The sequence below is a fragment of the Rutidosis leptorrhynchoides genome, chromosome 4 (assembly GCF_046630445.1).
Source record: "Rutidosis leptorrhynchoides isolate AG116_Rl617_1_P2 chromosome 4, CSIRO_AGI_Rlap_v1, whole genome shotgun sequence".
NCBI classification, from domain to species: Eukaryota; Viridiplantae; Streptophyta; class Magnoliopsida; order Asterales; family Asteraceae; genus Rutidosis; species Rutidosis leptorrhynchoides.
Genome location: NC_092336.1, coordinates 23,934,841 through 24,006,929, shown reverse-complemented (window position 1 = coordinate 24,006,929; position 72,089 = coordinate 23,934,841). Strand labels below are relative to the sequence as shown.

The window sequence follows — 72,089 nt, the reverse complement described above, 5'->3', positions numbered from 1 at the left end:
GATCTTTAGGGTCCGCTGACTTCATCATGGGAATACGTGATTGGTGGAGCATGACTTTCGGGGTCCGCTGACTTCATCATGAGCGTGGTGTTATATCGGTGAAGCATGATCTTCGGGTCCGCTGACTTCATCCGGTGTTGAGATTGGTGGAGTATGACCTTCGGGGTCCGCTGACTTCATCAAGGGAGTAGTGTTATGTCGGTATGGTGTAACACTATCGGGAAATGCGAGTACCGGTGGGAAATGCGAGTACCATTCCTATGTTGAGATTGTGAATCGCGTGTGGTTTCGGATTCACGATGACGCGTGTGGTTTCGGTCATCTTAACTAAATGAATCTCGTGTAGTTCGGATTCATGGTGACTCGTGTAGTTCGGTCATCTTATTGAGGTAGTAATCTCGTGTGGTTTCGGATTACTAAGGCTCGTGTAGTTCGGCCAACCTCGATGTTGTGGAAGTGAATCTCGTGTAGTTCGGATTCACAAATGACTCGTGTGGTTTCGGTTATTGTGTTGTGGAAGTGAATCTTGTGTAGTTCGGATTCACAAATGACTCGTGTGGTTTCGGTCATTGTATTGAGGAGTGAGTCTCGTGTAGTTCGGATTCACAAATGACTCGTGTAGTTCGGTCATTCCTCCGGGATAGTGACTCTCGTGTAGTTCGGATTCACTATGGTGCGTGTAGTTCGGCCATTCCCGATTGTTGTTGTGGTGAAGGTAGTGAGTCGCGTGTAGTTCGGATTCACTAGGGCGCGTGTGTTTTCGGCCAGCCTTCGTGTCGTGTGATCTATTGGTTGTTTGATACACCAATGGTAGGGTCGCAAGGACCATGTTGCGGGAACTATCGGTCGTTTTATACGTCGATGGTGGGGTCGTGAGGACCATGTTGTGGGATTAGTGAGGCGATAGCCGTGTTTCGCTCACATGTTTGTTACGGGTGTGACGATGGTTGATTTCGTACACCTTGGGTTTTGCGTTTCCATAGTCGTTTTGGGCGCTATCGGTTCTAGCCGTTGGATTAAGATGTTACGGTAGTTGTGTATTGGTTGTATGGCGCACTACAATGGATGTTTAGTGATTGGTGTAATCCGTAAGGGTTCGTTTGGTTCGGTCTTCATCGTTTCGGGTTGTTGACCTTAGGTCGATATTTGGTTGTTTTTAGCATTGTACTTGGAAAGGGTACACTATAGGGTTGATATCTCGGTACGAGATCGGTTGAGTTTTCCTGATGAATGGGGGATTGAGCAGGTTTTAGTGCTCGGATTTTAGTTTCGATAAAATTGCGGGTGACGATTCTAGTTGTTAAAGGCGATTCATTGGGGAGAATTGCTTAGAAAAGTCGGATTGGGACTTATAATTGAGGACCGTTGAGTAGTTCCGAATTGGTTAAGTGGAGAAGATCACGAGGACGTGATCGAGTTTAAGTGGGGGAGAGTTGTAAGACCCAAATATTGATTGTACATAATGTATTTATGGTGTATGATGCGTGTATGAAGTGTACGTGTTGCTTGCTCGAACGCCGAAGGAAACTGGACGTTGTCTGAAGTGACAAGGTGTGTACGTATCCTTTCAACCCAAAATAAAGTTTGTGTTGATGTTCCAAAGCCTTACCATTGGAAAGGAAATCTTATCACGTTTCCAACGATATTTGATTCATCGAAAACGGAGCTACGGTCAAAAAGTTATGGCCAAAACAAGAAACTGAAAACTGACCTGAAGGTTGGAGCGGCGCTCCACCTTTCGGCGCGGCGTGCCGAACCCGTCTGATGCAATTTTCAGCCTTTTTAAAAGGTCTAAATGAAGGGTACTTTGGTCTTTTCACTTGGGGTCGGTTTGGGGTCATCAAAACTGATCCTTTGATCAGTTTGGATCACATTTTCACTCATCAAACACTCCCAACCTTATCTAGTGAGAGAGTAAGAGTTCTAGAGAGAGATTTAGGGTTTTGGTGAAGAAGGAGGCCGAATTGATCAAAAGCTCGAGTTCTAAAGTTGTTCCTTTCGTTCCTAGCTACGTTGTGGTGGTATTGGTAAGCTCAAACTCCGAATTTCATCTATTTGATTTGATATTCAAGTTAGGGTTTGAGTTAGTTTGATGAAAAACCCTTTTAGATGATGAAATGGGTTTAGTGATGCTAGTAATTGGGTTTATTGTTAATTGTTGGTGGATTTTGGGTTGGTGAACTAATTGGCCATGTTTAGGACTTGAAATTGAGTTTAATCACTTAAGTTAGTGATTATGGAAGTATTGAAACCCATTTAAGGTTATTTGGTTGACTAATTGTGACTTTGGGTCAAATTAGGGTTTGGTGGTGATTATGACCCATTTGGCGATTTAATGAGGTTTATAAACTTGAAATGGATTAAGTTGAAGTATAAAACCAAGTTAAATGTGTTTTGGTGTCAAAACTTGTAAATGGTGAGATTTTGACCTTATGGGTCAAAATTAGGGTTTAAGTGTCAAAATGGGTATGACACGTGTTTAACACTTGAGTTCGGGTTCAATTGGCGTATTAGGACCATTCTCACTTGTGTTAGTGATTATTGGTTAGTTTTGGGCACGGTTTGTGCTTGGAAGTGCATTTGGGTCGAAATTGCACTAAGTGACGAATTGGGTTGATTTGTAAATCCACTCTAAGTGTATTGTTGTAATTGTGATAATGGAATAGGTACTTTCCATTGGCGAGTTGCGGATTACTTGGAAGCATTCTTCAAGACTTCAAGGTGAGTGATAATATCCTATGTGCATATGTATGTGTAGGATGGGTGCGGGTCGGGTGAAGTGATTCTCGGCTATAGAGCTCACTTCACATATAGATGGATTTGATGGACTTTTGTATGAGTCCAATTGGCACGGTTGTGCGTTTTGGTTGACCATCTTTGGCGAAGTACGCGTTCGCGTGTACATTATCACACGTGGTTGTGATGTGGTTGATATAACCCCAATGGCGAAGGGTATAATATTGAGAAGTGAATCGCGTGTGTATTCGGATTCACGATGACGCGTGTGGTTTCGGTCATCTTATTGTATTGTGGAAATGAATCTCGTGTAGTTCGGATTCATGGTGACTCGTGTAGTTCGGTCATCTTATTGAGGTAGTAATCTCGTGTGGTTTCGGATTACTAAGGCTCGTGTAGTTCGGCCAACCTCGATGTTGTGAAGATATTAATCTCGTGTGGTTTTGGATTACTAAGGCTCGTGTAGTTCGGCCAATCTTCATTGTGGTATTTGGTTCTCGGTATTGGGTTAAGGTGTTAACCTTGTTCGTTTATATTGTTATATATTAATGTATTGTTGTGTTGTAGCTAACCCTCCGGGTGTAGCTATTTGGCGTTGTTCACATCGTCGTTGGTGAACTTATATTGTTGTTGTATCTTTAGTTCGATGCTTAGAGATCGTACGGTATGCTTAGTGTAGTGCCTTATATGGATGCCTCGGTATGCGGTATTTGTTATTTTGTGGCGTGTCCATTTTATACATATATATGTATGTAGTATATTATCATTCACTAAGCGTTAGCTTATCCTCTCGTTGTTGACTCTTTTTATAGATTGCATGCGGATGGTGGCTCGGGTAAGCGCGAGGACTAGAGGACTTGCATAGTTTGCGTAGAAGGCTTGCTTTTGGATTTATTAGGATTGGGTAGCGTATCCCCAATCGCCATGCTCGGCTTTGTTTTGTATTAGAAGTCTTATGGTCGAAAATTGTATTTTGATACTTAAAGGGTAATTTGGGTCAATGTGGGCCCCGCTTCATAAACTAAATTTTATTAATGGAACGCGCTAGTTTTCATATATTGAACATGCGGTTAAAAGCGTTTTGTCTAAATACGTCGGGAACTAGTCAAACATTTTCACATTTAAGAACTTTTTGGACAGTCCACTTTGGCGCGCCGCGCGGCCTATATGGCGCGCCGCGCAACATGCTGTTCAGGATTTTTTTTTTTTTATTTTGCTGTTTTCACGTGGTTTTGTCGTTGGATGGTTTGGGTTGTTACAAGTTTGTGTGTTTCTTTAACTCACGCATATATATATATATATATATATATATATATATATATATATATATATATATATATATATATATATATATATATATATATATAATACAGATTTGTAAATGAAAGCAATCAAACATACACAGTACTCCAAATAGTATAGCATCCTGCACTTTGGAGTTTTCTACTGACAGTTTATTCCGGATGGCTATATCGTGTCCATTGCTAAACAGTTACGGATAAAAGTGTTCCTAAAAATCCCAAATTTTTAGATTAAATATATTTAATTATTTCACTCATTAACTGTTTGAAACTTGATCAAAAAGGCTCGATAATTATTTATTTTCTGTTCCAATTTATACGTACGGAGTACTAATATTTAAACTTAAAAAGGTAAAAAATATTTTTAATAAATCTAAAATCTTCGTAATCAATTTACAGTCCAACTTTTATCTTAATTCTTCATATATATATATTATATCTATATGAACACTAACGAAATATCAACCGAGTGTTACAGACGTTTACTATTTAAGCTCGAAATCATTCATATTCCATTTTCTCTCTCTCTCTCTCTATATATATATATATATATATATATATATATATATATATATATATATATATAATCAGTTTTTAAATAACAAGTTTACCACATAAATATATGTTATATAATTTTAAACAAATAGATTTAATATAATTTTATATATTTACAAATAATATTTACATATATATATATATATATATATATATATATATATATATATTATGATAATAGTTTTCATTACATCGCATAATATTTTACATATCTATTTTCAATAACTAAATCATATATTATTTCAAATAATATTTCTAATTATTATTATTATTATTATTATGTATATATATATATATATAAAGTATATATATATTTATTTACAAATAATTGTTCGTGAATCGTCGGGAATGGTCGAAGCTAAATGAATGTATGAAAATAGTTCAAAATTTTTGAGACACTACATAACGGACTTTGCTTATTGTGTCAGAATGAATAAATCGTATCGAGAGTTTGGTTTAAAATTAGTCGAAATTTTTGGGGTCGTCACAGTACCTACCCGTTAAAGAAATTTCGTCCCGAAATTTGATCGAGGTCGTCATGGCTAACAATAAAAATGTTTTCATGACGAATATGAGTTGATAAATAGAGTTTTATCATCATTGAGTAATATGGATAAAACAATTCGATTACGTGAAGCTATCGCAAAAGAGTAAACTAAGGACAATAAAGTTCGTTGTAACTTTTGACGTAGTCACGGTTGATTTTCGGAATTCAAAGGATTTAGAGGAAATCTTCGTAATAAGATTTGTTTCTTTGGTAATTAAGGAAATTAGGATCTTCTTTGATTAAATGCGATAATCTGTTTCGATTGCTCTGTCGGATATTTCACTATAAATTCATTCCCTTTGTTTCCTTATTTCCTCAGCTCACACTTTCTATTCTTTCTTCCTCAATTCATATTTCCAAAAGATTGTGTAAATTCTTCATCCAGTTCTGATCCTCTGACTACCACAACAATCATCCTTTTATTCCAACTTCCACCGGAGGAATCTGTTTACTTCTACTTTGCTCTTGGGGTAGTGGTTTTTATAATCCTTTCATGCATCTGTCTTTCCATAATTATTAACATCTATGGTTAATAATCTCTTCTATTTGCTGCGATTTATACTTCCAATTATATTTCGAAGCTTTGTGCTTTTGTTTTCTCCTCTCGCCTTTGTGTGAAGCAAGTAATGGTCCAGAATTTGTAGGTATGGAGTTTCGAATGAACATGACTAATGTTCTAATAAAGGAATTGTGACAGCTCGATCTGACTTGTCAATTTACCAGAAGTCACGAGAAAAGATAGAAATATCAGGAAGATATATTCTTGATATGTTTGAAGGTTAGATAGAATGTAAGAGTCATGTAACATGGCACATTATGACGTTAAGGTCTGTGAATCATCACGTTCCATTAGAAACTCAGCATGACTTAATGTAATATAATCACGTTGATCAAGTGTCATTATATTATACTAACTCATGTATCAATTTCCAACACTACTTCAAAAACATTCATATTTTAAACTCGAAGGTTTCAGAATTTAGAAACAAAAATAGTTTCTTTTATTATGTGACACAGATAACGCGAAGAGGTAAATGATTTCAGATAAGAATAGTTATGAAATATCTTCAGATATATCGAGGATATTTATAATGGAAGATACGATGATATCTTAGAGTTTCTAATATCGATGGATGATGAAGAAGATTTGTCCGTAAAGGTTTAGAGTCAGGAGTAAGGTATTCGTTAATGACTTCAGCAGATACTGAATCATTTGGATTCTTTGAAGGCAGGTTTAGTCGTTGTGATTTGTCCACAGTCTCCTTCATGGTTTGCTCAATCCGTTTTTCAGTTCCAACATTTCTGAACTTTGCCAACATACTATTCTTTATCATCCAACTTCCGACGATTAAGGTCGTTTACAGTTGTCTACAGTTGATGTGCGAAAAGTGGTATATGAATTTTTGTATAAAATAATATGGAAAAATACCGATTAGAGATTGCTACACACTAACGGGCAGTGTACCCGATCGTGTAGTAGTATAGTAACTGGTTTAGTTCCGTGTATCGTTCCAAGGACAGTTGTATTAGTCAAACTAGAATTATAAACTATATTAAGATTAACTAAGTAAATGAAGCTTAAAGGTACAAGTTTTATGTTTTGGTGGCTATTTAACGATTTAGCCAAATCAGAGAAGGTTAAATGTAAAAACAATATTTTTGGTCTTTTAAGTTTATAAGATGAAAATAAGTGCAAAGAAAGTAAGTAAGATAGATTTGATATCAATTTAAGGAAAAATGCTCATCTAGACTTTTTACCCTCGATGTTGAATGTTATTTAAGATTAAGACCGGATTGATTGGTTATGCACGAGAACTAATTAATCGGTTCACCAAGAGTAGTCTTGAGTAAACACTCAAACGGGATTACAAGATGCAAGTGATGTTCTTGTCATCTAAGACCTTCTATTTGTAATCAACTAATTCAACTAGTCTAAAGACTTGAAGAATGATCAAGTCAATGGTGTGTTGATCATGATCCACTCCTATGTCAACTTATGATTTAGCCTAGTTCATTCCCTTGGTCCGGTTAAATGCTCAATTCACCCAACCCAAGTAATCAATTTAGTGTGGTAATAAGATCCCTATAAACGTCACTAGATAAGGCAAATTACTAACACCTATTAGTTATATGGAATCGAGTAATGAAAATATGTATAACATAATCTAGGGAATTGATCGTTCACCTATATAACTATACATATCAATTAGGCTATCCGAAAGTATCTACAAGAGTCGTTCTTACATCCCTATATAAACTAATCATTTGAACTCAACTTATCCCTTTTGGTAAAAGATGGATAAACACATGTCACTAGATGTAAATCAATACATTAATTTAACAAGATGATGTTTCTTAATCAAATGAACATATCAACTAGTTGAATCGAAAGGATTAAGCTTTAACAAGAATGGTTCTTGTATTCAAACATCAAACTATCGTGCATAATAACAATCAATCAAAAGTAAACATTCAACATCTCAGTTATTTATCTAGATGAACATTATAGAGTTTAGCCAACAATCATAATTACAAACAAAATAACAATCAACTGATAAGTGGAATTCATTGTTGGAGAACAAGAAAACAACCTAATAGAGAATGAATCTTGGATGGAGAAGGTTTTGATCTTTGAAGACTTGATGTTGATCCTCTTCCAAGAGCTTGGAGTTCACCAAATTTGCTCCCAAAATCGTCTCAGTAACCTCTGGTTTCGTATGTGATAAAACAGTTCCTCAATCAGTAGGTTTTAAAGTGGAGAAAGTAGGTCAAAAGGCAAAAGTAGGCTGAAACCTACTTCCGGACGGCGTCCAGAATGCTGGATGGCGTCCCGTTGTTAAGGGCTGGACGGCGTCCTAAAAGCCCGGACGGCGTCCCAGTTTGAAAGGAAGGACGGCGTCCTAAAAGCCCGGACGGCGTCCCAGTGTACTGAAAGTTGATGTTTCGTTTTCTTTTCAATCTTCTTTCATTTGGACGAAGCCTAACACCTTTGGAGTCTTGTTTTACCATTTTAGAGCATAAATTAGACCTTAACTTGTATCGGGATCAACCAAGGTCATAAATCATCAAAACTCTATATAAATTACTCTCCAATACAAATTTGCACATCTTGGCCTATTACTTGTAGAAACGCCTTCATTATCCTTGATTCTAGAGCATTTTTACACGATATTGCGATAGATATATATGATATTATTGAGCAATATCAAAACACCCCACACTTAAACCTTGCTTGTCCTCAAGCAATTCTTTCTTTACAAAGTAGAACAATATCAAACACAATCACACAATATAGATTACAAACATTACATAAATCACTCGAAGCACACGATACACACACATTGATATGAAATGCAACTCACGCTATATGAAACACACGCTTTAAGTATAACATACCTTTATTGTAATCACACTCACGCTATGTACACAATGGAAACACACACACACATTTTTGGGAGATTAGAGCCAAGTATCCGAAAAATTTGATCCTACGAAAATCAGGACCTTATGAAAACGTTTTATGTTTTTGAAAATATTATGCTAGTTTTAATACTAGGCACGTTTTCCGATTTTTTCGGATTTTCTGAATTTTGAAAAAATGAGTGTGGGTTTCCCGCTATTGGTCAAGCCAATCCCTCCCACGGTACCTAACATCACAAGATGTTGGTAAGAAAATAATGTGCTTAGGAGGATACACATTACGTCCGGATATCATTGACAATTATGAGGTAATCATCTAATTCGTTAAATCAATCATGAAGATTGAGGTTCATCAGTCTTAAAAGCTGATATGTTACCTTTCTGGAGGTTATCCTTCCGGGAATCTGATAAATCACTAACATTTTGTGTATGCATGGTTCCTCCCGTTTTACTAGTAAATCTCCCTCATTGAGACAAACTTTGACTACCAGTTTCCCTGTTTGACGTTGAGGCCTGGTAGATTTCCAGTCGATGTTAGTAATGACTTTTCAAGATTTTTCGTCACCCTACAACTGGTCTGGACTACATCTTCTGAATTGAATCAGTAAGTGTGTCATTCGGAAGACTTTACTTCCTTGAGGATGGAATAGATACATCCTATTGATCATATCAAGTGGTCGGACGCAACATTGTCCTTGTTAGGAGAAACAATGAGGATCGCCCTTAGGGTTTTCGATCTGGCGCGAGATCCGGTTTCCGACCACGCTATACAATCACCGCTCTCTCACGGTTTACACTCGTTTTGGTACAAGTGACCTACAAGTTAGCTTTACTAAACTAGTAGGATTTTCATCCAAATAATTGAATGATAGTGCAACTTCAAAAACTATTAATAATTTAAAACATAAATCAACATTTATTTTCTAGATTTTAAGACCACAATGTGTGTAACATGGTTTTTGGACATTTAAGGCTACTTGAAAATTTTAAAATTTTTAAATAAATGCCTTAATTTTAGTAAAACGAGTTCCCGATAAATTTCTATTCCCCACCCCACACTTGAGATCATGCAAGGCCCTCATTGCATGAAATCAGAAAAAGGATTAATTTTAGAGGGCAAAGTGATAGGGTGATTGTAGAAATTTTCAATTTTTTTTAACCTGTAAATCGTGGAATATGTAGACGGATGCCGCTGAACTTACTGCCAGCATAAGAGCATCGTCCATTCCGCGATTATCATCATACACACATCATAATATCAAATGTTGCTGAACTTAATGCCGGTCTTTGAAGTTCAATCACGCTGCACAAATTAACAAACCACACAAATAATAATAAAAATAATGGTGTTTTTGTTCAACCACACCAATTATCAAACCACACAATTAGTCAATTATTACAAACCAAATATTGTCTAAAAACACACCACACGAATTAAATTGTCTGAAAACAGTGTACAAAATGATCAAAGGCACGCAGACCTTAACTGGATTAGTTACCATATGGCCAAAAGTAGTTTCTCGAACCATCTCTGTACGGGCATCCTTGCGGGTATTCCTGATCAAACTGGTTCCTAGCATCCTGCATCGCAGCGTTATTATCATAAATCGGGTGAGGAGGAGGTGGGTTTTGAGGATCCGTGTAATATTGGGGTGTCAGACGTGTCGTCCCATAGTACTGCTCGGGGTTGGAATAAAACAACTCTGAGTTATGGTTATTCCAGTCAATACCATAACTCATCCATCCCTGATCGTGCACTTGAGCAATCTGTCGTTGCTCCATTCACTGATTACTATCCCACATTCGGTCGTTGTGTGTCCTTTGCTCACTCGGACTCAACCTCATATTATTAACACTACTAACCAAACTGTCCCAACTAGATTGGGACGGATGCCAAGGACCCTGATCACCAACGTTCGTTTGTGCCTCCATTTCTGCTTCCTCCTCTACCTGCTGTTCTTGCTGCATGCCACTACCACTCGCGCCACCTGCACCACCTGCCACAAAAGGTACCAAATGCCCATTTCTATCTTTCATAAGAATTTCAGCATTGATATAAGAAACCTTCTTTAATGGTTTCATGACGTTAGTACACTCCTGTAATCGGCTGAAATCTATGTTGAAGTGTCGAGCAATTCTGGTGATGTAGTGGCCTCCAAGAAGCGGCTTGTCTCGCCGTGTCTCGGTAGCGATGGCCAGGAAATAGTTTCCTATCAACCCAGGAATGTCGGTATAGCAACCCTGTTTAATTTGGTCCATTATCCATAGATCCAAAGTTTTAACCTTTTCGTTGCCTTCGACTCTTGCATTGAAAGTGCATGCAATAAGTCAATGAAGAAGTCTATCATCCCGGGATGCAATCTCATTATACCTGTGTCTGCTCGATCTGAATGGTGTAGATGCATTTGGCCCACAAATTCTTCGCCAATAAGCAATCTCATGAAATGGAACTCGACCAACGTAATCGGAACTCCGTAAGTAATCACCTAACTGGGTGTCGGTGAGTTCCTCAAAAATACCCAAAACTCTGCATAGCTCAAAACTGCTTATACCCCTATATTCGCCCCCCAACCTAAACCGAAGAAAATCATTTGACAAATAATCACGGACATTATTAAACTGTACCGTTGAGTAGAATTCTTTTAGTAGTACGGGATAAATTGGTTCGTTGATGCTGAAAACTTGTTCCCATGCGTGGGTAACTATCCTACCGTAGGGGATGGCTAATAAGTTGGAAACATGTCAGTGCATACCCGCCTCATCTAACGGGCCCCAGATAAAGTACCATGTGGCATTAATAGGCCTACTGTTTACCCTCTCAAATTTTTCTGCGTAGTCGTCGTCATTTTGAACCAGTCTCAACCAAACTCGAGGATCATTTAGATCCTCCTCTTCTTCCTCTCCAGACGATGATGATGAATGTTGTTGCGGTAGTGGTGGTGGTGGTGCTGCCAAACCTGCGGTCCTGCCTCTCTTTGCTGGTCCTCCTCGGCTAGATTGTCCCTGCAAAACATAATAACACCAAACCAAAAGAACATAGAGACCGTTGTGTTAATGTTCCATTCAAAGTTCATAAGTATTATGAATCATTTAAACAAAAGCGTATGTTCACAATTTTTAACCAAAGTCAACATGAACTCGCTACTACACTTTCAAAAATGAAAATCACAACTTCACAATTTAGCATCAACTTAGGACTCAAGCATGTTGCGTTTATAGGTCATAACATTTAAACTTGCATTCTAATGATATTCATCACAAATCATAACACAATTTTCACAATTTTAGCTCAAACGACCATTATAACATCATACATTATAGCAACCCATACCATCAATCTACTTCAACAGGCTCACACAAATGAAAATCAAGCATACATGTTTCATAAGTTCATTTCAATTCAAAAATATGCTACAAATTCAAGAACATTCAAATTAAGACCCGGCCAAATTGACATCTATATCACCAACAATAATTAAACACTTCACAACCTTCATTAACATCATACATAAACTCAACATCATGAATTAACCACCCTAAATTCAGATTCAATTTTCACAAACCCTAGAATCATGAGCATACCCTTAAAAACATGTAATTTTTGCAAAATCAACTCAATATGGGTAATTAAACAACTAAGGCATGTTAATCTATACAATAATCATGAAAATCAAACACCCAACACTTATCCTTCACCAATTTATACATATAAACATACAATTCAAGTAATTGAGAAAGAAAAATGTGAAAATGAAGTAAGCATACCCTAGAAAACATGTTCGTTTGCATCTTCATTAGGACCACCACTAAATTGACACCTGTTATTAATCATTTGAAGAATAGGTCCCTTTATTTCAAAATTTACCTCACCAGTGGGCGGAGTAATGGCACTACCTTGTCCGGTTTGGGTTGCTTTCATCTTAGCCGCCATTGATTGTCTTGGTACCAACGGTATTTCTCCTTCCATTTCAAAATTTGGGGGTTGAACGGGTTTACCAAAATCTGAATATCGAGGCTTGGTTGTACTTGATTCTGAATCAAAAGTTTCTTGCTTTGATGAAGATTCAAAAAGTTCAAGTACTTCTTTTGGAATTCTACCAAGCTTTCTATCAGGTTCCGTAAACGGTGTAAGTAATGGAGATTCTGAACTTCGGGTATGTGGCATATGCAACCTATAATCTGTCAATCACACAACTAACAAAAACTATTAAACATACCGATTCTACAAGATTATTCAAATACTATTAATAATTTAAAATAATTAAGAAACTACTTAATCACAAATTAGTTAATAATTCTATTTTGACACAAAACTGTCCCCGGCAGCGGCGCCAAAAACTTGATGTGCGAAAAGTGGTATATGAATTGTTGTATAAAATAATATGGAAAAATACCGATTAGAGATTGCTACACACTACCGGGCAGTGTACCCGATCGTGTAGTAGTATAGTAACTGGTTTAGTTCCGTGTATCGTTCCAAGGACAGTTGTATTAGTCAAACTAGAATTATAAACTATATTAAGATTAACTAAGTAAATGAAGCTTAAAGGTACAAGTTTTATATTTTGGTGGCTATTTAACGATTTAGTCAAATCAGAGAAGGTTAAATGTAAAAACAATATTTTTGGTCTTTTAAGTTTATAAGATGAAAATAAGTGCAAAGAAAGTAAGTAAGATAGATTTGATATCAATTTAACAAAAAATGCTCATCTAGACTTTTTACCCTCGATGTTGAATGTTATTTAAGATTAAGACCGGATTGATTGGTTATGCACGAGAACTAATTGATCGGTTCACCAAGAGTAGTCTTGAGTAAACACTCAAACGGGATTACAAGACGCAAGTGATGTTCTTGTCATCTAAGACCTCCTATTTGTAATCAACTAATTCAACTAGTCTAAAGACTTGAAGAATGATCAAGTCAATGGTGTGTTGATCATGATCCACTCCTATGTCAACTTATGATTTAGCCTAGTTCATTCCCTTGGTCCGGTTAAATGCTCAATTCACCCAACCCAAGTAATCAATTTAGTGTGGTAATAAGATCCCTATAAACGTCACTAGATAAGGCAAATTACTAACACCTATTAGTTATATGGAATCGAGTAATGAAAATATGTATAACATAATCTAGGGAATTGATCGTTCACCTATATAACTACACATATCAATTAGGCTATCCGAAAGTATCTACAAGAGTCGTTCTTACATCCCTATATAAACTAACCATTTGAACTCAACATCCCTTTTGGTAAAAGATGGATAAACACATGTCACTAGATGTAAATCAATACATTAATTTAACAAGATGATGTTTCTTAATCAAATGAACATATCAACTAGTTGAATCGAAAGGATTAAGCTTTAACAAGAATGGTTCTTGTATTCAAACATCAAACTATCGTGCATAATAACAATCAATCAAAAGTAAACATTCAACATCTCAGTTATTTATCTAGATGAACATTATAGAGTTTAGCCAACAATCATAATTACAAACAAAATAACAATCAACTGATAAGTGGAATTCATTGTTAGAGAACAAGAAAATAACCTAATAGAGAATGAATCTTGGATGGAGAAGGTTTTGATCTTTGAAGACTTGATGTTGATCCTCTTCCAAGAGCTTGGAGTTCACCAAATTTGCTCCCAAAATCGTCTCAGTAACCTATGGTTTCGTATGTGATAAAACAGTTCCTCAATCAGTAGGTTTTAAAGTGGAGAAAGTAGGTCAAAAGGCAAAAGTAGGCTGAAACCTACTTCTGGACGGCGTCCAGAATGCTGGACGGCGTCCCGTTGTTAAGGGCTGGACGGCTTCCTAAAAGCCCGGACGGCGTCCCAGTTTGAAAGGAAGGACGGCGTCCTAAAAGCCCGGACGGCGTCCCAGTGTACTGAAAGTTGCTGTTTCATTTTCTTTTCAATCTTCTTTCATTTGGACGAAGCCTAACACCTTTGGAGTCTTGTTTTACCATTTTAGAGCATAAATTAGACCTTAACTTGTACCGGGATCAACCAAGGTCATAAATCATCAAAACTCTATATAAATTACTCTCCGATACAAATTTGCACATCTTGGCCTATTACTTGTAGAAATGCCTTCATTATCCTTGATTCTAGAGCATTTTTACACGATATTGCAATAGATATATATGATGTTATTGAGCAATATCAACAGTTTCTGCTGCTTCATTCAGCTTTTTCAACATTCCGAGTATTAATTCGCAGACTAGGTGCTTTTCAGAATTTCAGAATGGAAGATCAAAACTTTAAGAGATAAATGTCATATGTATACATATAACTGTTGATGTAGAAATGCTGCGAGATTTCAAAATACTGATTGCTGATTCTCGGTAATTGGTATGACAATTTTCGTTATAAGATGTGGATGAGTATATGGTAGGGTTTCGATAAAAATAATGATTTTTTGGAAAGTCATAGATCAATAAAGTTACTGGTAAGTTTACTGCTAATGTGGTGGAATATAAACGGTTCCCCGGTAATGAAGGCGAAAAGACAACGTATATATTAAGGTTATAATAAGACTAGTCCGACTGAAAAGTCGAAGTTGACTTGCTGGAGCTGTGACAGAATTGGCTAATTTGGAAAGAGATTGCAAAGTTATTTTCGGTAATAACAACGCAAAGGAATTATAAATTCGTTTTAAACTTCTCCTTAGGTTCCAAGAGTTTTCCAGGTGCATGCCCATATGCATAAGTATTTCCTTCCGTAGATGAAGTGCGGTTAGTTCATCCTCTCGATTAAGGTGTTTTTAAGAATCATGAAAGGTTTGAACGCAGATTGTAATCGTCAAGATACAAATGAGGTTTAAGATGAAATCAAGTGGCAAACTTGAAGAAATGTTTAGTTTCATGTGTTATAATCAATATTTTGATTCATTTTAATTGTCCAATGTTAGTAGTCCGCAGTTAGTAGTTCACAGTTAGTAGTTCACAGTTAGTAGTTCAATAATTCATATATAGTTTAATATATAATATTCGAATTAATTAATACGTATCGTGACCCATTGTATACATGTATCAGACTCAATCACAATTCAAAGTATATATATTATTTTAGAATCAACCTCGACCCTTTATATGCTAACTCGAGCATTACCGCGATATAGAGTGACTTACGGTTATTCCAAATAATATATATAGATGACGTCGATATGATATGTCAAAACATTGTATATGCGTCCCGATTTATCCGACGATATTTAAAGTGTGTAAAATAAATAACAGAAATTAAATGACGATAAAATTGCGAGAATTAAAAATTGCAATAAATAGATTGCGATAATTAAATTGTGATAATTAAATTGCGATAATTAAAATTGCGATAATTAAAATATAACAGGGAATTAGGAACAGTTAGCTAGAAACAGTTAGCTAGGAATAGTTAGCGTGGATGCTTAACATAATTTCTCATAGTTAATTTGTTTGTTTCTAATAAATTTTATTTTGTCCAATGTTTTATTCATTATGCCACTTGTTGGATTCTGATATGTCAAAATCCAAATATGAATTGAAAGAAAATGGTTATTCTGCGGTGAACGGATACGTATATCTGTGGATGTAAGTAGGATAGTAAATGACTGTTGAATCAGATTCGAAGAATATACAGTGTAATTAATTAATGTGAAATTTAAATATTCCTCGGGTATTACCTACCCGTTAAAATATTTTCACCATTAACAGTTTGTACAAAAGAATTTTTAATTACAATCTTTATGAAAACATATATGCGTATATATTTTCTTTAGATGTAATCATGGATTTAATGAGTTAATATACTATTAATCTCATTTGCTTTACCATTAGATCTAGAATACATAATCTCTAAAATATTAGAGATTACATATTCGCCATGTTCAGTGGAGATAAATGATATAGAACGATTATGTAGAACAAAGATAATCGATGTAGAACAGATATGTAGAATACATAATCTCTAAGACTTTAGAGATTACATAATTGCCGCCTAATAGTTCTCCAATGAAGTTATGAATCAATACTTCATCGTTGATTTTTATTAGTACTTCTTGGTACCTATGGTGCGTACAACGTTGATGTTCGATGTACAGATTGTGATGTTGAGGTTTGCGGTGCGGATGTGGTTGTTGATGGTACTGGTGCTGTTGGTGTTGATAATGGTGGTACTGATGATGTTGTTGGATGCTGCTGGTGCTTGTAACCTTTGTACCATATTCTCCAAAGCCACTACCTGAGCGCGAAGCTCGTTGACTTCTTCTATTATACCTGGGTGATTGTCGGTTGGGACTAGCGGATGAATAAGGTCAAGAATTTTAGATATCATATAATCATTGCGAGATATCCTGGATATGAGGGTGAATAAGGTGTTTCGAACAGGTTCGCCGGTAAGTGCTTCAGGTTCTTCACCAAGAGGTGAATTCGGTTGGTGGAAAGGATCGCCTTCTTCTCGTCTTCATTGATTAAGTCAACTACGAATCCATCCCCAATTCATCCAGAATTGATGATGGCTAATTGGTTGATTCATTCCGGTGTCACTGCTTTCTGAGCTTGAGTGAAACTCTATATCGGAATTCGAGGGACTTGAACTAGTGGTGAGTTCCATTTCGTACGATTGAATAAAGGATTTTTCGATATAGAATGATTTTCGGACATCGGATGATATTCTAATTACATAGAATATCTATATATATGGAGTAAAAGATTTCGTAGATTACGGAGGAATTTACAGAATATGTCAGGTAAAGCTTACAGTAACAGATACGCTAAGATATGAGTTCGTCTGTACACTATCCATGCAATAGAAGCAGTAAGACATGTCTAGACTTAGGAATGATAAGCAGGTAATTTTTGACAAGAAATGATAAGCAAAACTTTTGACATGCAGACACGGTCGAAGTCCAGACTCACTAATGTATCTTAATAACTATCCGTTAGACACACTAATGCAAGATCTGGTTCGTTAAGACCACCGCTCTGATACCACATGTCATACCCCGTCCTAATCCATCTGGACAAAGTCATCAACATTTGGTCTCATTGCGAGGTACTGTCCTAAATATGCCATGAACGACTCCAAGTAATATCTCTAAAACGAGCAAATGCACAGCGGAAGATTTCTTTCATACCTGAGAATAAACATGCTTAAAAGTGTCAACCAAAAGGTTGGTGAGTTCATAGGTTTATCATAACAATCATTTCAATATTTTAATTGACCACAAGATTTCAGATATTTAATTGTACACGTAACCCGAGTACAAAATAGTACGCATAACATGCGAATTAAAATTCATTCATATGGTGAACACACGGTAACCGACATTAACAAATGCATCTAGAATATCCCCAAATATACATGTACACTCATCTGTATATAAAATCGAAGTACTAAAGCATCCATAACCTGGATGGGGTTCATTAGGCCCATAGATCTATCTTCAGGATTCGCGTCAATTTGGGGGTCTGTTCCAAAATTCTTAGGCTACCAAGCTAAAAAGGGTGATATCCGGTATATTAATCCAACCATAGAATGTAGTTTCAAGTACTTGTGTCTATTTCGTAAAACAGTTATAAAAGCAGTGCACGTATTCTCAGTCCCAAAATATATATTGCAAAAGCATTTAAAAAGAGAGCAAATGAAACTCACTATACGATATTTTGTAGTAATATGCATACGACGGAACTGAACAATGCAGGGTTGGCCTCGGATTCACGAACCTATATAAAGTATATATATATATATATATATATATATATATATATATATATATATATATATATATATATATATATATATATATATATATATATATATATATATATATTAACACATGTAATCGTAATCGAACAAATATATATATATATATATATATATATATATATATATATATATATATATATATATATATATATATATATTAACACATGTAATCGTAATCGAACAAATTTATATATTATATCTGAAAATATATATCTTGTTTGTATATATATTTAAAATAATTAATATTTATATAGTTGTATTTATATATGATTTGTATTATTTTAAAAATCAATAATTCGTTATATATAAATATTTATATAAATAAATTTTAATATATAGTTATATGTAATATTATGGTATTTGTAATAAATATACTCTTATATAGAAAATATTTTATTTGTTATATTAATATCGTTATTATGAAAGTAATAATAATAATGAAAGTAATAATAATAATATTGTTAATAATAATAATAATCTTAATGATAATTTTAGTAATAATTTTAATACAAATGATAATTTTAATACTTTTAATAATAATAATAATAATAATAATAATAATAATAATAATAATAGTAATAATAATAACTATAATAACTATAATAATAATAATTAATTTAATAATAATGATAATACTAATATGACTAATAATGATAATTTTAATAGTAATGATAGTTTTAATAATAATGATAATTTTTAATGATAATTTTAATAAAAATGATACTTTTAATAAAAATGATAATTCATTTAATCATGACCTAATTATAATTATATTTATAACCATATCTTATATTATCATAATCCTAATCATACTTATAATTATACTTCTCGGTTATACATATATATACATACCTTAACTATATTCATTATCATAATCATAATCATAATCATATGCGTTTTATTCTTCCATAAATTAATCATCTTTTATATCATAAACATAATTACAATAATAATAATAATAATAATAATAGTTATAATATTAATAATAATAATAATAATAATAAATAATAATAATAATAATAATAATAATAATAATAATAATAATAATAATCATAATAAAAATAAAAATAATACTAATAATTATATACCTCTTAAGAAAACATGCGATGAGGCCCAATTAACAAAAGTCCAACTATAAATCCATACCAATTGTAAGGGCCCAACATGGCAGCCCAATTAGCAGCCTAGTCGAATTAAAAAAATATATATATATGTCCTGGCTTAGAATCGAACCCGAGACCTCTCGGTAACACACACACACCTCAAACCATTTGATCTGTTTCACTTTTCTGAAATATATAATATATCATAACCATATATACATAACCCGTGTTATTCTGTGTTATTTCCCCACCCCTCACTATATCCTCATCTTCTTCCCTCGTCATCATCATTAATTTCTTGCGTGATATATATTTAACAGAAGATATGCTCATAGCAGCAAATTTATAAAAAAGATAAAACGTGTTCGTGATGTTTCATGGTTGCAGCACCGTAACAGAAACAAAAATATATAGTGGGTTCAATGGTGATTCTAACGGGGTGGTGATGGTTTCGGTTTGGGACTCCATCTAACAGCAAATCCAGAAACAGTATCGGTTTCATGGGTGGTTATGGTGAAGATATGATGATGATGATGATGTATTAAGGTCTTGTTCGATGGTGGTTTGAAGGTGATCTTTGTGGGTTTCATTCAATACCAGAAACAGAAAAACAGTGACGGTGGTGTTGGGTTAGTGATCTTGGAGGTTGTTAAAAAAAATGATGATGCTCGTGGTGATCTCGGTTCAGCAACGAAAGCAACAAAACATGGAAAGCTCAACTTGTTGATGGCTTGGTTTCTAATTATTATATATATATATATATATATATATATATATAAAGTATATATATATATATTTATTTACAAATAATTGTTCGTGAATCGTCGGGAATGGTCGAAGCTAAATGAATGTATGAAAACAGTTCAAAAATTTTGAAACGCTAACGGACTTTGCTTATCGTGTCAGAATTAATAAATCATATCGAGAGTTTGGTTTAAAATTAGTCAAAATTTTTCGGGTCGTCACAGTTATATCTCAACTCTAAAACAAGGAGAAGGGTTTACACCACGGGCGCAAACCAAGTTTTTTTCTTTACTAATTCTCATGCACATAGGTTACAAGTACATAGAGATAAATTTATAGTGCTAAACGACAACGAATCAGACACAAACTGCGAAGTCCTAAACTGAATCCAACTCGCAGCCCATTCTCGCGCCCGTGATAAAGCTCCTCGCGATTGTGAGTTTCGTGTTCCAAATTATTTTGACTTATGTTGCTTGTTTTGCGACCATAATACATTATGTTTCTGTCGTGAGGATTCGTTCTTTCGTAACATGTCTTCTTCGCACTCGACACAACTTTTCAACCTTTTTTAGAATTTTTTAACAACTCTTTTTAATATTTTCTTAACTACATTAATGGTATATATAAATAGTTAGAATATAATAGAAAGGAAAAACGTTAACCTTTTTTACAATTTTATCAACAACTTTTTTTAAAATTATTTTACACAATTATATATATATATATATATATATATATATATATATATATATATATATATATATATATATATATATATATATATATATATAATCAAAAGGAAAAAAATGAAAACGGCGTATGTTTTTTTACAATTGTAATAAGTGTTTTGTATGTTAAAACGAAATATTGTCTCTTAATCTATGTTAAATTCAATAAAGATAATTTAATTTTTTTTTTTTTAAATAGTAGAGAGGTTATCGCTGAAACGCACAACTAACCGCCCTGCATGTCAATATCATTACCGATAAATGGTGACAGAGGTCTCGGGTGATCCCAATCGCTGTTCAAAAGGAAAAAAAAATGGTGACAGAGGTTATCAAATGGAACTTATTTCATTCATTTATAGTGATCAAGATTATAAGACTGTCTATACAGGTCGATATAATCCACCGTTACTATTTTATAGTCAGGTATGAGCTACTTTTTAATTTTTAATCTTACGTTGGCCCGTTTATTAATTTTTGACTTCTTGAGTCAAAATTATAACTTACCTAGCTCGACTTTATGACTATATCTGTATATTTATATCACAAAGATACATACAATACTTTGCTAAATGAAACACTTAAATTAGCTATACTTTTTTTAAATGACACATAAACCTAACTTGCATTATCGTTTCACCAGGAATTCATATTTTCATTATCAGAAAGAAGATAATATGTGTTTAAGAGATTATATTGATATGGCAATGATCACAAACCAATTGCAGTAAACTGTGAAGGTTGTGATATATTGGGTATTTTTAAGACCAGCATTACACATTTACACTCCTAGTTTCCATTACTTAAAAAGATCCAACAGTTTTGGTTCATTACTCGGCGCCACATCAGAAATCGGCTTGAAGGACATATTTTGATCATTAGCATTACCATCTGTCTTTGAGTTGCTTGCATTAGTCTGGTTCTTGAGCATCATCATGGCCCAAGTACCTTTGGTTTGGAATGAATCCGAACTTTCGTCCACTTCATTAATCCAAATTTCGTCACCAATAGGATGTGGTGAACCACCGGAAAGCACGGTTTGTACACCCGCCTCACAAAGGTGCCAGTTTCCCGTTGACATGAGTCCCATCGCACCGTTCACTGGATTCACTGTTCGTCCAACCGCTTCATACAGAAGCGATTGGAACAAAGCTGCGAAAAACAAAATGTGTAATACATACATGCAAATTCAGCTACTTAGATATTTTTTCAAACATTAATCCGATATACCATACTAATGGATTGCTTATAAGTTTATAAAAATAGAATATAATTTTTCTATTCTTCAGGAAAAAAAAAGAAATAGAAAAAATGAAAATAAATTTTCTAAAGACGGCCATAAGGGTTGTCGTTAACGTGCATAAATGGCTAGTACATGGCGGTTATTATTGACTTTTGATTGACGGTTATTCTTTTGTACAAGCATTTTATGCATTTTAACGACAGCGCTTCGTTAGAAAAATCCAATAGAATAACGTTGTATTTTTGGACAATCTAACCCAACATTTCTTCTAATTTTAGACATTATTAAGTTTGTCTTTTTAATTATGTAAAGGTATAGTTATAAAATAACAATTGCATGTAATTGTGATAGAAAATTAGTAATCTATGTGTACATTTTACATACCACTGCGTTGGTGATTGGAGGGGACAGCGGAGAGGAAATTGATGAGATCGCTACGGCCAAAGAACTTGGAGAGAAAGAGTGTGGCATGGCCTTGTGCAGCAGGTGATTGGATTGATTCCAAACAAGGTCTAAGCACACAATCAACGCCACAACCTTTGCGCAAAACACGACAGCCATTGCAGCTCATTTGGTTAAATCTTATTTTGGTGAAACCGTGAGAGGATTTCTTATGAGTTATGATCAAGGGGAAAAAGATAGATTTAAGGATGTAAAAAGTAAATGCAAAGAGGTTGGTTTTGGCTTTATATGTGGAATATTGGGTATGAATGAAGTGTAAAGTTTAATAAAGCAATTAATTATGGTTCCTAATTTTAGTAATGTTATATTCATGTTACATAACTCATATATCTTAGTAGAATCATTTAAATAATGATCATGATAATCATTTGAATCATGATCATGATGTTGAGACTTTCATACATATAGATCATATAGCTTATTCTTGTAACACAGGACATATTGAGTGTTTGAACTTCCTAACCTGTAGATCCCAGAGGCGAGAGCGAATGTGTAACTCCGACAACTGATGAAGGCGGATGCGAAACGATGTAGGTAATAATAAAGGGAATTACTATACTATCTAAAAGACAAAACCATGTAGCACTATTCATCAATAGTAACTAGGAGTATTTTCGTCATTTCACTTTTTTTTGTCTCTAACGATGAAAGAAACAACTTTTGTAAAAGAACCAACCCTTCAATATTACCATAAGATGTCGAAAATTTTTTTTTTTACAAAAAAATCAACTACCTTTTTTTTTTTCCCTCAACGATAAAAGATGCAATTTTCATAAAAGGAACAACCCTTCAATGCTACCAAAAGATGTCAAAAACATTCTTTTTTACAAAATAGATAAACTAACTTTAAAAAAAAAAAAAGGAACGCTAAAAGAAGCAACTTTCACAAAAGGAACAACCCTTCAATGTTAGATGTCGGAAAAAAAATTCTTTTTTACAAAATAGATCAAGACTTTCTTTTTTAATTCGCATTCAAAACGGAGCCCCCGACTCGAAGCGAGGGCTCCACAACTAGTTGAAATTAAAGGAGAAGATGAAAAGAAATACATAAAAATGTATAACATGTACATTTTAGTTAGTAAAGTAGACGTGATCGAATGAAGATTTTCCTCCAACTTTTGTTATTATTATTTTTTCTGGCTAAAATAACGAATACCATAACAGATTCCAACTTTTATTTATGGGGAATTTAAAAGTTATGATCAATGTAAACGTGATAGTTATTCAAAGGTGGAAGAACTAGTATCTTTGTGATATACTAAATGTATATGAATTTATTGATGTTATGTAAGCAAAAGTAGTTAAACCTTTGCTATTTTGGGTTTTTTAAATGATGGGTGGAATATGTTGTATGTTGAGTAATTAATTATTAATTAACCCTTATACATATATATACATATATATATATATATATATATATATAATATAATATATATATACTAAATGTGGTGGGAATGCGTGTAGTTTTAGTTATATTGGATTGTAGTTTTGAGTTTGCGTGTACATTACAGACAGTCCCTCAACTTCGCCTATATTTACACAACGACCCATCAAGTTTACACTTTTTCAGGGGTTAAAAGTGTAAATATATAATTTTATTAAAATAAAAGAAACTAATTCCACCTGAATTTATAACGGGTCCTATCTTCTCGCTCGGTGCGAGTTAAATTTTTTCGAGACCACCGTTCAATTACGAAAAACCTTACAAACCCAACGGGATTAACTATACGCCAAACGGACAATTTTTAAAAAAATGCTAAACACAACGACAATCCGTATCTTCCCGCTCGCCACGAGTAAAATTTTTTCGACGGCAGCGTCAGGTTCGAAATAATTTTATGAACAAAACAAAACTAACTACGTTCAAAACGGACACTGTTTAAAAAACGCTAAACACAACAACAACTCGTATCTTTCTGCTCGCCGCGAGTTAAATTTTTCCGACAGCACCGTTACACTCGAAATAATTTATTGAACAAAACAAAAATAACTACGTTCGAAACAGATACTTTTTAAAAAACGCTTAACACAACGACATCTAAAACGGCGCTTAACACATGGGTCGTGTTCCCCTCTGTAAATACACAACGCTACACTAAATATAAATACGCAGGCCGAAATCCCCGCCGTAACGCGCGGGCCGGTCCGGACTAGTTGATTGTAAAAATTGAGGACGACAACAACAACAATACTCAATTATATAAATATAGAGTATTAGGAGGGTGGGGTGGGGTGTAGATAATCATTCCTCGTACCATAAATTAAAATGAAGTCACTACTCCACCCGTGGGTATAGAACCTTCGACTAGATAAGTCGTCCCTCCCTTTACTCGAAAGCAAAGAGATTGCTTCCTTAACGAGGAGAACAATAACTTTAATAAAATCATCTTCTATTTGTTAAACAGATCATCTTCGATGGATCCTACGGGTAACGGCGTCAAGATTGGTACTTAGTCGACGAAGTTCAAAAAGAAAGCGATGGGTAAGATCAATTCTTTGTTTTTAGAGGATTTTGAGGAGTTTCACACCTTTGATGGATGGCCTTAGGTTTCGCATGTGGTTGATGATGTTGATCTGTCCACAGGAAACTTTACCCAAATCAAAGAAGGTCAAGATCAGATGCGTGCAGGGTGTCAAGCTAAAAATTTGTAACGTGGACAGTTTGTGAGTTTTATTAGTGGTTTCTTGTTTTTCAAGTTTGTATGTATGTTTAGGTGCGGTAGGTGTTGAGTTGTGGAGGATTTGAACAAGGAAAAGGAAAGTAGTAGCAAGACCTTCGCCAAAGGTGAGGGGTATGTCACCAGGCATGACATGGTTGGTCAGAACGCGAGAAATAGCATCGAGCAATTAAAGAATTAAGTCGGTGGAAGATGTCGCCAAACACGACTTGGGTGTAGGCAAACACAATCTCCCTATAGGCCAGCACATTTAAGTTTTATGTTTCCTTAATTGTAATCTCATAGAAATTATAACCCTATCCTCAACAGGCGTGAACGATTATAGTGAAAAATCTCTAGTTTGCGCCCTTGGGCTAAATTATTCTTCGTGTTTGGAGTTGGAACATGACCACGTTAAATGCTTGTGTCGTTTTACTTATTTATCGTTGTTTATTTATCCATATGTTGTATGTGGGTGTTATTCAATTATATGAGTCTTGTGTGGGTTAAGCTCATTCCATACTCGTACAGTGGGAGCGTGTTTGGGAATGAGGAGATGGATTTGTAAATACATAGCGCTATGAGGTGGGTCAGTGTACCAGCGTGAAATAATAAAGTTAAAAGGCATAGATTTCGAGGTTGTGAATGTGTTCTCACTAGAGTCTTGATTGCCGGGAAGGAAAATCAGAGATAGACAGGAAGTTTGTGTGGGTGATCATTGACATGTCGGTGACAGGATTGGATGTGTTTAGAGCAATAAATGAGGCATTGTAGTCTCCTGGTTAAATTCTATAATTGAAGTTTCGCATACTTCAATAGATCTTCTAGTGTAAGAAGATGATCTTATGGTGTATGAAGATGGTGGTGCAAGCTAAATATCGAGATGACCCAAACTAATAACGGAGATTGTATTATTACTCAGTCGTTTGAGTGTCGTAAGCCTTTCTTATCGGCATGGAAGAGTGGCTTGTCCCAGAAAGTCTTCCTTCTTAGCGTGAAAGAGTGTCGAAAGTCATCCTACAAGGATTATATTGTGCGCATATGCCTTTGCAATAGACCTATAGCTAGGACGTCCTCGCTAAAGGCTTTTAGTGTACTTATAAGTACGAAATAAGAATACTAATCAAAACCTTTTGATTCATATATTCTTATACCCCGTTTAGCTAACTAAATATATTATGATGAAATGAAAAAGAAATTATTATTTCTTTTTGAACGACGATTAGAAGTTACTGACGGGGGTTCATACGAGATGTCAGAACTCACCCACCCAATCACATCTTGGGACAAAATATTATAGTCTCACCGCCCCTCAGAAGGAAACCCCCATGATGATCCATACGCGCATTGCATGAGGTAAACCCCATTGTGTGAAGCTCGAACGCAAGACGTCTGCAACCTTTGAAGCTCATGTAATCATCGATAAACCAACACCTTTCAAAGAATTGAATTCTAACGTAGCTGAAATATGTATGTAATCACGTCTGATTTGTAATTTTTAGCAAGGATGTAGACATTAGTAAATTACTTAGTAACCCTTACTATCGTAAGTAAAGTTTCTTATAAATTTTATAATTTTTCTAAAGATAGTTCTACGGTATTTAACAAGAAAAAGATAAGTGTTTTATTTTAATTCGTATTATTTTCTTTCATCGTGTTGTTTTTTGTCCTTTTATTATTTTATATCGTGTATGTTTTGGCCTGTTTAGAAGTTCCGTAACAAGTGTTTATATAGCTCGCAAGAAGGTAAAAGGGGTTTGATTTAATTTGTAATTTTTCGTTTCATTGAATGAAAAATAGAGGTAGAATAAATGTTTCTTAGAACGATTGACTCATTATGCCGATATAAAAACGTTCTAATTGTTGGTTTCGGGTCTCTCTAGTGCTTTACTAGGGAGCCCGTTGTTTAATACGGAGTAATAAATTTTACCGTTTCAAAAAAGAACAAATATGAAGTAATTTTTTTTTTTTTGGCGAAAAGAAACATTAAATTAATATACAATCAACAAGGGAAAATTGACATCCTATTACATTGAAGTACATTGATAACCATACTTGAGAAAGCAAACTAACTCACATGCTCGACTACTAAGCGTCCTTGATCAAAATTTTTAGATTAACATCTCATACGTAAGCTTGGTGCCCGTAACATAATTTGGAATGCGAAGCCCAAAGGAAGACTTTCATCTTGATAACACGAACCAAATTAACCAACATGTAAACCGTGAAATGAAAATTGTATCGTTACGAGCCCTCCATATTGACCGGATCGTTCACCTCCCTAAATCTTTCTTCCGAAGAACAAGTGGAGTTGAACTCACCCATGATGCAAATAGGACCCGACCAAACGGGTACGACTTGTCTTAAATGGTTCCATAAAACGAGTTTAACTTGTTCGAGATGTGGAGCATATACGTTGACTATAAGAATAAAAAATAGGGAGGGATGGAATTCTAATAATGTTGTTAACCAATTATGATTCTTCCAATGATCAATGAGTGTAAAAAATTCATCTTTCAAATTGAGAGAAACCCACCGGATCCACCATTTTGAGCTTACTTGCACTTATTGGTACATTGAATGTTTCCATATCTCGTTCATAATAGGTTGAGTCACATCCTTTACTTGTGTTTTTTGGATTGAAAAAAATTAAAGTTGATGAAAGTTGGTCATTGTGACTACCTTGTAGGCTCGGGAATTATTCCCGAGACCCCGGGTGTTCCACAATGCCTCCCTCATTCTTTCTTTTTGAAGGCTCTCAATCCTTCACCTTCGATGTCACTCATAAGCTCACCAAACAAACGAAAATCTGTTTTGTTTTGTGCCTTTTTGGTAACAGTGGGTTTGTCGATTTCATTATGATTCATACCGTTTTTTGGAGCTATGTAAGTGTCGCCATTATCATTATCACTATCAATCTCATACAACACTGAGGCATCAACTATTGTATCATTCAAAGCTTTCTTTTTAGCTTTCGTCTTGTTTAACTTAACGGGGCTTTTTGGAGGTGAAGAAAGTGAACCAAAGGAGTTCATCTCCTTGTCCTTTTGGATATTTTTACGGGTGAGTGTGCAGGACTTTCTGCAATCTTTTCTAGCACATTCCTCATGTGCTAAATTAGGAAGATCGATGCTGGGTTCTTTGGGAGTAGCTGAATTATTTTGTGTTTTACTTGGGTTGACTTGTGAAGGAGCAGAAGTTGATGGTTCAACTGTTTGTACTGGAAAAGTTGGTTTGCCAAAAGAAGATGGGGATAAGGGTACATAATTTATAATATTTAACTTGCTTGTACTCTTCACAATTTCTGAGTAACTAAGTTCAGAAAACAAGATTTCTTTGTCTCTAGTTAGCACATGACCCATTGGTTCCTTATCAATGTTATCCTTGAATGAATTAAATTGTCCGATAGTTGCTTGATATACATCATTATGGTAAGTGCTTTTTTCATTTGTTGCACCCAAGGAAACAGAAACCACATTATCCATCACCTTTTCACCCATGGTTTGACTATTAGCATTTGGGTATGGTGCATCACTGTTGTTGGGATTCAAATTCGAATTTTCCCCCTCAAATAAAATTTCGCCTTCCTCCGGTGGGTTATCCGTTGAAAGATCGGCTTGAATTTCGTTATCTAAAGATTGAAACTGTGGGGCGTCTGTGGGTTTAGTGATGGATTCTTTATGTGAGTTGAAAAACTCTTCGCCGTCAGGATTATTGTCGATGACGGGGTACCCGGAATACTCTTCTACCCAAACTTGACAGGAAATAGTTTCTGTTAATTTAGTATTAACGTACCTGGCAATACGTTTAGGATCAAAGACTTCCGCAAACACGAAGAGAGATTCTGCTTGGTAAAAATCGTGTGTTCTTGATGCGATATAGATAACTTCCCCGATGTTATTTGCTACAATCATAATGTTTTCTCTGCACGCTCGATCAAAAGGGATACCTTTTAGTTCAAGCCAAGCGAACCGTGAAAATTTTCCCCGTCTTTGCTCCATGGGTTGAACTTTCAAGAACTCGTCGTCGTCGAGAGTCGGACCAGAATCCGTTCTCTGAAAACTTTCCTAATCTTTGCAATGAACAATAGCTCCGTAAGTACCCCACAAGGAAATCGAAGTGATTAAAGCTTCTCGCTTCCTCAACCAAACCATTAACTTTTCCTTTGTTATGGGAAATTTGTCAATGATCATGACGGCGTGGGTCTGGTTTGGGGAAACATCGTTATAATCGTGTAACCAATTTTCTTGGATATTCCCAGTTTTTTCTTGACGGGAATATTGATTTTTTGCACCTCTAGGGTCGAGCTCAGTTTTGGCAAAATCAACGATAATTTTTTTGCCTTGGAGATTGGACCCGTTCATCCTATATATTGCAGCAGCAGCTTCTTGATGACTCCCAAATTTAACGAAAGCAAAAATTCTGTTTTGTTGCCATGAAACGCCCTGAATGTTGCCGTATCGGTTGAAGGCATTGGATATGATTGAGTGGGAAATATTAGTAGGGAGATGACCGATGTGGATGGTCGTTCTTCGATGAATAGGAATTGAGTTAGGGAAACTTGGCCGGAAATTGTTGGGAAACGAAGGATTGGGCTGAGACATCATGTCGAACTTGGTTTTATAAATAAATATGGAGTAATATATTTACCATAATAGTGTCTATTTAATTTCCATTTATGCAAGACTGCAAGTTAGCTATAGACTTGGTAAATCCTTTAAATTGAAGCCAGCCCAAGTATAGTTAGCCTGCGCCAGGCCCAATTGGTAAATGGCCTGGTTAACGATTTTGAGCAATATAATCTTGGATATTCATCCTTGATAGTCTTGTTGCCACCCATAAATGATAAATCTTGGATATTCATCCACGTACTCAATAACATGTGACCATAATTAAAAAATATTTACAAACTGTTACCATTTTCCTGTTTGACACTTCGATCATTTCGATTTTATTAGCGAAGACACAAAGGTGTTCGAATTAATCAAGCTGTGTAGAATGATAAATTTGTTCATGCTTAAAGTTTTCTTTTAGCAGTCTCTTCTGGTATATCGAGTCATTTCTATTTGGTTTAGTTACAAATTTCTTTTGTGTGTACATAGATAGATATACTAAATTATATATTCCCTTGGTCAGGGCCGTCTCAACAATTTAAAGGCCATAGACGAAAATAGAAATGGACTCACATATACGTTAATTTTTTACTACGCATAAAAAATAATACTTCAATTTATCTGTTTATTTACTTGCATTGTATTTATCTATTAAAAACAAGGTATTTAACTTTAATAAATGAGAAGAATTAACGTGCAGATAGCTAACAAAGGGTTAAAGGAGATAAAAGGACCAGATTACCCTCATGTGCAAGTCATGTGTGGGTTTAAATCATTAAGATTACATGGACGTTATGCTAATGGACTCCCCGTGAAATGAACTTAAACTACAGTGACCCTTTAAGTTAAAAAAATTCTTTTGAACTCCGATTGATATTTTGAAATAAATGAGAAGAATTAACGTGCAAATAGCTAATAAAGGATTAAAGGAGATAAAAGGACGAGATTACCCTCATGTGCAAGTCATGTGAGGGTTTAAATCATTAAGATTACACGGACATCATGCTAATGGACTCCCCGTGAAACGAACTCAAACCACAGCGACCCTTTAAGTTAAAAAAATTCTTTTGAACTCCGGTTGATACTTTGAACGAACCACCCGCTGTCCCCACATGTAATTTTGTCAAAAAAGAAAAAAAATAATATTAAAACATAAAAAATTCAAACATACAAATGAATCTTACCAAAGGGATTCTAGCCTAACAGTATTATTAACATTAAGGTAGTGAGTTCAAGTCACGCCGGGGGAAAAATATACTACTTGTGTGCCTAGCTAAGTGGTATACTGAGATTGCGTAACGTCTTGATTTCGAACCTCATGGGGAGTTTTCTCAGTTGGTCGCATGACCTTCGGGTGAAGGTCCCATGGTTTCTTCTCGACATGCGGCACAAATATGACTTGGTGAGTGACTCTATTCTCTTATTTGGATTGAAAGAAAAAACTTTCCTTTCTTTCTCTTCTTTCTGGTGGCCCCGTCAGCAACCCCCTAACCGAGGTTCAGAAAAACATACGAATGAAGTTTCTTTCTCGTTCATGAGAACCAGAAGTCTTAAACTAGTCACTATAGCACAAGAAGCAGTGAAGGAGATTTTCAGTGTTTTTCGATGAGAAAATTTGAAGTAATTAGTGTCACTGTTTTGTTCGGTGTTCTTGACTTAGAAAAAAACCCACAAATTTAATTTTCAACCAAAATAAAAACAAATATAAATAAAAGAAATCGGTGCATGAAGTACCAATGGGAGACTCTTAGAAACAAAAGCCATAAAACGTCCTTACAGAGTGAGGAGTGCCGATTATCAGGGTTTCTGACGAAACAAACAGACAAAAAAAGCTACTCAACATGCTTTAGGTAGGCACTCTCATGTTCTTAATGACCAAAATGGGAGAACAACTTAGGTAACATGGCGTCCTCCATTCATTTTTGTAAGACTGTTTTCAACCGTGACTGTGACTTCAAAGTCAAGTAATGTACCTTTTGGTAAGGTTGTACGTTCGGCCGGTTTGTGATTTATATGGTGTAATGGGTTTGGGTAAATCGGTTTTTAAAAAATATTTTTGAGCCCCAATAACCAAATCAAATATTGAAAAACCAAACCGATCCAACCAAACATGAAATCAGTTTATTTGGATCGGTTCACCATTAAATCAAATTAAAGAGTTATGAATAAATGCACGAAGAAAATTTCAATTGTCATCTGGTTTTGTGGATTAAAAACAATAATATGTTATGCAATTGAACTTCATCTAATCTAAGCTTTTATTTAAGCAGCCTATAATCAAGTTAATATAAATTGAATTACTCCGTAGTTAATAAGCTGAATAAACAAGATAGAGTATTCAATCACTTGATTTAAGAACCAAGTTAATTAAACAAAAAAAAGCTTGCAAGTGTTAAAGATCGTTATTCAATCACATGATTTACATTTGACAAAAGCAATGATTAAGTTTCAATAAGCCTAACACATTTTATATCTTAAATATTACTATAATTTAATTCAATAGTTACCATTGTCATACATAATAAAACATAACTACTATATTAGTTCCGTTTTTCGGGTTAAATCCATACTTATGTTTTTGAATCCAAAGCCGATCCGAAAATCAATTTATAATTCAGATGCCACCAAAAATCCGAACCAAATTAGCCAAATATGTTTCATCCAAAATCATTTGGATCAATTGGTTTTTCGGGTGAACCATTTAATGAACATCCCTACCTTTGGTGATGTGGTAAGGTCAAGAAGTGAAGGTTTTTAAATGGAAGTGTCAAATTTAAGTGTTATATTTGTGGTGATGTGATAAAATATTATTAACAGTTGGTATAAAATATATTATTAATTAATGTATTTTAATTAATGGTGAAATCTGATTGGCTGACCAAAACTTGACACACTTTTTCCGTCATATTTGTGACTAACACCCCGAAGCGTAAAATTTTGACGCCCTGTTACGGGCATTTGGGGCGTCAGATGGGTACACATTGTATTTCATGTTATTTGACGGGTGATTTTTTTTTAAAAGCAAGCCACTGATATAAATATAGAAACCGATACAATGAGTTTGACCTTACAGTATGAGATTACAAGGACACGATATTATAGCTAACACGAATACACACTATACATACACGATGACAAGGATGGAGAGTTTGTATCCCATGCCAATGATTACCTAAGCCAAATACGAATCCGGGTAGGTAAGCCAAACGTTTTAATCGAGATTGAAGTCAAACGTTTTAATCGAGTGACGGGTGATTTTGAAGTTGTAATAGGAGTAATCTACCAGTCCGTGTATGAAGAAATGATGGGTTAACCAAGTAAAGCCTTCATTTTTTTTTTCTTCTCTTTCATAGTGTATACGTCCCGAAATTATAATTGCTAAATAAGCTAACTTTTTGCTGTTTCGTCTCTTTTTCAGGTGTATATATAAGTGTTACTATTATATTACTGTAATTATTAATTATATACTTATATCTAAAAGGCAAATGGCAAATGAATAGTACTATTCCTTTTTTCACTTTTCGCAAACTTAACCCTCCAACTTTTACTAAAATATAAATTGCACCCCCACTTTATACGTATATTTTTTTCCCAGAATTCACAAACTTAACCCCCTAACTTTTATTAAAATACAAATCGAACCCCCACTTTACTAACTTTTTTTTTTACTAATACTCAATTTTTACAAACTTAACCCCCTAAATTTTATTAAAATAGAAATCGAACTCCCACTTTATTAAAAAAGAATTTTTTTTTTCAAATTTCACAAACTTAACCCCCTAACTTTTATTAAAATACAAATCGAACCCCCACTTTACTAGCTTTTTTTTAAATAAAACCCGAATGCTAAAAGAAGCAACTTTCACAAAAGGAACAACCCTTCAATGTTAGATGTCGAAAAAAAATTCTTTTTTACAAAATAGATCAAGACTTTTTTTTAACTCGCATTCAAAGCGGAGCCCCCGGCGCGAAGCGAGGGCTCCACAACTAGTTAAAGCTATTATAACAGGAAGATGATATTTCCACAACCTATTTTAATAAATCCACTCATTCTTTAAGTAATTTCCCAAAGTACCCTTCTATTATTTATTACATCTAATTTTATTTATATATCAAATATATATAAACCTTTTCCACATACCTACAATTCACTTCTTTTTACTAATTTTGCAAACAACTGTCAACATGGCAATTACTTTTTTCCAAATAAATTGAAATCCTAATGACTTTTTTTTTGAAATGCAAACTCACACACATCATTACACGAATTAACCACGAAATATATATATACAAATTGTACTAAGCAGGACTATAACCCTCAACCACCTGGTTGAAGGGGCCACCTCGATACCGCTGAGTCAATAGCCCTTTGGTTAAAATCCTAATGACTAAAAAATAAAACCGGAAGTAGCAGATCGATTCAAGAAATTAAAGCAGATCTTATTTCTCCAACATCATTTCTATCTTAGAAATTCACCAATTTCTTGTTATAATTATTAAAGAGCTTTGTGAAAAGTATTTTATTTTAAGAAATTAAAGCAAAGATAAATACAAGAATTCGTAAGTCTATTAGAAATGTAGTCTTCAAATATTAGTAGGAACATGAGTTAACGAGTATAAAAACACCTTTACTGAGCTTTATCTACTGATAACACAGCCCGTTTGATTTACTTTGCGATGAACCATAAATCAAGTGGGATATTACGTTCTAGCAAAGGTTTTAGCAAAAAGAAGTTACGATTATTTGAACCTTGTAAAAATAAAACAATTATGGATACCGAGTAACAATAAAAGAAAAAGGAAAGACATTGGAAGAGAACGAGACGAATAAAATAGGTGAAATGGGGAACGAACGTCTAAAATGGGAGAAATATAATACTCCGTATTATCAAGTTACACATTACTCCTAGAATACAAAGGGTATTTTGAGAAGTATAATAAAATTTTAGTGAATTTATAAAAAGGTGATTTGAAAATATCACTCCTCATTATATTATAATAAATCATAATAAGTGTGAATCCTAAAAAAAGCAAATGACCTTTTTAAACGTAAGCTTTTCTGTTACCTTTTTGCCGAAATTTCTCTTGATAACGGATCAAATCAGCCACGTATATACCACGCAATTCTGTAAATTGCGTAAAATGCAAGAGATTCTGGTAAAATTAATTGAACAATCATAACCAACCAATCAAAATTAAATAAAAATAAATAATCCAATTAAATTCATCAAAAATACAATCAATTACTACTAACCGTATTTACAAAAAATGAAATGATTTCATGTATGAGAAAGTATATCATAATCACAAATATAAATTTCCTAAAATCAAAACTCATAATTCCCTATCCCTGTTCTATCAAAACCCAATAATTAAATCGATTTGATTAACGGGTAGCGATCTGGTGGTTTTCCACCGGAAAAAGCCGAGATTTTTTCGCCGGATGAGGGCTTTCAACCTCCTCCTCGTTGAATCCGGAAACAAATTCCGGCATCGCCGGAATGTTCAAGTCAAACCCGCGTTGACTATTGGTGGTGGACCCAACACCTTCCGATGACGTAATACCGCTACCGGTACGGCTACCTCCTGCTCCGCTACCAATAACACCGTCATAGTGACGGCGTTTATGTCCACCCAACGCCTGTCCGGTGGGAAACGACCGGTGACAAATATTACACTCATGGCTCCTTCCACTACCACCATGAGTCCCACTCACCGACGAAGCGGTGGCAGTGGTGGTGGCGACGGTTGCAACCGCTTCTTCAGTCTGATCAACTCCGGTTCCGGCAAAAACTTGGGTGTTTTTCCGGTGACTAGCTTTATGTCCACCTAAAGCTTGGTAGGAACCAAAAACTTTATTACAGACAGAACATTTGTGGATAAAAGTTGGTTGTTGCCGGGTTGTAGTGGGTCCCGCTGCCGGAGTGTGAAGTTGCGGTGAAACTGATTCAGAACGGGTGCCACGAGCGAGTAACATAAGACATAAAGCGAGATACTCTTCTTCTGAGGGCGGTTGTTGATCGACACGTGGCCTTTTGGATCTTTTACCTTTAGTCCATGATTCTAAATAGTTGAAATGGTTGCCGGAATCTTGTCTGAATAAAGACGTGGGTGGTGTTGTTGGTGAATTCAAAGCTTCAACTGCCATTACAGATTTTTTTTTTTTTTTTTTTAATTTTATTTTTGGTTTATTTGATTGAAGTTGAAAATGATTTTTTATAGAGAAAGAGAGGACGGTATGAATGGAGTGAGGAGAGTGAGTGAAGTATATAAGGGGAGGTTGGCGGGTGTGGGTGGTGAAAGGAAGTTGCGTGACAATTTTTTTGAAAGTCGGCTAATTTATTCATTTTATAATATTTTATTATTATTATTCTTATTTTTATTGTTGGAAAAGCGGTTGTTAAAAGTAATATATGTTGGTGAATGAATTACGCACGTTGTGCGTGTGTTTCACTACTAGTAAGAACTAACTTACGAACCATCGCTTCGCGGTGGGGTTCGGTTTTCAATTATTTTATTGCATTTAGTTTTTAAAATTATTTCGTGACTAACGATGATGTCTTTGAAGCGCAACTCGAGTCGAACTAAAAGGTATAATCCGTGAAAGATTTAAATGTTATTTTAAATTAACAATATATGTGCATCTTCGTGTTTCGCTATGGAATTGCCGACTTTTAAAAATTTAACGCAAAATCAACGTGTATGAAAAGTACCTCAAATATTTAGCGTTTTTTAAAAAGCGTTCGTTTTGCGTATAGTTAGTGACATTGTGTTCCTAAAATTATTTTGAGTTTAACGATGGTGCCGGAAAAGTTTAACTCGTTGCGAGCGAGAAGATATGACCCGTTAAATATTTGGGTGGAGTTTATTTAAGATTTTTTATGAAAATAGGCGTTTGACACTTTACCCCTGTGTGGGGGGGTCGATTTTAATTTTTGGAAATAGTGTGAGGTTTTTTTTTGGAAAATTTTAAAAAGGTGGTAAAAGAGTTAAAAAAAAGTGAAAGGACAAAAATGCCCCTGATACTATTCGTAAGTTTTGTCTAATAGTTAATATGATAATAAGGGAATTATGCTCTGTATGATCAAGTGTCTAATGGTGGGCATAGGCTCAAATTTATATACTTACTTTTTAAAGATTAAACCAAATGTAAAATGATTTTCACATGTACCATATGTGTAAATAAATAATTATAGATCCATATCCTTATATTGTTGTCATTATCATTATCAATATCATACACATTAATTGTAGTGAAATAAACACGTATGAATCATAAATAAGAAATGTGACAATGGTGTATGTGTTTTAGATAAATATTATAAGTACAATTATGATTATTATAATTATAATTATAATTAAATTAAATAATGGATAGAGATAGAGAGTTAAGAGGTTGAACATTATCGCTAGATGGCAAGTAGTGGGATCAAGTGGGAGGTAGTTGAGTCAATAGCCCAAAAGGAAGGTTCTCGTTGTTGTCGTCACCATATATGCAATACAAATGCGAAAACCTCGTCACGTACCCACACTTTTACTATAGGGGTTGATCCGTACACCACTTTAAATTTGCTATACATCACCAAATTAATTATTTAAACATTTTTACCCTTTCTTTTACACTATCAAATTTGTCATACACCACCAAATGAAAGGTATAAATGTCCAAATAATTTATTTGGTGGTGTATGACAAATTTGAGGTGGTGTACGAATCAATTCCCTTTTACTATATCACTGGATATATATATAATAAAGTAGGAAAGAATGCTGAATAGGCTACGTTTGATCAAAGTGTTATTTTCATATTATAACTCACTTTTTATACTTAAATTTAAAAATTAATTTATTTATGAAGTTATTTAGTTTTATATTAGAAATATTAACTTTATAATTAATGTTTAACGATAACACTTAAAACTATGGTTATCATTTTTTATAAAATATCTATAGTATCATATAAATCTCTAAAATTATAATGTCATAAATAAGGATTATATAAGCTTTAAAAAAAATTCAAAAATAAGGAATTTTTTTTTAAAACCCTCATGATGATGTCATTAAAATAATTAATTATATTTAATAAAAATATTAACGTATTCATTGTATATTATGAAGCATTATGTACAACTTTATGATAAAACACCTTCATGATCATATGTACAATAATAGAACTTAATCTTCTTATATTTTTTTCAATTAATGAAGGTGGACAATTAATTTGCGATATTCCAAAATGAAATACGTGAGCAATAAATTTGAGACGAAGGGTACTAATTATTAAAAGTAAACTCGTACTATTTTTATATTCAATACAAAATAAGGGTAGATGATGCTGTTCAAAATAATACAAAATAAGATGATTGTTATAATAATAATAATAATATAGATATGGATAGTCAATTTTGGTGTATACATATAGTCAATTTTGGTACACAAAGTATGTATTTTTATATTGAGATTTTAGGCTATAAATACTCATGAATGCAAGCATTAAACTTGCACCATTTCACACACTTACAAAGTGTTTCTTTCTTTCTCCATTATCATCTTTGTTCTTACACTTCATTATTAGTATTCTTAATCAAGAATCAAATCACTAAAGGTAGTTATAAGCCTACTGAATTATAACATCAAGAATCAAACCACTAAAGGTAGTTATAAGCCTACTGAATTATAACACGTTATCAGCACGATAATCTTAATACTAAATATGGTTGGCTCTGCCACCAAAATGATATATGGTCGGTTATACCACCAAAATGATATATGGTCGGTTATACCACCAAAATGATATATGGTCGGTTATACCACCAGAATGATATAGGTCGGTTATACCACCTGAAAAAATATATGGTCGACACTGTCGCCAAATTTTCATTTATGTTTACTAATATTTATATTTTTGTTATATAACATTTATTTATGATTGCTTACACATGGTCGACAGTGTCACCTACTTATCATTTATGTTATATTAAATTTATGTTTAATGTTTATATACTTATGAATATAAATTGACTCTAATTTATCATGATGTTTGTTTTAATTTTTGATAATAGAAAATGTCGAATCTGGAAAAGCTTAAATTTACTCCTTTAGAATCAACTGGAAACAACTACATGCCATGGGTTATAAAAGTAAAAATGCATCTTAAATCAATGGGCATTCTTGAAACCATAAATGAAAACAACACTTGTTCTGAAAAAGAACAAGCTACGGCATGTTGCTTTATTCATCAACATATTGATGAATGCTTACAAAATAATTATGTGACTGTAGAAGATCCCCATGTTTTATGGGAAGGTCTCAAAAGCAGATTCAATAATCAAAGAGAAATTTTACTTCCAGCTGCAATGGAACAATGGAGAACATTAAGGTTCCAAGACTTTAAGAAAGTAAATGAATACAGCTCAGCTCTGTATAATACATGTTCACAACTTAAATTCTGTGGACATGAAATTAGTGATGCAGACATGATGGAGAAAACTTTCTCCACAATGAATGCTGCAAACATCACAGTGCAAAGAAATTTGAGAATGCTAAAGTTCAAAACATATCCTGAACTTAATTCATATCTCTTAGTTGCAGAGCAAAATGATGAGCTATTAATGAAAAATCAGCAATCCCGTCCTACTGGTACACTTGCAATCCCTGAAGCAAATACTGCAAATAATTATAAACAGGGACAAGGACGCGGGCAAGGTCGTGGTTATAATAACCATCACCATCATCATGCCAAAAGCCATAACTATGGTAGAAACCATCCTTATGGTAATGGGCGTGGACGTGGTCGTGGTCGTGGCCGTGGTGGTCAAAGAAATAGTAATCCACGAAAATATAAATATCAACCACAAAACAAGCCCATTAAACAAGATGTTGAAGAAAATTCTTCTAAAAATTCTGAAGAATCTTGCTACAGATGTGGTAGAATGGGCCACTGGGCTAATACTTGCCGAACATCTAAACATCTTGTTAAGATGTATCAGGATTCGCTGAAAGATAAAGAAAAGGAAGTAAACTTTGTGAATAACGTCGATCCAACAGTCACTGAGAAACCATCTGATTTATATGAAGATTTCTTGAATGTTTAAGTTGTGTGTCTTTTGAAAAATAAACGATTTAATATCGTCTGTCTTTGTCATTATGTTTGCTAAATGTTTCAGTACTATCTATTTGCGTTTAAAATATTGTGTAATATTAATGTACTCACTATTTATTTCTTATATATGAAGTTCAATATGAATTTTGCTGGAATACAACATCAATCAAGTGGTGGAGATCTCTGTATAGCAGACAGTGGAACTACACACACTATACTTAAATCCGAGAAATATTTTATTGATCTAAAACCAACGGAAGGAACTATACATACAATATCAGGACCTGCTAACTTGATAAAAGGGATAGGAAAGGCAAATTTCATACTACCAAATGGTACAAAATTTTTAATAAATGATGCCTTATTTTCTCCCAAGTCAAGCAGAAATTTATTGAGTTTCTCCGACATATACCTTAACGGGTATGATTATCAGTCAGTGACAACAGAAAATGAGAAATATTTAAGTATCACTGACAAGAGTCATGTGGTTGAAAAACTGCCAAGACTTAGTTCTGGATTACATTATACACATATAAATGTACCAGAAATACATATGGTAGTTAACGAAAAATATATTGATCCTGGTGTATTCAGTTTATGGCATAACAGATTAGGCCATCCAGGATCAACAATGATGAAAAGGATTATTGAATGTACTCATGGACATCCACTAAAGGATAGAAAAATCCATCATGATACAATGGTTCCATGTACATCTTGCTCTCTTGGAAAATTGATAACTAGACCCTCACCACTTAAGGTTGAGAAAGAATCACCAATGTTTCTTGAAAGAATTCAAGGTGATATATGTGGACCAATTCATCCACCATGTGGACCATTTAGATATTTCATGGTTCTAATAGACGCATCTAGCAGATGGTCTCATGTTTGTCTGTTATCAAGCCGTAATGTGGCATTTGCAAAATTTCTTGCCCAAATTATTAAATTAAGAGCTCATTTTCCTGATTACACCATTAAAAGGGTGAGACTTGATAATGCTGGTGAATTTACATCTCAAGCATTTAATGACTATTGCATGTCTATAGGAATTGTTGTTGAACATTCTGTTGCTCATGTGCATACACAAAATGGTTTAGCCGAGTCATTGATTAAACGTTTACAGTTAATCGCTAGACCATTGATAATGAGAACAAAACTCCCTGTATCTATATGGGGTCATGCAATTTTACATGCTGCTGCATTGATTCGCATCAGACCAAGTGCAAGTCATAAATATTCCCCCCTACAACTTGCTTTTGGTCAAGAGCCAAATATTTCCCATCTTAGAACATTTGGTTGTGCAGTGTATGTTCCAATTGCGACACCACAACGTACAAAAATGGGTCCTCAAAGGAGGTTGGGAATATATGTTGGATATGAAACATCTTCAATATTAAGGTATATTGAACCTATGACAGGTGACGTTTTTACAGCACGTTTTGCTGATTGTCATTTTAATGAAACATTGTTCCCTAGATTAGGGGGAGAAATGAAAAATAAAGAAAATGATGTTTCATGGTGTGAACCTCAATTAAAGTATCTTGATCCTCGCACAAAAGAATGCGAGACAGAAGTTCAAAAGATAATGCATATACAAGAACTTGCAAATCAATTGCCTGATGCATTTACAGATACAAAAACGGTGACAAAATCATATATACCAGCAGTAAATACTCCAGCTCGAATTGAAATTCCAAAAGCTGGCAATAACGTCACTCATGAATCTTTGCCACGTCAGAAACGTGGAAGACCAATTGGTTCAAAGGATAAAAATCCTCGAAAAAGAAAATCAGCTGATAATGAAGTAAAAGAAAGTGTTCAAGAAGAACCACAAATCAGTACTCCTACTGCAGAGGAGATTGATGATGTCAATACAGAAATTGCAATCAATTATGCATATTCAAAAATATTATGGAACCGAAATGAAATGAAAAATCTTGATGAGAAATTTTCATTTAATGTTGCGTATGACATCATGAATAATGATGATGATCCAGAACCAACATCTATGGTTGAATGTCAAAATAGACATGATTGGGCTCAATGGAAAGAAGCAATACGAGCTGAATTAGAATCACTCAATAAAAGAAAGGTTTTCGGATCCATCATTCTCACTCCTAAAGATGTGAAACCTGTAGGATACAGATGGATTTTTGTCCGAAAAAGAAATGAGAAAAATGAAGTTACAAGGTATAAAGCTAGACTTGTAGCTCAAGGTTTTTCTCAAAGACCAGGAATTGATTATGAAGAAACTTATTCCCCTGTTATGGATGCAATTACTTTTAGATACTTAATCAGCCTGGCAGTTTCTAAAAATTTAGAAATGCATCTCATGGATGTTGTGACTGCTTATCTATATGGATCACTTGATAGTGATATATATATGAAGATACCTGAAGGATTTAAGGTACCAGAAGCATCAAATGCAAAACCCAAAGAAATGTATTCGATTAAATTACAAAGATCTTTATATGGGTTAAAACAATCGGGACGTATGTGGTATAACCGATTAAGTGATTACTTGATAAGCAAAGGGTATACAAATAATCTTACTTGCCCTTGTGTTTTCATTAAGAAAACAACATCCGGATATGTGATCATAGCTGTTTATGTTGATGATCTTAACATCATAGGTACAAATAAAGAGATCCATGAAGCCATTCAACTTCTAAAGAAAGAATTTGAAATGAAAGATCTCGGAAAAACCAAGTATTGCCTTGGTTTACAAATTGAGCATATGCCTAATGGTTTACTTGTACATCAAACAACATATACTGAAAAGATTTTGAAACGTTTCAATATGGACAAGGCAAAACCATTAAGTACTCCTATGGTTGTTAGATCACTCAATGTTGAAGCTGATCCATTTCGTCCATGTGAAGATCAAGAAGACATTCTTGGACCAGAAGTACCATATCTTAGTGCAATTGGAGCTCTTATGTATCTTACAAATTGTACAAGACCTGACATTTCTTTTGCAGTTAATTTGTTGGCAAGGTTCAGCTCTGCTCCTACCAAAAGACACTGGAATGGGATCAAACACATATTTCGATACCTTCGAGGAACTACTGATTTAGGATTATTTTATTCTAACGAATCAAAACAAGATTTGGTTGGTTATGCAGATGCAGGTTATTTATCTGATCCACATAAAGCTAAATCTCAAACTGGATATGTATTCCTAAATGGAGGTACTGCAATATCATGGCGTTCTCAAAAACAAACACTTGTTGCTACATCGTCAAATCATGCCGAAGTGATTGCATTACATGAAGCTACTCGGGAATGTTTTTGGTTGAGATCAATGACACAAATCATTACTGATTCTTGTGGACTAGAACGCGATAAAAGTCCAACAATTATCTATGAAGATAATGCAGCTTGCATAGCACAGATGAAAGAAGGGTATATCAAAAGTGACCGAACCAAACACATACATCCTAGATTCTTCTCATACACTCAAAATCTCATTAAGGACAACGAGATTGAAATGAGATATGTTCAATCCAGCAAAAACTCTGCTGATCTTTTCACGAAAGCACTTCCAACTGCTATTTTCAGAACACACGTTCATAACATTGGCATGAGACATGTTCAAAAGATGTAACAGCTGAAGCGATGTCTACTTGAGGGGGAGTCAACTCCATGCTGCACTCTTTTTCCCTTAGCTAAAGTTTTTTCCCACTGGGTTTTCTTTAGCAAGGTTTTTAACGAGGCAGTAATTTATAGTTGATCTTCAACAAAATAAAATTGCTATCCAAGGGGGAGTGTTATAATAATAATAATAATATAGATATGGATAGTCAATTTTGGTGTATACATATAGTCAATTTTGGTACACAAAGTATGTATTTTTATATTGAGATTTTAGGCTATAAATACTCATGAATGCAAGCATTAAACTTGCACCATTTCACACACTTACAAAGTGTTTCTTTCTTTCTCCATTATCATCTTTGTTCTTACACTTCATTATTAGTATTCTTAATCAAGAATCAAATCACTAAAGGTAGTTATAAGCCTACTGAATTATAACATCAAGAATCAAACCACTAAAGGTAGTTATAAGCCTACTGAATTATAACAATGATAAATAATGTTATAGAAGATTCGGGCGTGAGTTGAGGAAAGTGTATTGAAGGGAAGACAAGTGGTGTTCAACACTTAATCTTGCGTTTACATGCAACAAGTTGGTCACCAATTTTCACTTGCGACCAAATAAATGTCAGCTCCTACCTTTACGTGTCAATACAGCTATTTGCGAATCTAAATCGAAATTGTATAGGGTCCTTACAATTTGAGTGATACTTTGTAATTTTTCTTTTTAAAATATGATTGTTTACTTAAAAAAAATCCATTAATTTTAAAACTATAAGAAGTGCTATCTTTAAATTTTGTTGTTTCATAACAAATTTTATTAGTAATCTATTTTATAAAAGTCACAACATGGTGGAGTCAAAGGACCTTAGATAATTCAAGGTGCAAGTGCATAAATTGTGATGCCTTCATTCATTCATTCATTCGTAATATGTGTATTTATTCAAGATTGTAACCCTAACTACCCTTTTATAATTATGGAATGACAATCCTACTCGATCTCTAACATATATGTACACTTGGTGACTAATATACGTACAATAATTATATAAACGGCTAATAGTCCGTGCAATCGAAAATGGAAGAAAACGAACAATAATACTGTCTCGAAACTCATCAAAAAGCACTAAAGGAAGACCTTTTATAAAAATATCCGCAACCTGAAAACGTGATGGTATATGTAGAACTCTAACTTGACCACGAGCAACTTTTTCTAGTACAATATGTATGTGTAGCTCAATGTGTTTGGTACATTGATGTTGATCGGTTTGCTCGAAAGAAAAATAGCACTTACATTATCACAATAAATGATAGTTGCCTTATGAATGGGTCGATGCAACTCAAGCAACAAATTACATAACCAGCAAGATTCGGAGACAACGTTAGCCACTCCATAATATTTTGCTTCTGCACTTGAATGAGATAAGGTTAGTTGGCGTTTGGACGACTAGTAGATAAGTTTATCCCCAAAATAAACGCATTAACCTGATGTGGATCGACGTGTGTCTGGACATCCAACCCAATCAGCATCAGTATAAGAAAGAAGATTATTTGTAGAGGATTTGTACATGTGCAGGCCAAAGTGAATGGTGCCCTGAATGTATCTTAGAATTCATTTTAAGGCACTCATGTGACTGTCATGAGGCACATGCATATGAAGACAAATTTGTTGAATTGCGTATGAGATTATTAGTATCTCATGTTTCTGTAAATGAATGCTCGCAAACTCAACATCAACTTCAAAACATCTTTATAGGTGATGTCATTTACTTCTACTTTTACTTTACAAATTTTTTGACTCAATAGTGTTTATTTGTGGTTGTTTTGTAAACATAGCATGATCAATAATTTTTTTTCAAAAAATACATAGCCGAAAGTGGGAGTTTCGGATTAGTCCATTTGTCACAAAACCGCACTTCCCACCACTTGTTTAAGCCCATGTGGCGCATATGAGTCTGAATCCACATTAAATCCGAAATTGACAAGTTCAAGTTTGTAACGACCCGACCTTTTCGACTTTTAATTATATTTATTTCTTTCACGAAACTGCGTATTTGTGCGTATTGTGTTAGATTATATTCTGGGATCATTAATTATGTTAATTACTTGCGTTAATGCCTTACAACGTGTTTTTAAGTATTTAGTTACTTAACGTGATCCTTGATTTCATTTACGTCCATTAGTGTCACTTATTGATTAAAACAAGCTACGAACTTAGTACACGTTAAACTTTTGCCATAATTGGGATATTATGGCTACGTAAACGTAATTGTTACTTATTAATGACAATTACTTGGTTTTATGGTTCCTTAATTATGCTTAGTGTTTACTAAGGCTTACTAGTTACCTTAATGGACTTAACACCTTAGTGGACTTCCATGGCCCAACCTACTCAACTTAGTGGGCTAGTTAGTGGACTAATTAACCCATGTAATTAAGATTTTGCCCATGAAAGTATTAAGACAAAATTCCTCATGCATGCTTATGTACTACACTTACAACATTTAGCCTTACATGACATGCCACCCAACATATCACTATCACCATTGTACCACCACCATGGAAACGCAATGGCCCCCTCCCCCCCACCCATGGTGACCGTCGGCCACCACTCCCACCATCACCATCAATTTTTTTTTTCTTTCTTTGATAAATACCCACACTTCATTCATTTCTCTCATTTTCATTTCATTCAAACACACACTCTTCTCTCTACTTCCTCACTCTAAGATTTCTCTCAAATACTTGAAGAACTTGCAAGTTCTTAACTTCTTTTTATTTCTTTTCTTACTTTAATTCATAGATCATCATCATCATGAACAAAGATTCAAGTTTTGTAACTTGAATCTTCATAACTTTTGTTGATTTAAACTTTGTTTTGAAAAGTTTTCAAGAACATGAAAGATTCAAGCTTCTTAGCTTTGAATCTTCATAATCTTGTTAGATCTAAGTTTATTTACTTAAGATCTCTTTATTTATGTTTAAAGATCAAAACTCATGTTTATGATCTTCATGTAACTTGAAGATCCAACACTTTACTTTATGGATCTTCAAGAAAGTTTGAAATACAAGCTTACTAGCTTGATGTTTCTACAAAAAAGTTAGTTAAGATCAAAAGTTTACTAACTTATGATCTTCTTTAGTTTGTGTACTTTAGATTTGTGACTTGTGTTTTCTTGAAACAAAGGATACAAGCTTACTAGCTTGCGATCTCATAAGTGTTGTTAGGAATCCAAGCTCTCTAGCTTAGGGTTTCATTTTTGTGTTTGATCTAAATTGTGTAACTTATGATCTTCTACTTGGTTTAAACAAAAGTTCATTTGATTATGTTCATCTTACTTTACAAGATCTAAGTTTCATAACTTATGGTTGTGTAAAGTTGAAAGTCTAAGTGTTATGACTTAGGGTTTCACCAAGAACATGAGATCTAGACTTTGTAGTCTAAGGTCTTTAATATTTAGCTAAGATCTAAGTTCTATAGCTTAAGGTCTTGCTTATTTAGTTTGATTCAAAGTTTATAGCTTAATAGAACTTGTGATTGTGTTAAAACTAGGAAATTGATGTAACTTTGGTTCATCATCTTGCTCAAACTCTTACATGAGTTGTATTTTGTTTTCTAGTCTTAACTTTGTGTGTTTATGGTTAAACCTTGGTTAAAGTGATGCTAAAACATCAAGAGTTGTGCACTTGAGGATTATACACATCAAGGATGAGAACCGTGATGAGCATCAAACACCGAGAAACCCACCGGAGCACTTGCTTTCTGTTTTTCAGGGTCTGATCAGGCTCCTGGGCTTCTGGAAAAGTTGATTTCCAGATAGTTCGGTTCGAGTAGATGATTTTTTGTTTAGGCCTCGCCTAAATCGATGTACGGTTTAGGATTTATAGCCTTTCAAAAGTCACTACGCCCTTGTAACGTTGTGCTGAAATTTCTGACCTACTCGCACTTAAACCATCGCCACGGTCAAACGAAGACGAGTTAGGTTCTGAGAATTGGTCAGCGTTTAGAGGACTCACATACGGAGCCATGGCCACTGGTCTCACGTCATTTCAGTTTGTATAGAGGTCGTAGCATCTGAACGAAGTCAACCTTTGTTTCGGTCTCTATTCTTGATTGAAAACTTAATTTACTTTTTACGTATGATGTTGATGATGATGATACTTAAGACTTAACTTACGTACTTTTAACCCTTTTGGGACGATTTACTGACTTAGTAACTTTTGACCTAGGTTGAGGACCTTTCGGACCGACTTACTTGCTTACTTATCTCGTATCGACTTTTACCGCACTTTCACTGTGAGTTATAGCTCCCTTTTTACTACAACTATTTTTGGGACTGAGAATGCATGCGCTTTTTATATTTTACTTACTAGGCACGAGTACTTAAACTTTATATATGTGTGGGTTATATAACGGCATAAACTTTCCCCTTAGCTCGGTAACGTTTAGTCATTGGTTTTTGAACCGGTGAACGCGAATCTTAGATATGGATCCATAGGGTTTGACATCCCCACTTGGGCTAGTCGCGCTAGCATTTAACGGGTGTTTAATACTTCGTAGACTTACGCACTCACCAAGTGTACTTTTAGGGGGTGATATTTACATTAAGTTAGTTACCAAGTGCCCACGGTTAAGCATATACTTTTCATACTGTTTTGAAATACGAAATCTCGTGGCTTATCTTACATTACTGTTACAATTAAATTATAGCTCACCAACATTCGTGTTGACTTTTAAGCATGTTATTTCTCAGGTGCTTAGACGTTTGATGCTTTCGCTGTATTAGTCTCGCTGTTAGACTTGCTATGTAGACTCCCGCTGCTTTTGTTTAGAGATGTCTCTGCATGAAACTTTTACTTTGCATTCACGAACTATGTTACTTTTGAACAATGAAATTGTAATGACCTTTGAGTCTCGTACTTATGTTATTGTTTTCAATTCGTAGAAGCACACTATCATTTGTAAAACATTTGACGTCGGTAAAGACGTTACCCCTTTTTATGAATGCAAACTTATTTTAAAACAGTGTATAGTGTTTGACCTTGTAATGATCCTGTTGTTAATGATCCGTACACGTTAATTTTGTACGGGGCGTCACATTTGGTATCAGAGCATTGGTTGTAGGGAATTGGGTTGCATTAGTGAGTCTAGACCAGACCGAGTAGGATTCACTAATATGACTAATCTACAACTTGCTTGTTTACTTGTTTCTGCGGAACTTGCTGCATGCTACTGCTTACTTTTACCGCTATGTGAACTTACTATATGCTACTGTTTATTCTCACTACTGCATGCTACTATCTGCCTTTGCTTGCATATTACTTTTGTTTAATACTGTTAATATTGCCATACTATATACTGCTAGGATGCTGTAGTGCCTAATTACGTGCTTGCTATATATCCTACTGACATGGAAAAAGTTATTTTCCTTGTTCAGATGTCGGACATTCCACCCATTATCGTTGATTTGGAGAGTGACTCAGATTCGTCCGCTGCATCGCCTACCATTGTTGCTGACTCACAGATCCCGTCACCGCTACCCTTCGACGACTCTGGCGATTCACCTTCCAGTGGACTCGTGCTTGACCTGATGGACGTCTCAGATGGAGACGAGGATCCCGCGGAGATTCCAGCTCCACCCAGCCCTAGACTCCAGGGGCCACAGCACCATTCTAGTGGTACTGTGATCCCTGGGGGAAACGAGGATGGTCCTTTCCGTAATGAGCATGGACATTGGGCTAGACGCCTTGCTGATAGACGTGTCGTGCCGATTCCACCTGGCAGATATCGACTTATGACCACCGGCCAGGCAGATCCACCTTCAGATGATTCAGACGGTTCATCATCCGATGACACCAGCGAGGAGGATTCCGAGGAGGATTTCGAGGATGATTCCGAGGAGGATCCTGAGGAGGAGCCCGTGCAGCCTCCCTCTACCCCACCGAAGAAGCGGTATCGTTTCGATGGTACTGTTGTTCTGGGGGTTAACGGAGGTAGACCATTCTTGGACGCACGTGGAGAGTTGGTTAGAGTTACCGCCAGTAAGCGGGTTGTGCCATATCCTACTAATCCATTCGTGCGTAAGGTCACTCGTTATGCGCCTTCTACTTCTGGCACTGCACCATCTGCACCATCGGCGCCACCTGCACCACCTGCCCCACTGATGTGTGCAGGGTAGTATACGAAATAGTTATTATTTTTACTGCGAAATACTATTAAATACGATACAATTTTACACAAGTTATTTATTTATTTATAGAGTGGATATACCTAAACTTTGCTACAACACTATAGGCAGTGTACCTAATCGTAGAGTAGGGTAGTTTTTAGTAAGTTCGGTTCGTTCCGCAGGGAGCTAGCCAAGTTTAACGCTATATTTTTAAACTATATTTGTGTATATATATATATATATATATATATATATATATATATATATATATATATAACTATATAAGTATTATTATTATTATTATAAAAAGGGGGTTTTTACCGTTTAATGACCGGTTTGTCGATTTTATGTCTTAAGTCGCAATTAAAACCTAATGTAAAATATTAAATATACAAATGACTTAATTTAAAGCGTAAAGTAATTGATGATAAATAAAAATGCGATAAGTGAAAGTACGATAATTAAAAGTGCAATAAATAAAATGACTGTAAATAAAAGTGCGATGAGATATAAAATAAAGAAATTATGCTTATTTAAACTTCCGTAATCATGATGTTTGACGTGTTGATTTTAGTTTATTGCCATGGGTTAATTGTCCTTTGTCCTGGATTATTCGATATGTTCATCTGGTTTTTATCCATAACAGTCCATCAGTCATAAATATAAAGTGCGAGTGTCCTCGTCAAATTATCCTTATACCCGAAGTCAAATATTCCAACTAATTGGTGACTTAAACTGTAATAAGGTTTTAATACATTGTTAATGATTACACCAGGTTATCGACTGCGTGCAATCCAAAGTTTTAATACTTTATTAACAATTACACCAAGTGTCCTTGTATGTAATCCACCCCTGTTTTAATGAGTCCATTGAATATGAATCCATCCCCGTGTCCGGTTAAATGAACGATTATTAGTATTTATAGATATCCCGCCCATCGTATCCGATCGAGCGTATGTGGTTATTTATAATTATATCAAATTGTAAATCTCTATATTAAATTAACGAATTATCATTCAGTTAAACAAATACAAAGCCCATTAATAGCCTATAGTCCAATTTCCACAAGTGTCGGTTTTTTGTCCAAACCCCAATTATGGTACAAAGCTCAATTATCCAATCTTAATAGTTAGCCCAACATCACGATTACTTCGGCTTAAATAAGCATAATAATAACTTAGCTACGAGACATTAATTTAAAAAGGTTGAACATAACTTACAATGAGTATTAATCGCGTAGTGTTACACGGACAGAATTTCGACTTACAAACTTAAAACATTCGCCACTATAACCTTATTATTATTAACTTAAAATTAAAATTAAAATTAAAATATAAATATAAATATATATTGAGAGTATGATGATAGATGGATATATATTGTCTTTAACTCGAGCAGAAAACGTTCCAATTTATAGATGTGGCCAGCCTCCTGGGCTCATGCGATCGCATGCTTTTTCTTCTTCCTGGCCATGCGATCGCATGGCCAGCTGTACCCAGATATTTTCCCTTTTAATACGTGGGCTGCTTGGATTTATATAATATATAATATAATATATATAATATATATAATTATATATATATATATTATATTATATTTTAGTGCATCGTTGACTTGTAATTTTAGCTCCGTTGAGTTGCGCGTTGATAGTTGGTTCATGCCCCGTTTCCGGATTTTCGAACGTCCTTTCGTACGATTTAATATCTTGTACTTTGCGTTTCGCGGCTCGTACTCTTGTAATTTTGAGACGTTTCTCATCAATAAATTGAACCTCTTGGATTGTACTTTGTACTTTTTAGCGTTTTAGTCATTTGCGTCTTCAATTCGTCGAATCTGTCTTTTGTCTTCACCTTTTAATATTTAAATGAATATCACTTGTAAATAGAACAATTGCAACTAAAAGCTTGTCTGTTTTGAAAGATAATGCTATGAAATATATGTTCGTTTTTAGCATTATCAAATATTCCCACACTTGAGCGTTGCTTGTCCTCAAGCAATATAGAACTTAAATATAACTTTACTAGAATCACTTCTTTATTCTTCACAATTTGCACCTCAGTGATTTTAATACGGTGGTATGAACAATGGTAGTAACGATGTGGTTTACAATCCCACATGACTATAAAAATTTAGATCCTTTAAGAAATTGGATCTTTATGAAAATATTTGATCTTTTTGAAAATTCAATCTAGCTTTTACCCTAGATAAGTTTTCCTGAATAACCCTTCACCGGTGTTTGCAAATTCTTTTTGTGGGTTTTGTGAGTTTCAGATTTGAAAATTTTAGCTCAAAATTATGATTTTGTGTCACCTACTTGCTAACCTTGTATTGGGAAAGCAACACCTCCAGTTTACTTGCTCCGTATATTACCTTTCGGCAAACTACCGTCCGGTTGTAAAGGAAAGCGTTGAACAAGCAATTGTTAAGGCAATGTCCCGTGACATGCTTTTGATTATGGTCTATAACGTGTCGGATGTAATTACTATCCTTTGTAGGAGCAATAGTAAAGATCACCCTATAGTTTTTCGGTCTGGCACATGGTCCTGTCTGCGACCATGCTATGCAACCACCGTTCTTACGGTTGACACCCGATTTGGTTCAGGTGACCTAATGAATTCTTAGGATTTTACGTTCAATGGTAATGAACGAATTGAAAATGGGTTTTCAGAAAACAAATCGGTTTGTAATTTGATCAAAATATTTTCTCGTTCAAGCTCGAGTTTAGATATCATCGAATTCCATGAGTTTGAATTCTCAATCTTTAAGGTCAATCTCAAGGATTGAGTAATATCAGTCTTAAAAGCTGAATTTTGATCTTTAAGGAGATTATCCTTTCTGGAGATTTGATTCATTAGTCTTATAAGCTAATTTTCACGGTGCCCCCCATTGTACGAGACAGATCCTCTCATGGTTAGGATAAGTCTGACCACTTGGCGACCCTGTTTGATGCTGAGGTCCGTGGATTTCTAGCTGATTTTCGAGAAAACTTTTCAAGGTTTTTCGTAGACTCTACAACTGGTCTGGACAACAACTTCCTGACCTAAATCAAGAAGCGCGTATCTTTTTTTCTCGGAAGACTTTACTTCTTTATAAATTTTATTTATATTACAATAAACTGGGTAAAACTAATTAATATCGTCTAAAACAAAAGTATCTTCAATTATTTGTACAAAAACCTGTGATATATGTTCTAAATAATTTGGTAAATTTTTTTCACACTTGGCTTTTATTTTCCTTTCTTTGCCTTTTTATTTTTCTCTATTCCATTTTAAATGAATTCAAGCATTTTGGGTTATTTCTCAATTTATGTCCTTTCCGAGGTAACAATAATTTCGGTGTTAACACCTAGTTTTATCGTTCATAAATATGTATAAACATGATTTTGAATTCATTTATTTGAAAAAATTTTAAAAATTTTACTAGAATTGGGTAGTTAGTATATAAGACTAGGGCTGTTCTTTATTATCAGGGATCACTAGATTCTAATACAACTACTGCGTTACTAGTATTTTTAATGGTAACCAAGTGTTTAAATTAAAATTTTAAAACTCCGAAAGAATTTAACCCCTTTCCATATGATAGTGCTCCAAATGAACATATATTTAGGCACAATATCCTTCCAATATGTAAAGCTTTTAGTTGCAATTATTCTATTTTTATGTAATATTCGTTTAAATAAATAAGTGCGAAGACAAAAGAAGAAAAAGATGATTTGAAGACGCAAATGACCAAAAAGCTCAAATGTACAAGATATAATTCAAGTGGTTCAATTTATTGATGAGAAACGTCCAAAAATGATAAGAGTACAAGCCGCAAAACGCAAAGTACAAGATATTAAATAGTACGCAAGGACGTTCGAAAATCCGGAACTGGGACATGAACCAACTTTCAACGCGCGACGCAACGGAGCTAAAATTACAATTCAACTATGCACATGAATATAATATAATATATAAATAATTCTTAAAATTATATATATATATATATATATATATATATATATATATATATATATTATATTATATAATAAAACGTCGGCAAAACTAGAAAACAAAAGCACATGAGCTGGATCAGAGGGCCATGCGATCGCATGGCCAGAAGGCACAAAATCCATGCAATCGCATGGGCATCAGAATCTGGCCAAGTGCTATAAAAAGCGACGAATTCTGCACGAAATATACACACCTTTTTCAATCTCTCTTTCTCTCTATGTAATATATAATTATAATTATAATTTTAATTGTAATTAAGATTAATAATAAATTATGGTTTAGTTGGGTTAATGTAAGAAATGTTTTACGGGTTTTAAAGTTGGAATTCTGTCCGTGCAACGCTACGCAATTAATCACCACTTTAAGCTATGTTCTACCTTTTTAATTTAATGTCTCGTAACTAAGTTATTATTATGCTTATTTAAGCTAAAGTAATCGTGATGTTAGACTAAATATTAAGAAGGGGTTATTGGATTTTGTACCATAATTAATGTTTGGACAAAAGACCGACACTTGTGAACATTGGACTATTGACTATTAATAGGTAGGGGGTATTGTCTAATCGAATGACAACTCATTGGAACCTGTCGAACCTATCTTCAAATTAATTAATCTAATAATTATTAAAATGATTATGTATGTCCTATTTAGTGACGTTTATACGACATCTTTTACGATCATTTAATTAATTATTCGGGTTGGGTGATTGATTATTCATTCTGATCAAGTGGGTAAATTAATATTCATATCTCATTAAAACATGGGTGGATTACATACAAGGATAATTGGTGTAATTGTTAACAAAGTAATAAAATCTTGGATTACACGCAGTCGATAACCTGGTGTAATTATTAACAATGTATTAAAACCATGTTAAATTCGAATCCCTAATTAGTTGGAATATTTGACTTCGGGAATAAGGTTAATTTGACGAGCATTTTATAATTATGACCGATGGACTATTATGGACAAAAACCAGATAGGTATCAAATAAACCAGGACAAAGGACAATTAACCCGGGTAACAATTAATTAAAATCAAAACGTCAAATATCATGATTACGGAAGTTTAAATAAGCATAATACTTTTAATTCATATTTCATCGTACCTTTATTTACTGTCATTTTAATTATCGCAATTTACTTTATCACAATTTAAATTCTGTCATTTATATTATCGTCATTTATCTTTACGCTTTATTTAAAATCGACAAACTGGTCATTAAACGGTAAAAACCCCCTTTTATAATAATATTAATATATATAATTATATATATTTTATATAAATATAGTTGTTAAAAATATAGCGTTAAACTCAGCTAGCTCCCTGTGGAATGAACCGGACTTACTAAAAACTACACTACTCTACGATTAGGTACACTGCCTATAAGTGTTGTAGCAAGGTTTAGGTATATCCACTATATAGATAAATAAATAACTTGTGTAAATTGTATCGTATTTGTATCATATTTCTTAATAAAAGTATAACTATTTCGTATACACCTCTGCTTTAACATCAAGTTTTTGGCGCCGCTGCCGGGGACTGTCTTAAACGCCGAAGCGAAACGCTATATAAAAAAAAAATTTATTAAGTTTTAATTTCTTTTTGTAAAAATACGTTTTAAATATTAAAAATACAAAAATATAAAAAGAAAAATAAAATATATATATTTTTAAGAGTTTGTTTAAAATATATAAAATTATAAAGTATTTCTATTTTTTATTTTAGTTTTTAAAGTATAAGTTTTTATTTATTTTATATAAATATTTTATAAATTAAAAACAGAAAATTAAAGTCAGAAAAAAAAAAAATTTAAAACCTACTACTGGGCCGAACCTGATCGAAGCCCAAATCTGATCTTGAATATTGGGCCATGCGATCGCATGACCCTAACACGTATAACCCATGCGACCGCATGGTGTGACTGGACAGCTCTGATACTAGTACGTACGGATTAGGGTTAGGGTTAGGGTTAATAATAATTATTATTAATTAATTACCTCATTAGGGTTTATGTTAATAATAATTTAGTTTAGTTTTAATTAATTTGTATTTTAAGTTTTAATTAGTTTTAAAATTAATACTTTTATAAAATAAAATAAAAATAATATTTTTATAAAAATTAGTAATTTTATCATTTTTTTTGTATCTTTTTATAAATTGTATATTTTAATCGTTTAATTCATAACTTTTATAATATTTATCATTTGTAACTAGTTTTATAACTTTTATAATATTTTAGGCTTTGCCGCTGTAACACCCCGTCAAATCCCTTTAACGGAATATTAACTCTGGTCCCAGTGCTTGGCTTGACTTCTACGTAACAGCAATATTCTACAGCGGAAGCAATTAATACCTGAGAATAAAACACGCAAAACGGGTCAACAATAATGTTGAGTGAATCTATAGGTTTAAGGTAAACAATACAGTATGTTTAAGAAATAACATTTCGAAAACGTTTACTAGTGAAAGACCACCAAAGTTTAATGTTAAAGTTTTTAGACAACACCGTTTCTCGTTTCAAAAGTTTGTTGACACTACCATGTCAAATTTCAATCATTTGTAAACAACACCCTGTCAAGTTTTATCTCATTTGCTCATAAACCATAGTTTAAATATCGTTGTATAGTATCTGAAAAACAGTTATCAGAAAAATAGTTTAATTTCCCTGCACACGAGATTCTATCGCTGCATACACCGAGCACCTGAATACTAGCATTAACCAGAGTATAGATGCCACTATACCCGCCTTTACCTCCTAAAATGTTATACACCTGTACGAGTGTATCTAATGTTCAAAATAAATGCACCACTGCTTTTATAGTGGGTGAGGTTGTCAACCTAACGGATCTGTCCATCTAAATTGTACTTACACCGATGGTATTAAAAGTATTCAAGCTAGAGGCTTTGTGTACAAACTCCGTATGCATATGTGTAGTACTCATGTCAATATAAAATTAATTGAAAATGTAAATATAACAGCGTGTATTCTCATTCCTGAAAACATGTAAAAAGCGGGACTGTAGACTCACCTTTGAATAAGCTCGGAATGAAAAGTGAACAATTAACTTGTACGGTTTATAGCCGAGTAATGCAACCTAAGTATACGTATGTAGGTTGGTCAATATATGTATCTTATATAAGTGTGGTTTCATAGTGTACGTTGTCTTATTGCTCGACTCGACGCGATTTAAAGTAAAAGTCAACTATATCATGCAAGTCAAACAAAGTCAACCGAAGTCAAACTGAAAGTCAAACTTGGTCAATGTGGTCAACTAAAGTCAACATCAGTAGGTTCATGTCAAATATTGGTCAACATGTCAAACCTAAGTCATACAATACGTTTTAGGTCATGAATAATCATTTTCACAATTTCAGTTTATCGTTATGCACCAAATTTACAAACACGTAGCACACTTAGCACAATATATCATAGTACAAAATTCAAGTAAATATGAAAAACTCCAGATCATAATTAGACTCAAAATCGATTTCAAAAAGTCTGGCCAGGGACTCATACGACAATTAAAAGTCAGGAATCAGAAGGAATACATTTGGGGTTTTCCCAGTCAGTTTCTGACCGCGCACTGATTTCATTTCGGCTATAACAGGAGTTAGGAACATGCAATTGATACAAGACCGGTGGCCATAGTTCAAGGACAAATCAAAGTAACACATATAAAAAATATAGCCACTTTTGTTTAGCCAATTGATACAGTTTATTCGTGCAAGTTGATCATTCAGTTTTCAACTCAAATCAGAATTCACATAAAGTATGGCTCTATTGTGCCCAATACATAAGGTTTCAGAGATTGACATAAACTAACAATAAGTCACATATCATATTATGTTTCATTTTCCAGAAGCATACATGCTCAATCAATATACAAAATTCACAAAGTACAAAACCGTGTTCAATTTACAGATTCGATTCCCATTTCGTTAGTCACATTCGCATACGATTATCCAAAGATCTATATACAATTAGCCTATGATATCTACATGAAAGATGAAGTAATTTTTGTCTACTTTTCAAATATACAAAGATTAAATCACAAAAGTTAACAAATTTTATCATACAAGGTTATTTTCATGCAAATGCTGTATAAAACTACATTTACACTAATTCTAGCATATCTCAGGCTATACATAAGCAAACGACATGATATACTAGTCTAAATTGAGTGTTTTTAAATTATCTTTCCAGTGGAATAAGTCTAACATGACAATTCATTTTCTATCAATACCAGATTTCTGATCAAGCAACAAAAACACAACGATAATTCAAATCTACATAACTTAATCATACAGAAACGAAATCAAGCGAATCCAAAGCCTAAACTCAATAGTTTTTCGCAAGGAATCTGATTATAAGATAATAATTAACATTTGAATAACTTAATTTTTCTGATCAAACAAATACAAATTCGTTTTTAAACCCTAGCACATCAAACAATCAAAATAACGATTACAATTAACACGTACGCGTATAGACTTGAGCAATTGACAACATAATTATGAAACTTTATAAAAATTAGATTTTTAAGAATTAGGGTTCATGCAATTATACCTTTGATCACAAAATTGTTTATACCAATGGATAGAGAACGAGGAGATGAACGCGATTCGTGTATAACACTTTTGCTAATTTTGAAAGATGAAGGAATGGTGGTGATGGTGTTGGTCGATGATGGAGGGAGCCAGGGAGGGAGATGACTGCGTAATTTTTCTTGTGAGGGGATTATGATTAAATTAGGTTTAACACAAGCCTTAAATAACTAGCCCTAATTATCCTAAATTGCACATAAGTCCTCCAAGTAGTAAAAATTAAACATAAAAGGGGGAGGGGAGGGGGTTCAGCCGAATGGGGCCCAACATGGGTTCCCGGGCTCTCGTTTTGTAATCCAGTGTATTCGTGGTCCATTTTAAGTGTCGTTTTGTCGTACCGAAGGCCCGGAACGCTAATCCGATCGTTAAACGCAACCAATCGCTTAATTTATTAAAATCCCAATAAATTAAATATTTTAAAAAGTTAATAATTAATTAAATTAATTATTAAAATAAACCCGAGCGTTTCGCTGCTCAAAAAGTTATTATCAAAATCGTATCGTTTTTATCGTATTTCATTATCCGAAATATTTATTTGAATTAATATCAACCCATATCAATTATTAAAACCCTCCAAAGGTTAAGTACGCATTTAATACACGTAAACACATAAAAGTTAAATAATCTCCGTTAAATAAACTAACGGAAGGTTAACGAAAGTAACGGAAAAATCAGGGTTGTTACATTACCCACCTGTTATTAAATATTTCGTCCCGAAATTTTAGTGATCGTCCGCTGAAGTGGTTTCCTCGGGAAACAATTGCAGATACTTCAGCCTCATCTGGTCTTCACACTCCCACGTGAACTCTGGTCCTCTTCTCACGTTCCACCGAACTTTAACGATAGGAATTCTGCATTGCTTCAACTGTTTGACCTCTCGGCCCAAGATTTCAACAGGTTCCTCAATGAAATGAAGTTTGTCATTGATACGTAGTTCCTCTAAAGGAATAATCAAATTATCATCGGCTAGGCACTTCTTTAGATTGGATACATGGAAAACGTCATGAATACCGCTGAGTGCTTGTGGTAGTTCCAATCTGTAAGCTACTGGTCCAACTCTTTCAATTATCTCAAACGGTCCAACATAGCGAGGACTCAGTTTACCTCGTTTCCCAAATCGTACTACACCATTCCAAGGTGATACTTTAAGCATAACTTTGTCTCCAACTTGGAATTCTATGTCCTTTCGTCTAACATCGACATAACTCTTTTGTCGACTTCGAGCCGTTCTCAGTTGTTCCTGAATCTGTAGAACTTTCTCAGTTGTCTCCTGAATAATCTCAGGACCTGTCAACTGACTATCTCCCAACTCGCTCCAACAAACGGGAGATCTACACTTCCTTCTATACAATGCCTCGAAAGGTGCAGCTTTGATGCTCGCATGGTAGCTGTTATTGCATGAGAACTCAGCTAGTGGTAAATACTTATCCCATCCATTTCCAAAATCAATGACACACGCTCTCAACATTTCCTCAAAAGTCTGAATAGTTCGTTCGCTCTGGCCATCCATCCGGGGGTGATATGCTGTACTTATATCTAGACGGGTCCCCATTGCTTTCTGTAATGATTGCCAAAACCTGGAAGTAAATCTGTTGTCACAGTCTGATATAATGGATATAGGCACTCCATGCCTAGAGACGACTTCATTAATGTAGATCTGAGCCAACTTCTTCATTTTATCAGTTTTTCTTATCGGTAAAGTGTGCGGACTTAGTGAGACGATCCACGATAACCCAAATAGTATCGTGACCTCCCGCCGTTCTCGGCAGTTTCGTAATGAAGTCCATGGAAATACCTTCCCACTTCCATTGGGGAATCTCTGGTTGAGTTAATAATCCTGATGGCTTCTGATGTTCAGCCTTGACTTTAGCGCAAGTCAAGCACTTCCCGACATAAGTAGCAATGTCAGCTTTCAAATTTGACCACCAATACAATGCCTTCAAATCCTGGTACATCTTATCTGATCCCGGATGATTTGAGTATCTCGACTTGTGTGCTTCCTCCAACACTAGTTCTCTCAATCCACCAAACTTTGGTACCCAAATCTGGTGAGCAAAGTACCGTGTTCGGTCCTCCTTGATGTCAAACTTCTTATCCATCCCTTTGAGAAATTCAACATCAACATCCTCTTATTTCATGGCTTCTTGTTGTGCTTCACGGACTTGTAATGTGAGATTCGTACGAACAACTATGTCGAGAGCCTTAACCCTAAGAGGTCTATTTTGCTCTTTTCTACTTAAAGCATCTGCCACAACATTCGCCTTGCCCGGATGGTATTGAAGTTCGCAGTTATAATCGTTAAGTAGTTCCATCCAACGTCGCCATCTCATGTTGAGCTGCTTCTGATCGAATATGTGCTGTAAACTCTTATGGTCAGTGAAGATAGTGAACTTGGTTCCAAACAGGTAGTGTCTCCACATCTTAAGTGCAAAGACAACAGATCCTAACTCAAGGTCGTGCGTAGTGTAGTTCTGCTCGTGAATCTTTAACTGGCGTGATCCACAAGCAATAACCTTGTTTTGTTGCATAAGCACGCAACCCATTCCTTGACGTGAGTCATCACAATAAACAACAAAATCTTCACTTCCCTCGGGTAGAGACAATACTGGTGCAGTTGTTAACTTCTATTTCAACAACTGAAATGCAGACTCTTGTGGTTCTGACCACTCATACTTCTTGCCCTTATGAGTCAACGCAGTCAATGGTCGGGCTATCTTAGAGAATCCTTCGATGAATCTCCGGTAGTAACCCGCTAGACCCAAAAATTGCCTAATCTGCGTTGGCGTCTTTGGAGTTTCCCAATTCTTAACTGACTCAATCTTTGCTGAATCGACCTGTATTCCATTGGCCCCTACAACATGGCCAAGAAATTGTACCTCTGGTAACCAAAAGTCACACTTAGAGAATTTTGCATACAACTGCTCTTCTCTAAGCATAGTCAATATCGAACGTAGATGCTGCTCGTGCTCTTCTCTGTTCTTAGAGTACACCAATATATCATCAATGAACATAATGACGAATTTATCTAGGTATGGCTTACACACACGGTTCATGAGGTCCATGAACACTGCTGGTGCATTCGTCAAACTAAACGACATCACTGTAAACTCATAATGTCCATAACGTGTTCTAAACGCTGTCTTCAGGACATCAGATTCTTTGACTCTCAATTGGTGATACCCGAATCTTAAATCAATCTTCGAATAACAACTGGATCCTTGTAGCTGATCAAATAAGTCATCAATCCTCGGTAGCGGATACCGATTCTTGATTGTTAGCTTGTTCAATTCTCTGTAGTCGATACACAATCTCATCGACCCATCCTTCTTCTTAACAAACAGGACCGGAGCTCCCCAAGGCGAAGAACTCGGTCTAATAAATCCCTTGTCTAATAACTCTTGCAATTGACTAGACAACTCTTGAAGTTCTGGGGTGCAAGTCTGTACGGTGAGCGAGCCACCGGTGCCGCTCCTGGCACTAAGTCTATCTGAAACTCAATTCCTCGATGCGGTGGGAGACCAGGTAATTCCTCCAGAAAAACTTCAAGAAATTCCTTAACTATAGGAACGTCTTTGGGTCTCCTTTCTTCTGGTACAATTTGGCTTACATGAGCCAAGAACGCGTTACATCCCTTTCTTACATACTTATGGACCTTCGAGTAATTAGTGTAACTTGACGGGTGTACTGATCTCTTCTCCGTACACCATTACCGTCGGTGGAAGGATTTCGAATAGCCCTCGGGTCATAGCTGCTTCGGTTGTATCTTCAGATAACCAGTTTGTTTCAACCACGAGGTTAAAACTTCCTAGTTTAATAGTTCTCTAGAGTACATGTTGTCTAAGGAAGGTATAGGGTTATAAACGTTGCGACCAAACTTCTCTAGCGTAAGGCTTCTCTCAGCACCGGTGTTGACAGCATATATAAACATTATGGTTGATGAGTGAGGATGTGACGAATTTCATGGAAAATGAAAATGAACAAGGTGTAATGGTAACTCAAACAAAATTGATATTTAATCGAAAAGGGTTCGTACAATCTCCCAGGCATGTGTGTCTCGCGGGAAAACAGTTGATGTGTAGTTCGCGTCGATGTGTTCAAAGTTGGTTGGTAATGTTTGTGGGTATAATGAAAATGATTGTCGCTTAAGAATAGTATGTTGGAACAAAATGATGAGGGATATGGTAACGGGTAGTATTACTAGTAGCAATGAGTGGTGGCGTTAGCGATAAGTAGCGATGGGTTGTGATAAGCAGTGATGATTGATAAGGCTAAAAAGGAACATATATTTCATAGCATTATTCCCCAAGAAAGACAAGATTTTAGTTGCAATTGTTCCATTTTCAAGTAATATTCGTTTATATTTAATAAGTGCGAAGACAAAAGGCGAAAACGACGAATTGAAGACGCAAAGGTCCAAAAAGCTAAAAAGTACAAGATACAATAAAAAAAGATTCAATTTATTGATGAGGAACGTCTAAAAATGACAAAAGTACAAGTTACAAAACGCAAAGTACACGATATAAAATAGTACGAAAGGACGTTCGAAAATCCGGAACAGGGACATGAACCAACTCTCAACGCTCGACGCAACGGTGTAAAAATTACGAGTCAACTATGCACAAGAATAAAATATAATATTTAAATAATTCATAATAAGAATAATATTAAATAATAAAAAGTTGTTAATTGAGCATAGTTCAGGGGTCATAAATGAAAATTCAAATTCATAATTCGCCTATAAAAGGCAGTGAATTCGATGTTTTAGGTAACCTTTTTCCAATCTTTTTCTTTTCATTTCTATGTAACGTATTATATATAATATTAATTTTAATTTTAATTTTAATAATAATTTTAATTATGCTTTAGTTTAGTTATGTAATAAATGATTTACGGGTTTTAAGTCGGAACTCTGTCCGAGTAACGCTACGCGATAAATCACCACTGTAAGTTATGTCTTTCCTTTTTAATTTAATGTCTCGTAGCTAAGTTATTATTATGCTTATTTAAAACGAAGTAATCATGATGTTGGGCTAATTACTAAAATTGGGTAATTGGGCTTTGTACCATAATTAAGGTTTGGGCAAAAGACCGACACTTGTGGAAATTGGACTATTGACTATTAATAGATGGGGGGTATTGTCTAATTGAGTGACAACTCATTGGAGTCTGTCGAACTTATCTTCAAATTAATTATCCTAATAATTAATAATGATTATGGTTGTCCTATTTAGTGACGTTCATATGGAATCTATTATAATCATTTAATTAATTATTCGGGTTGGGTAATTGATTATTCAAACTGATCAAGTGGGTAAATTAATATTCATATCTAATCAAAACAGGGGTAGATTACATACAGTGATAACTGGTGTAATTGTTGACAGAAGTGATAACTGCGTCACAGTTTAAATCCTTAATTAGTTGGAATATTTGACTTCGGGTATAAGGGTAATTTGACGGGGACACTCGCACTTTATATTTATGACCGATGGACTATTATGGATAAAAACCACATAGGTTTCAAATAATCCAGGACAAAGGACAATTAACCCATTGGACAATTAATTAAAATCAAAACGTCAAACATCATGATTACGGAAGTTTAAATAAGCATAATTCTTTTATTATATTTCTCATCGTATCTTTATTTACTGTCATTTTATTACTCGCAATTTTATTTTCTGTCATTTTATTTATCGCAATTTATTTTACGCACTTTAATTTTTGTCATTTATTTTTATGCTTAAAATCGACAAACCGGTCATTAAACGGTAAAACCCCCATTTTATAATAATACTACTACTTATTTATATATATATTTTTACAAATAAACTTAATAATATAGCGTTAACTTCACCAGCTCCCTGTGGAACGAACAGGACTTACTAAAAACTACACTACTCTACGATTAGGTACACTGCCTATAGTGTTGTAGCAAGGTTTAGGTATATCTCATCCGTAAATTAATAAAACTTGTGTCATATTTTGTAGTATTTTGTATTAAAAATAATACTATTTCGTACACCCCGCTGCACACATCAAGTTTTTGGCGCCGCTGCCGGGGAGCGCTAAAACGCTATATTTTTAATTATAATAATATTGAAATAAAATATAATAATATAATAATATTGAAATAGAATATAATAATATAATAATATTGAAATAGAATATAATAATATAATAATATTTTAGAATATATTTTGAATCGTAAAATTTTAAAAAGTCGTATTTATTAAATACTTCAGGGGTATATTATGTAAATTGTAATTAATAATTTCTATCATGTCGCTTTCATGTGAATAGTAAATTAATTAATTTCTTTTCATTTACTATTCATGAATAGTAAATGAATTAAAAAAAAAGTTTTGAAAAAAAATAATAATTATAAAAAAAAAAGTATTAATTTGTAAAAACTTGATGTCGTGCGAGGTGTACGTGAAATACTATATATTTTTGATACGAAAAGTGATACAAATTACACAAGTTTTAATTATTTATTTACAAATGGGATATACCTAAACCTTGCTACAACACTATAGGCAGTGTACCTAATCGTAGAGTAGTATAGTTTTTAGTAAGTCCGGTTCGTTCCACAGGGAGCGGGCTTATTGCACACTATATTTTTAAACAACTATATTTGTACAAAATATATATAATTATATATAATAATATATAAAAGGGGGTTTACCGTTTAATGACCGGTTTGTCGATTTATATTTTAAGCGAAGCGTATAGTAAATGACGATATTTAAATAACAATATAAAATAAATAACAATAATTGAAATGACAATAAATAAAAGTACGAGGAAAAATGAAATAAAATATATTATGCTTATTTAAACTTCCGTAACCATGATGTTTGACGTTTTGATTTTAATTTATTGTCCTGGGCTAATTGTCCTTTGTCCTGGATGTATTTGAAACCTATCTGGTTTTTGTCCATAATAGTTCATCGGTCATAATTATAAACTGCTCGGCAAATTTAACCTTATACCCGAAGTCAAATATTCCAACTAACTGGGGATTCGAACTGTAACAAGGTCTTAATACTTTGCTTAATGAATACACCAGGTTATCGACTGTGTGTAAACCAAGGTTTTAATACTTTGTTAACAATTACACCAATTACCCTTGAATGTAATCCACCCCTGTTTTAATGAGTCCATTGACTATTAATCCATCCCCGTGTCCGGTCAAATGAACAATAATTCGTACTTATAAATATCCCGCCCATCGTGTCCGATTAAGCGTATGTGGTTATATATAGATACTTCAAATCATAACCTTTATATTAAATTAACGAGGTATCGTTAATTTAATATAAAGCCCATTAATAGCCCGTAGTCTAATTTCCACAAGTGTCGTTCTTTTGTCCAAACCCCAATTATGGTACAAAACCCAATTACCCCGTCTTTAATATTTAGTCCAACATCATGATTACTTTGGCTCAAATAAGCATAATAATAACTTAAGTACGAGACATTAATTTAAAAAGGAGAACATAGCTTACATTGATTATTTATCGCGTAGTGTTACACGGACAGAGCTCCGACTTTAAAAACCCGTGAAAATAACTTTTACATAACCCAAACTAATCTAATATAACACTAATCTATACTATATATACATATATATATTTATTTATATTATACTAGGGAGTATTATTATTATTATTATTATTTTTACTCGCAGAATTCGTGACCTTTTATAGGAGTTTTGATTTCTGACAGCTCCGCGAGTCGTGGAGTTTTTAGCCTTCAAACTCCGCGAGTCGCGGAGTTTGGAAATCCAGCTCAGGATCATTTGTCTCATAGCTTGTCGACATAATTTTTAAATATATATAATATATAAATAATTTATATAATTATTTAAATATTATATTATATTCTTGTGCATAGGTGACTTGTAATTTTTGGTCCGTTGCGTCGGGCGTTGATAGTTGACTCATGTCCCGGTTCCGGATTTTCGAACGTCCTTGGGTACAATTTAATATCTTGTACTTTGCATTTTGTAACTTGTACTCTTGTCATTTTTAGACGTTTTTCATCAATAAATTGAACCTTTTGAATTGTATCTTGAACATTTGAGCTTTTTGGACGTTTGTGTCTTCAAATCTTCGTTTTCGCCTTTTGTCTTCGCACTTATTTATTTAAACAATTACAATGAAAATATAATACAATTACATATGAAAACCTATTATTTAGGAGGGATATTGCTATGAAATATATGTTCCTTTTTAGCGTTATCAAACATCCCCACACTTGAGCGTTGCTTGTCCTCAAGCAATTCTTAATAGTATTTCTTGTAAATAAATAATTAAAACTTGTGTAATTCTTAATAGTATTTCTTGTAAAATTAATAGTATTTTATATACACCTCGCACGACATCAAGTTTTTGGCGCCGCTGCCGGGGAGCGCTAAAACGCTATATTTTTAATTATAATAATATTGAAATAAAATATAATAATATAATAATATTGAAATAGAATATAATAATATAATAATATTGAAATAGAATATAATAATATAATAATATTTTAGAATATATTTTGAATCGTAAAATTTTAAAAAGTCGTATTTATTAAATACTTCAGGGGTATATTATGTAAATTGTAATTAATAATTTCTATCATGTCGCTTTAATGTGAATAGTAAATTAATTAATTTCTTTTCATTTACTATTCATGAATAGTAAATGAATTAAAAAAAAAGTTTTGAAAAAAAAATAATAATTATAAAAAAAAAAGTATTAATCTGTAAAAAAAATCATTTTTAAAAAAAAAAAAAAAAAAAAATTGTAAAAAAAAAAACGTTTTTTTTTAGAAAAAAAATTCGTTTAAAAAAAAAAAACGAAAAAAAAAAAAAAAAAAACACTTAAAAAAAAAAAAAAAATCGTTTTAAAAAAAAAAAAAAAATGTAAAAAAAAAAAAAAAAAAAAGGTTGTAAAAAAAAAACGTTTTTTTTTAAGAAAAAAAATTCGTTTTTTTTCAAAAAAAAAAAAAAAAAAAAAAAAATAAATAAAAAAATTTGTGTAAAAAAAAAAATACGTTTTTTTTAAGAAAAAAAATTCGTTTTAAAAAAAAATCGTTTTTTTTAAAAAAAAAAAATTTAAAAAAAAAAATTTTTAAAAAAAAAAAAATTTTAAAATCCTTAAAAAACGAAATAAAAAAAAAAATTAAAAAAAAAAATTTTTTTTTTTTTTTATTACCTTTAGATTTTTAGACTCTAGTTACAATTTTTAGTATTAAGTTTAGTTTTGCATAGTTATTTTTATTTCTAGAATTTTTAGGTTTGCCGTAAAATCCCTTAAGTGCTTATTCCTTAGACTAAGATTTAGGTGCTTTAGAATTTTGCGACGCCGTTTTTCGCGCTACTTTGTTATTTTTATTTTTCGACGCCTATTTTTCGACCTTTTATTTTTCGACATTTTTCGACGCGCAATCTATTTCTTTCTTATTTCTCGCCATTCTAGTTTTTAGGACATAGATTTTTATTCTACTTCTTATCTAAATTTCTTAAAATTACGAAAATTTATTTTGAGTGGTTAAATTGATAGACATCAAAATTTTCTGGTTCGTAGTAATAGTTGGATTTGTACGTGGACCGGGTTATTGGAGCCAAACAGTACTCAATTATATTGAGACCAAACGAATCCTGCCCCTCTGCTGCATCTTTTGGCTATTCGAAACGTGGGCAAAATCAGAAAAGTCTATTAATTGGATAACTTATTATAATTTTTCTTTCCTTTTTAAAAACTAATAGGATATTCAGTGAATGCACCGAGCAAGACGTTCGCCGCCGGTCATACGTTCACCACCTGTAACTCGATCAAGACATCTAGCAAATATTGTCGCCGTTGATTTTTCTTTAGAATCGTCATCTAGTCGAACAAGAACTCCAACTCAAATTTCCGATAATCCATCTTTTGAACCCGACTTCACAATTAAGAACCCGGAGCATATTCAAGGACAATTCCAAGATCTTGAATCACTAATTATTCCTCCTGAGCCACAAACCATTAAATCAGAATCCTCTAGTGATTCGTATTCAACAAATTCAATTATGGAAGTAACGGAACCTCTAAGTATGGAAGATCGAATGAGAGCCACACGCACGGGCCAAGGTCACGCCATTATTAAACCAGAAGTTAATGCTCCAGATTATGAAATTAAAGGACAAATCCTACACATGGTAACTAACCAATGCCAATTCAGTGGTGCACCGAATGAAGATCCTAACGAACACCTTCGTACGTTTAAAAGAATTTGTACACTATTCAAAATCCGAGAAGTGGAAGATGAGCAGATCTATCTCATGTTGTTTCCCTGGACTTTAAAGGGAGAAGCCAAAGATTGGTTAGAATCGTTACCTGAAGGGGCGATTGACACATGGGATGTTTTAGTTGAAAAATTTCTTAAACGATTCTTTCCGGCATCCAAAGCCGTGAGACTTCAAGGAGAAATTGTTACGTTCGCGCAAAAGCCAAATGAAACATTATATGAGGCGTGGACAAGATTCGGAAGGATGTTGAGAGGATGTCCTCAACACGGTTTAGACACTTACCAAATAGTACAAATATTCTACCAAGGTGTCAACGTTGCTACACGAAAAGACATCGACATAACAGCTGGTGGTTCCATTATGAAGAAAACCGCAACTGAAGCTTACAAAATTATTGATAACACAGCCTCCCACTCGCATGAGTGGCACCAAGAAAAAGATATTTTTCGTTCATCTAAAGTGGCTAGAGCCGATTCTAGCCATGACTTTGATTCCGTTTCCGCAAAAATAGATGCTTTCGAAAGACGAATGGAAAAGATGAATAAAGATATTCACGCAATACGAATCAGTTGTGAGCTATGCGGTGGACCACACTTATTGAAAGATTGTCACATTGAACCAACATTGGAACAACGAGAGAATGTTTCCTATATGAACCAAAGGCCTGGAAATAATTATCAAAATAATTATCAACCGCCAAAGCTAAACTTCAATCGAAATCAAAACATTCTTTACAATCCAAAAGGACCCGAAAATAACTGGTATAACCAACAAGGTCTGAATAACCAACCAACTCAAAACAACACTTTCAATCAACAAAGACCTGGCTTATATAAACCACAACAACAAACCGAAGAGAAAAAGTCAAATATGGAAGACGTGGTATTCAAGCTAGTTGAATCTCAAACACAATTTATTGAAACTCAAACCCAAACGAACGAGAGATTTGATCAGTCATTAAGAACTCAACAAGCTTCCATTTTGAATCTAGAAAAACACGTAGGTACTCTTGCTAGCATGATGAGTGAGAGGGAACAAGGAAAGCTACCGAGTAATACTGAAGTAAATCCTCGGAATGAGAATGTTAATATGGTTTCAACGAATTCTGAAAAACCAGCACCAGAAGATGGGAAGGTTTTAGATGAGAGTAACAATGAAGAAGTTACACCACCACCACCCGAGTATGTAAAGCCAGTGGTGGCACCATACAAACCACCCATCCCGTTTCCAAGAAAAGGAGTTGAGTATGAGCAAGTGATAGGTAATAAAGATTGTGATACCTCTGGAAAGAAGAAGAAGAAAAAGAATAAGAAAGTGCAAGAAACAAAAGCCGTAAATATAAACCCGGTGAAGACAGTTCCACCAAAACCTCCACCTAGGGTAGGTGATCCGGGTGAATTTATTGTTCCTTGTCTACTTAGTGATTGTGTCATGTATGATGCACTAGCAGATTTAGGTGCAAGTGTAAGTGTTATGCCTCTTTCCTTATATAAGAGATTAGGTGTAGGTAAGTTAAGTCCAACGGATATGAGTGTTCGACTCTTTGATCAAACCATTAAGCACCCAGTTGGAATTGCTGACAACCTACCCGTTCAAGTAGGCAATTTAACCTTTCTAGTCGAATTTATTGTCATTGACATAGAAGAGGACCCAAACGTTCCTCTAATTTTAGGTCGACCATTCTTTGCGTCCACCGGGGCGTTATTTGATGTAGGAAATGGAAGAATGACACTAAAAAGTGGTAACAAATCAATCACCTTTATGATTCGAAAGTCTAAATCTCCACCAACTAAAACCGTTGAACCAGTAAAAACGATTGGTAATAACCATGTTGTTTTACCAACTCCAACGGTAGTGCTTAGCAATAATAAAACGCCTAAGTGTGGGGAAAATGAAGTAAAACCTAATGATGACTTGATAATAAAGAACCCCGTTGTTGATACGAAATTAAATGACCCCGTTATTAACAGTTCAATGAAGAAACTTTTTAAACGGGCTATCGATGCTAGAAGTAAGGGGAACTTTAAGTTATGTAACCGGTTAGTATCCAATCTGTCGCCTAAAGAAAAGGCGAAACTAGTTGAATTTTGGGATATTACGGAAGTAGCCGGGCACTGGCTTAAAGAAAAAGTCACAGATAGGCAAGTTGATTATGGACCAAAAGAAATTGACGATGAAGTTAATCACAATTTCGACACCACAGCTACCTAAGTGTGGGGAGATTCAAATGTTCTAAGAAAATGTTATCTAGAGTTAGTTGTTCTGTTCTCGTGTAGTTCCGAGAATGGAATCCGATTGGTCTTTTCCGCTAGCAGACACTAAAGAACTAGTTTTCTCCCCCCATTCTGAATTTTTGTTTTTTTTTAGGTTTTATATGAAATTAATATGCTTTTAAGTTTTGTGTGATATTTAAAAACAAAATTTACTTTAATTCATTAAGTTGAAAAAATGATTTCTAAAATTCGTCGTGAGTTGAAGACTAGGTCATTAAGCCGAAATTGCTTTACCCGGGGGTGGGACGGCAAATTTTGTTATCATTATTTTTAATTTTATTGATCTAAAGTATGCCAAAAAGATATTAGACTTTATAAATTTTTGAACGTGGGGTAATATACCCAACTTCAAAAATATGTATATATATGTTTGTATTTTATATTATGTACAAAACAGGGTAGAACAACGCACTTTCAAAGACTAACATTAAGTTCAGCAATAGCTACTGATTTTGACGACAAGAAGCAAAATATCAAATGTGATGTAAAATAATATGCTTACAAACTGGGTATTTTTAATCACTTTTCTACACTAATCACCCTCATGAATTTATAATTATAGTCCGATTTCATGCAAATGAGGGCATTGCATGATCTCAAGTGTGGGGAAGGGTTATAAATTCTCTCGGGTTTGCACTTAGTTTATTTGCCAAATTTTGTGAAAATTTGAAAAATTTTCAACTAAATGAATTTAAAATCATGTTTATACATATTTATGAACGGTGAAAACTAGGTGATAATACCGAAATTATCGTTACCTCGAAAAGGACATAAATTGAGAAACACCCTAAAACGCTTGAATTCATTTAAAATGAAATAAAAGAAAATAAAAAGGCAAAGAAAGAAACTAAGTGTGGGAAGAATGTACCAAGTTATTCAATTTAAAACATATATCACATATTTTTGTACAAGATTATTGCAGGTACTTTTGCTTTGGACGATACTAATCAGTTTTACCCGGTTTACTGTAATACATTTGAAAGAAAGATGGATCTACACGATGAATCAATTCCATCATTAAAAGGAAGTAAAGTCTTCCGAAAAAGACACGCGCTTCTTGATTTAGGTCATGAAGTTGTCGTCCAGACCAGTTGTAGGTTGACGAAAAATCTAGAAAAGTCATCACTAAAATCAGCAGGAAATCCACGGACCTCAGCATCAAACAGGGTCGCCAAGTGGTCAGACTTATCCTAACCATGAGAGGGTC

At 34.2% G+C, this 72,089-nt stretch overlaps 2 protein-coding genes across 2 annotated transcripts; both read right to left on the bottom strand.

The window, feature by feature from the left end:
- Window positions 1-21,683: 21,683 nt before the first annotated feature.
- On the bottom strand, window positions 21,684-22,698 carry LOC139840497 (LOB domain-containing protein 38-like). Its single transcript, XM_071830763.1, has 2 exons — window positions 22,512-22,698; window positions 21,684-22,036 (listed from the first exon to the last, which is right to left on the bottom strand). The coding sequence occupies exons 1-2, from the start codon at window positions 22,696-22,698 to the stop codon at window positions 21,684-21,686; spliced, it is 540 nt and encodes a 179-aa protein (XP_071686864.1).
- Window positions 22,699-35,054: 12,356 nt separating this feature from the next.
- LOC139839929 (zinc finger protein ZAT10-like) lies at window positions 35,055-36,085 on the bottom strand. Its single transcript, XM_071830143.1, has one exon. The coding sequence runs from the start codon at window positions 36,005-36,007 to the stop codon at window positions 35,246-35,248; it is 762 nt and encodes a 253-aa protein (XP_071686244.1). The 5' UTR covers window positions 36,008-36,085; the 3' UTR covers window positions 35,055-35,245.
- Window positions 36,086-72,089: the final 36,004 nt, after the last annotated feature.

What these genes read in the sequence shown, in the direction of transcription:
- LOC139840497 (XM_071830763.1), bottom strand. Translation starts at nt 22,698, where the DNA reads ATGAGCTGCAATGGCTGTCGTGTTTTGCGCAAAGGTTGTGGCGTTGAT. An exon ending in CTCCAATCACCAACGCAGTG is followed by an intron (nt 22,037 to 22,511) that starts GTATGTAAAATG and finishes TGTTTTTCGCAG; the next exon opens with CTTTGTTCCAATCGCTTCTG.
- LOC139839929 (XM_071830143.1), bottom strand. Translation starts at nt 36,007, where the DNA reads ATGGCAGTTGAAGCTTTGAATTCACCAACAACACCACCCACGTCTTTA.